The sequence below is a fragment of the Hemicordylus capensis genome, chromosome 5 (assembly GCF_027244095.1).
Source record: "Hemicordylus capensis ecotype Gifberg chromosome 5, rHemCap1.1.pri, whole genome shotgun sequence".
In the NCBI taxonomy this organism is placed as follows: domain Eukaryota; kingdom Metazoa; phylum Chordata; class Lepidosauria; order Squamata; family Cordylidae; genus Hemicordylus; species Hemicordylus capensis.
Window position 1 is genome coordinate 110,692,816 of NC_069661.1, and position 72,089 is coordinate 110,764,904.

At 42.2% G+C, this 72,089-nt stretch overlaps 1 long non-coding RNA gene across 1 annotated transcript; it reads left to right on the forward strand.

The window, feature by feature from the left end:
* The first annotated feature begins 28,536 nt into the window (after positions 1-28,536).
* On the forward strand, positions 28,537-47,812 carry LOC128325694 (uncharacterized). Its single transcript, XR_008307564.1, has 4 exons — positions 28,537-28,663; positions 29,888-29,934; positions 30,178-31,806; positions 47,554-47,812. It is a non-coding gene; the product is annotated as an uncharacterized LOC128325694 (long non-coding RNA).
* Positions 47,813-72,089: the final 24,277 nt, after the last annotated feature.

The following is a 72,089-nucleotide window of genomic DNA, read 5'->3' on the forward strand; positions in this document are numbered from 1 at the left end:
TGGAGATGCCTTTTTAAAATGTTAGTGATCACACACACATTCCAGTTCTTCAGGTTTCAGTCCTTTCCCAGGGCCTCTACATTTTAAGTAATGGAGAAAGATGCATTGACTTTAGCAAACAAGCATACAGTATAAACACAGGCACATACACAAAATGTCAGTTCACTGTTTACCATCTCTCCCCCTCAAATTTACGGCAAACCTAGCTTCAGAAGCCAGTGCAAGGAGCAAACTAGATGAGATAGCAGAGATTCATGATCAGACTTCTCATCTCATTAAACTGTTCAGCAAACAGTAGCTGTCTGGAGAGATTCTGGCTGGGACTGAAATACTGGTAAGGAGGTGGCTCAGCCCTTTCCTCCAGTGCCATTTTCTGAAGAAGAAAAAGAAAAAAGATCATCTCCCATCATGCCACTCCCCCACACAACTGCTATATACTCCATTAGGGAAAACTTAGGAAGGTAGCCTGTGTACACATAAAGTCTCCTTATGGGTCAAATAAAGGTTTTGGGAAGTGGAGTTCCTATCAGAAATGGTGTTGGAGAAGAAAGTTAACCCCTTCTCCTTCAGTGCTGCATCCTGCAACCCTTTGGGTTCTATTGGCTAAACATTTGAAGAATTGGAGATTCAATCATGGATCTTCATAATCTTATCTAGTCAGGCCCCAAGAGTCAAGCAGTGATTGTTTGACAAGGGAAGGGGGTAATAATGTTATATGAGTCCAAGATGTCCCTATCTCAATTTGTGAAATATCTGGAAGGTAAGCAAATGTTTTCCAAGTCAGAGGGTAAGACCTAGAAAAGGCAATATATAGTCTTTACTATATATTTACAAAGAACTCAAGCACTGGATCTGACACTTTGGATTATGGAAACAAAAGGGAGGTCAGATGTAAATCACTATATAATTCTTAGGCCAAGGATATGTGACTTGATGACAGTATGGGATTTGAGAGTCGTTAGAACAAACTGAGACTTCTGTAGCTACAGTCATCTTGTGGGTCCTCTATTTGTCTCATGCTGAGAGTGTCCAACATAGTTTTCAAGCTTCCTTTCAAATGCTGACTCAAATTTTATCAGAACCAAAATAATGAAATAGACGGGGATTGCTGTGCCCACTTTGAGGTAATGCATTATGATCTTTCACAGAAAGACTTTGATCTCAGACCCTTCACAATTTTTCCCCTCTCTTTTTTTAACTTTCAACTACCACTGAAAATCATTCCCAGTGTGTTTTGCTCTAAAGTGCAAGAATCTTACCAAAGTTCAAAGTAATGCATTCTAGCTTTTGTTTCATGTATTGAGTGTTTTTATTTGGATTTCCCCCGCCCCTTGATCTGACAACATAGAGACTTTACTTTATTTTCTCTTACAAATGTGTTTTGACCCTCTTTAGATTTGGTATATAGGCATTCAGTACACCAAGTGAACAATGCTCTGAAAACCAATTTATATGTAATGGGGGCCACAGGTAAAGCACTTACCCATATATCAAAATTCCACACCTGTCCATCATGTTTAAATTTGCTTACCACATGCAGTGGCACATTCCTATGTAGTGGTTAGTGAACACCAGCAGCATGCCCACCTGGGTCACCAGTCAGCTACATATGACTTAGGGTTGGCACTGAGATATTTAAGAAGTGAAATACTAAGTGAATTTCACTTTGTTCTTCCCAAGGAGAAACAGCTGAGAAAATTTCAAGAGGGGAAAACTGCAGTACAATTTCACCAAAAGACAGGTGAAATTTTCTCCCTGTGAAATTATGTACGAGGCATAGATTTTATAGAGAGAGAATATTAACACAGAGCCAAACCAGATGTGACTTTAAACATTATTGCCAGACAGTCTCACTCTCCCATCTTCTTTATGGAAACTTTGCTTCTAACAGAAGTAAAGATAGGTGAGACACACAAGCACTTGATGCCAGGAGGGAAGATGACCTCTGTTTGAATCAAACAGCTGCATCATGCAGACCTTGAACTAGTACAAAAAACTACCTAGGGAAAAGGTGCCACACTCATCCTGCATTCTGGGCATTCTTAATGAAGCTAATGAAGTTTTTCCTGCCACAGCAAAATGTCTTCAAAGTCAAAGACTACTCTTGAGAAGCAAAGAGGGCACACTCTGGAATGCAATCAAAGTCAAGTTCCAAATCAGTTTTGTAAATTTGGCACAATTTTGTTCTGTGCTCCATCGGAATAGTAAGTACCACACCCAGACCTTCTCCAAGATCCTGCATTGGAACTTTCCCCTTTGCATTTCTAAGTTTTTCCATGTTTGGAACTGTGCAGAGGGCAAAACCCTCTAAAAGGGTCTGCTCACATCACCAGATGCTGATTGCTGATGTCTGTGATGGGAGCTGGGTGACACACACTGCTGTCTACTGCCCTGAGGTCCTCAGCTAAGCACAAACCCTTTCCTCTAAGCTAAGTAAAATCCCTAAGTTGAAACACTGGTCCATGGGAACCAGAAATGCTAAGATGAACTGATCATTATCTTTGAACATTCCTTTCTAGTCCTGTTGAGTTGGACTACCCTGGACTTTTGGAATTAAATTCCTTGGAATCCTCTCTGTGTGGGCTTACCATGACCTAAGCTCTGTGCTCGACTACCTAAGCATCCCCCTTGGCTTTGGAGCAAAATTCTTGAGCTACTGAGCGAGGAACATTGTTGATATGGGTTTGTCACAAGCTACCCCTACACCTGACTACCTAAGAAATTCAGCGCTTCCCTTTGACAGCTGCTGGTACATGGAATGCCACAGACCTTGGAATCTCATACCAAGCCTGGACCCTACCATTTCTCCTTGCCTGCTGTTATAATAGAACTTCTGCAGCTGGGAGCCCCTAAATCTTCCCCAGTAGAAGTCACTCCTTTTGCCATTGTGCACAAAACAGATTGAGGACAGATATTAAACTGCTTTTAATTCTCTTTCTCCCCACTTCTCCCCCCCACACACACTTTTGCCTACATTCCAACACCTGTTAAGCATGAGTCTATTAGAGCTTTCATTCCCTTTGCTCCCTTCCTACTTCTGCCCTGAGAGATGCTTTCACTCCCTGTACAATCGCCATTGTACCAATGTTGCCAATTAACATATTTTATTGTGCCTCTGCATTTTACAAATTAACTTTATTTCTTATTCTCAAAAGCCTTGCCTCCAAGTCTGCTGCTCTTCTGTAGTACTCTAACATTGAGGCAATTCTCACGATGGAAATAAACTGGCTAAGGGAGCCCAGCCTGGTTATCCTCCATCGTGAGAACCACCGGGTTTGCGGGCAAGCCCGGTGGTTCAATGGCGGCTAGCCCACCTAGGAACCCCTCCCCTAAAATGAGGTTAGTGATTGCGTGCCACCACAACTTACTGATTGTGTGCCACCACGACACATGAGTAGCCCACTGACCAGGAGGCTACAACAAGCCTCCCAACCTCAGGGGTCTCCCCAGGATAACCTGTGCGCTTGCATGGGGCATCCTGGGACTTCCTTGGGCCGGTCTACCCCCATAGGCACCGCCCCTACTGGCTTTGTCACAGAACCAGTAGTCATGTGGGTGGCCGATCTGGCTGCCCAGGGCTAGACTGGGGATCATCTGTGGGGAGAGTGGACTAACCCACTCTAGATACGGATTATGTGTAGAGCCTCATTGTCTTGCCTCTATCTAGACTATGGTCCTTTGGCTGTTCATGCTAGCAAATTCAGTTTTGAGCAAGTTCACCCTAGTTGGTCCAGACCATGGGCACCCAACTGTGTAGCAAGCATAGTTACAACTTACCTTTCTGTTTGAGGATTTTTTTAAACACAAAGGGGCTATTCTCATGAGCAGCAAAAATTGGGCGAGGAGAGCCTAGCCCTATTTTTGCTGCTTGTGTAAACCACTGGGCTTGCAGGCGAGCCCGGTGGCTTACAAGCAACTAGCCCACTTTTGTAGCCCTCCCCTAAGCCTGAGTTTGCAGAGCGAGCACTCTGCAAACCCAGGCTACTCATGAGTAGACCTGGGCGAGGTGAAAAGCCGCCTCTCAGCTCCAGGGGTCTCCCCAGTATGCCCTGTGTGCTCAAGCAGGGCATACTGGAGCTTCTGGGGGCCACATGGGCCCCAAGCTCCCCAGCCCCTGCCGGCTCCATCACGGAGCCGGCAATCCCAGGGCTCCCACTCTGATCGTGAGCAGAGAGAGCAAGCTTAGCCCACTCTCCCTGCTCTGCTGCAGAAACCGGGTCTCACTGATCGTGAGACCTGGCTCAAAAAATAGCATTCTTGGGGCACTGATAGAGACTATGAAACTATTATCACAAGTGAGCAAAACCAGGCTGGGCTCCTGTAGCCCAGTTTTGCTCACTTGTGAGTACTACCAGGCTAGCAGATGAGCGTGATGGCACCACGGAGGCAAGCCCACATAAATACCCTCCCCCTTAAATGAGGTTAATGGATCGAGCACTCCGTTAACCTCATTTCCGCAATCGTGGGCACACTCAGGGAGGGGGGAGAGGGGAGAGGGGAGGGGGGATCCCAGGAATTGAGAGAGGAGGGGAGATCCTAGGTTGAAGGGAAGCGGTGGTGCTTCCCTTTGTCAGATCCTCAGAGCTGCCGGGCAAGCTGTGGCCAGGCATGGGAGCCCTGGAGCCAAGCAGCCACTCGTCTGGGCAGGCAATCCACCCACCCGAGGAGGGGTGTGTGATCATCTGCGGGGAGAGTGGGTCAGTCCTGCTCTCCCCACTGAAGCTCTTTTGGCTCTGCACACTGATTGTGTGTAGAGCCTTTATGGCACTCAGGGAAGGGGGTTAAGTCCTTGTTCCATAATTGACAAAATGGAAGCTGCCCTCCCAGGGCAAACAGCTCTGGGGGGGGGGCATTTCTTTGAAATCACAGTGAAGGGCTGAATCCAGATAAGACAGAGGTACTTATTGTGAAGTGTCAGAACTCAGGAGCCCATTTTGATCTGCCGGTTCTGTATGGGGTCACACTTCCCCAGAAGGAAGAGGTACATAGTCTGGGGGTGCTTCTGGATCTGAACCTCTCCCTGGTGTCCCAGGTTAAGGTGGTGGCTAGAGGTGCTTTTTATCGGCTTCAGCTGATATGCCAGCTGCATCCGTTTCTTGAGATGAATGACCTCAAAACGGTGGTACATATGCTGGTAACCTCTTGGCTGGATTACTGCAATGCATTCAATGTGGGGCTGCCTTTGTACGTAGTCCAGAAACTTCCGTTGGTCCAGAATGCAGCGGCCAGGTTGGTCTCTGGGTCATCTAGGAGAGACCATATTACTCCTGTGTTGAAAGGACTACACAGTAGTCTGTAATGCGCTCTATGTGGGGCTGCCTTTGTACGTAGTCTGGAAACTTCAGTTGGTTCAGAATGCAGCAGCCAGGTTTGTCTCTGGGTCATCTCAGAGAGACCTTATTACTCCTCTGTTGATGGAGCTACACTGGCTGCCAATAGGTTTCCGCGCAAAATACAAAGTGCTAGTTATAACTTACAAACCCCTAAACAGCTTAGGCCATGGGTATTTAAGAGAACGACTTCTTCGCTATGTGCCCCACCGCCCATTGAGGTCACTTGAGGAGGTTCGTCTCCAGTTGCCGCCAACTTGTTTGGTGGCTACACAGAGACTGGCCTTCTCAGCTGCTGCCCCAAGATTGTGGAATGCGCTCTCTGCTGAGATACAATCGTCCTCAACTCTGGCAATTTTAAAGAAACTTCTGAATACACATCTCTTCAATCAAGCTTTCTCAGCTTTTTAAAACTTGTTTTTTAATTTGTTTTGGTTATTTAATTGTTGTTTTATGATGTTTTAATTGTTAATTATTATTTTATGTAGTTTTATAATTTTGGTTTTAATTGTTAATTGATTTTAATGGTGTTTTAATGTAAACCGCCTTGAGCCTTTTGGAAGGGTGGAATAAAATCTTTAATAATCATCATCATCATCGAGAAGAAAGAAAAACAAGTTAAAATAATCGACATAGCAATACCAGGGGATAGCAGAATAGAAGAAAAAGAAATAGAAAGCAGAATAGAAGAATAGCAGAATAGAATAAAATAGCAGAATAGAATAGAATGATAGCAGAATAGAAGAGAAGAAGAAGAGAAGAATAGAAGAAATAGAATAGAAGAATAGAATAGAAGAAGGATAGCAGAATAGAAGAAAAAGAAATAGAAAAAATCACAAAATACAACGATCTACAAATTGAAATTGAAAGGCTGTGGCAGAAGAAGACCAAAATAATCCCAGTGGTAATTGGTGCCCTGAGTGTAGTTCCAAAACAACTTGAAGAGCCACAGAAACCACAGAAACCACCACCAGCCAATTACAAAAAGCAACTTTACTGGGAACAGCCTATATTCTGCGACGATATCTATAACAATTGACAATAAAATCCAGCCATCCCAGGTCCTTGGGAAGGACTCGATGTCTGGATAAAACAAACCAGTCAATAACACCTGTCTGACTGTGTAAACAAGTAATAATAATACTCTGGCTGCTGATACTTTTCCAGGAAATATACAAGGTGATGGTTATTACCTATAAAGTCCTAACAGCTTAGGCCCTGGGTATCTAAGAGAACATCTTCACCATGAGCCCTGCCGCCTGTTAAGATCATGTGGAGAGGTTCATCTGCGGTTGCTGCCCACTCGTCTGATGGCTACTCGGAAACGGGCCTTGTTCGTTGCTGCCCCTGGATTTTGGAATGCGCTCCCTGTTGAAATAAGAGCCTCCCCATTTCTGGCAACTTTTTAAATGGTGCTGAAGACACATTTATTCACCCAGGCTTTTTAATTAGATATATAGTTTTAAATTTTTAATACAGGGGTTTCAATGTTTAAAATGTTTTTAATGTTTTAAATTATTTTAATTGTTAATTAGTTTGGTGTTTTAAATGATTTTCATTTTAAACCGGCCAGAGACGCAAATTTTGGGCGGCATAAAAAATTAAAAATAAATTTAAAAGGGCAAAAGGGCTAAACACCTATTCTCCCACACTGTGGTCTCTTTCTCTCCATCACACTAAAAATCAGGTTTATTCAATGAAACATGAAACTGATTGCCACACACACTGCCTAATTCTTATGGAATTTGCTGCAACAAGATGTAGTGATGGCTGTCTAACAAATTAATGGAGGATATTTTGACTAGTAATTATGACTACTAGTAATACTAGTAGCTACTAGTAATGATGACTTTATGCTACCTGCATGTTCAGAAGCAGTATGCCTCTAATATCAATTGCTGGGAATTGCTACTTGCTCATATGTCTTGCTTGGTGGCTTTCCAGAATGATCTGATTGCTCATTGTGGGAAATAGGATGCTGAACCTGATGGATCTGTGGTCTGATCCAGTAGGATCATTGCAGCAGTTCCTGAAAAAACTACAATTCCCAAGGTTCCCTGTGCCTTTCTTAGGCCTCCAAGGAAAATTTAAAAATAGCCAGAAGCATTAAACAAACAAACAAACAATCAAAACAAGTCATATTGCTGCTGCTTCATCACTGTTACTGTCCTGTGTTTCCTGTCCAGTCCAGTTAAGTAAATACAAGGATAACAGATTAATGGGGAATTACAAGGTCAGATAAGGAGCTGAACCCCAATCTGAAGCAGCCCCACTAAAACAAATTGGGGGACTTCCAAAGTATGGAGGCAGCCCCTAAATCCAACTGGGAACCCACTGAACAACCCTAGAACCTGGCCTTTGTATGGCATTCATATTTGTGGTATGACAAAAGTAAAATACATAAAGATTTTTTGAATCACTATGTAAGAAGGAGTCTAATGAGAGTGTGGGTAAAATTTAAAAAATGGCTGGAACCTAAAACTCCGTTATGGTTATCCCCGATTGAAGCTTTAGTACGTAAAGAGACAGATATGCAACCGCAATGGGGTACCTATAGGGATCTGTTGCTTTTTCAAGAAAAAGGCTGTAAGTTGAAAAATCTAATTGAAGTACAAAATTTCGTTAGTAATTGGTTTCAGTACCATCAGTTAAATGAAGTTTTTAAGAAGGATGTCAAACTTGGATTTGAGGATCAAATGTCTAGATTTGAGAAGGAGCTATGTGAAAATGATGAAAAATTAGTGTCTAAGATGTATAAGCTGTTGCTTTTGGAGGACACAAGAGATGAACTGGTTAATACGTCTATGATAAAATAGGCTCAAGATGTGGGTTATAATATAGATACGGCAGCTTGGGAAAAATTATGGAAAACTGATTTAAAGTTCACTGCATGTTACACTTTAAAAGAAAATTATTATAAGATGATGTATAGGTGGTATTTGATGCCTAAAAAACTGGCGATAATGTATAAAAATGTTTCAAACAAATGTTGGAAATGTGAACATTGTGAAGGAACTTTTTTTCATATGTGGTGGTCTTGTAGGAAGGCAAAGGCTTTTTGGGACATGATATATAATGAGTTAAAAAAAATTTTAAAATGGCATTTCCTAAGAGCCCAGAATCCTTCCTGCTGGGAATAACGCAAGGAGAGTTTTCCACAAGAAATTTAATATTCTTCATGTATGCAACCACAGCGGCCAGAATAGTATGCGCACAGAAATGGAAGGACAATGAACTGCCCTCAAAAGAAGATTGGCTGATAAAAATTTTGGAATACGTGGAGATGGCAAAACTTACAGTACTGATAAGAGATCAAAATTTGGAAGGTTTTACAGAAGATTGGAAACCATTCTTATTGTACTTAAAGAACTATTTTCCTAATATTGATTTTTGAACAGAGTTTGAAATTTAGTAATATTAGCAGGTTGAGTAGACTAAAATCGAGTTTGGTAAGGTATAGGTTATATGTTTTGAATTATTATAGCAAGGGTTAATTGTATAATTAGTGATTCGCGCTGATTAGTGAGCTGGAAGTCAATTTTTTTGTTTAATGTTTGATGTAATGAGATTCTTAAGATATTGTTAAAATCAATAAAAAATTTAAAGCAAAAAAAAAAGAACCTGGCCTTTGTAAAGGTATCTCTGGATACAAAGGTGATTGATGGATAAGATCATTAAATATAGGTCAGGAACATGTAGAGACCCCATAATATGGATCAATATCAGGTCTTTATAATTATCAATCCTGAAAAAATAATTTTGAAACTATCTTTAATATCTTACACATGATTTGTAAAAGTCTCTTCTAAAGCCACAAGTTTACTAGCAATTTTATCAGAACTGGGACCTTAAAAAAAAAGATGGCAACAATAAAAGAGAGTGTATGTACAAAATATACATAGGATTAAAAAGTGGTTTACAGCTATTAAAGTTTTATGCAAATATGCACAGCCAATCTACTGAAACATCGGGATAATATTTACATTTTTATGACCTATAATTTAACTATGATATAACTTTCTTATTATTTATCCCAGACTTTAGGCTGGAGGGAAATGAAAATATGCAACAATATTTACTTAAATATATAGTGTGGATGCTGCTTAGTTCATGAGATGGGTAGACATAGACCAGCCAATTTAGGCCAGAGATGGAATGAAGGCTTAGGCCCTGTTAGAGTAGGGTGCAATCTATATAGCAGAAACTAGATTGAATGCACACTTAGTAAGTTAGTTAGTTAGTTAGTTAGTTTTTAAGACACACACACACCTGCTTTTTAATGTGTTTTTTCCTGGTTTCCCCCACATATGCCATGGTTGTGTGTCTATTACCCGACCGCAGACACACAAATCCATGGATGTAGAGTTTGCAGATATAGAGGTCCTGCGGTATGTACAAGTTGCGTGCACGCAGAGTTACATAGTGGCAATTTCTCCAAAGGGTTGTATGAGCCAGTCCTTCAAATGTACATCCTTTCTTTAAATTGTTGTAATGTTTTAACTTTTTCTGTTGCCATTTATTTTGTTTTATTGTAAACCATCCAGAGACGTAAGTTCTCTGTGTTATAAAAAATATGTTAAATGAATGAATGAATGAATAAATGAATGAATGAATGATCACTGTAATCAAGCAAACAATACTGGTTTCTGCTTTTTCACACCACACTTGAAGAGCTAGAATGATGACCTCCCCACAAAAATTGCAGCATATGCGCACACGCACGCACACACACACACACACACACACACACACACACAAAACCAGAGTAACAATGCCTAGACAATCAAATCTCTCATATGCACAGTTGCACTACAGAGATGAAAGCAGACCTCTTGAATAGCTAACTTTATATAGCTTACAGCTCACCAACCCAAACTTAGCCCACCATCCATGAGGAGCTAGATAAACCCCTCGGTTTTGCTGGGGAGGAGCAGAGTCTGGGGAAGAGAGACTTGCAGGCTACAATGAGTGACTGATTTGGCACTGTAGGATCTCAAGTTGTTCAGACCTGAAGAACAGGATTCAAAAGTGGAGGTTATAAATGAAAAACATAGGAATATAGGAAGCTGCCATATGCTGAGTCAAACCATAGGTCCATCTAGCTCAGTATTGTCTACACAGACTGGCAGCAGCTTCTCCAAGGAAGCGGGCAGGAATCTCTCTCGGCCCTATCTGGGAGATGCTGCCAGGGAGGGAACTTGAAACCTAGATGCTCTTCCCAGAACGGCTCCATCCCTTAAGGGGAAAATCTTACAGTGCTCATACATCAAGTCTCCAATTCATATGCAACCAGGGTGGATCCTGCTTAGCTAAGGGGACGAGTCATGCTTGCTACCACAAGACCAGCTCTCCTGGTTTGCTCAGAGTAGACAATATAGTAATACAAAGCAATGCAGTATGCTTTGAATCCCATAAAACATCAAATATGAAACACTGGGTGACTCTGGGACAGTCATGTACCTCTCAGCCTAACCTACCTCACAGGCTTGTTGTGAAGATAAAAATAATCATGTGCACTACTTTGAGCTCCTCAGAGAAAGAGCAAGATATAAATGTAAAAACAAACAAGTAAATAAACAGAAATATATGTGTGTGTGTGTGTGTGTGTGTGTGTGTGTGTAATTATATCATATTTTAAAACTATTTTATTTAATCAGTCCCAATTTCCAATTAGAATTAGAAAAAAATCCTGAATGGGATATATTATATTCATATTGGACCCACACATAGGCTCTCAATAGCAGCACCCTGCTGGCAAGTTTTTAAAGGTTTAAAATGTAGCCTCTACAGTAATTTAACAAGATGACAAAGAATTTTTAAAAAGTAATGAATGTTTGGCTCATTGTACAAGAGCTGATTGATAAGAGGGGAGCTGCACCAGTTGACGTCTGAAAGATGAAATGCTGGCTTCTTTTGTAGGCTGATCATTGTTCCTATTTTTAGTAAATAGGATTTAAGCACCTGCTTTGCTCCTTCATAATTTCCAACATCTGTGGAAGGCTGCTTGTACTTTTTCATTCACCGAGAGGCTCCAGTGATATTCTCTGACTGCTTCATTTACTACTGTAGCACCTGGTACTGCATTTTGTACTGATTGTTTCAAAGATTCACCTTATTTAAAATCTTCTGTTAAATGTAGTGGGTATTTCTGTCCAATTCATCTGTCAATGAGGCAATAAGAAAAATTGTATTTAAAGTCTGGGCCAAACAATTCAAAGTAAAAGGACTACAATAACTCATCCCCAAGGCTTCTCACAAGCCTGTGTTTCTTCAGTTCTCCATCATCTGGAGTTTTATTCACATGTCAGACCAAGTACTACCACCACTACTATTACAAATATTTAAATACCACTTTTCCAAAAAAAAAAGTTCTTAAAGCAGTTTACATAGAAAGAAGAAGATGGTGATTAGGGATAACAAGTCAGCTCCATTCAATCCATGGTTTGAATCGAACTGGCCCAGTTCAGGCAGTCCAAGTTCAAATCAGACCAACCCTGGTTCTAAGAACTGGTTCATGGGCCAGTTCAGGTGTATACTTGTAAAGGGGAATCTGGTGAAGCCTAAGGACGGGAGGGGTGGAGTAAAAGTGTACTTTTAACCTTTAATTTTCAGGCAGCAGAGGCCGCAGCTCTTCTAACCCTCCCTGCCAGCCTCCCAGATGACAGCCTAGGCTGGCAGCAGCCCAGTTCGAGCCTCTATGCACTCACAGATACCATTTTCATGACATTTTGTCATGCACAGAGGCCATTTGCATCACCACACAAATCATGTGGTGACACAATAGGTCTCTACACACGCGCAGACATCACAAAAGTGTCTGCACTGCACAGGGGCCTGAACCTGACCACAGCCAGCTCGGACTGTCATTTGGGAGGCCAGAAAACCGGTTGGAGGAGCCCCCACTGCCAATGTCTCTGCCATGGTCACCTCTTGTCCCTGCCACCTAAAAGTTAATGGTAAAAAGTACGCTTTCACTCGCCCACCTCCCTCCCACCTGCATTACTAGGGAATGCCCTTTATTTGTAAATGGGAATCCTTGTTGGATTCCCCTTACAAGTATACTCTCTGAACCAGCCTGTGAACCAATTTGGCCCAGTTCAATTGCCAAACAAGACCAGATCTGGTTTAGCCAGTCCTGAGACTGGACTGGGCCAGTTCGAATCCATTTTGGATTTGAACCGAACTAGCAAAATCAGTTCTGTGCACACCCCTGATGATGATTTTAGCTCTCTGTTCAAAAAAGGCTCACAATCTAAAATGTAGTTACAAACAACATGTTGGGGCAGAAAGAAGAAGCCTCCTCCACTCAGTCTTTTTTGCTTTGCCTATTTGTTTGTGAAGCAATATTAAGGTGATACTAACCAAATGAAGACACACGGAATAATAGCCAGAGAGTTCATTCACACAACTGAAAACGGAGTATGGCAAGTGTCATATCCAGGTTTGGGAGCTGTGTATACTCCTAATTTTAAGTTGTGTGGGTGCAAACAACTAGGTAGGAGGAGGGAGAAGTGATTGTTTGGAAGTAAGGTAGGAGGAAAAGCTGGGTAGGACAGTACTATATTACCCAGCTTTCATAGCCAGCATGTGACCAAGGTAGGAGGAAAGCTGTCCTACCTAGCTTTTCCTCCTACCTCGCTTCCACACAGTCACTTCTCCCTCCTCCTTCCTAGTTGTTTGCTCAAACACAACCAAAAAATTGGAGCACACACAGCTTCCAAATCTAGGTAGGACACTTGTCCTACCCAGTTTTCAGTTGTATGAATGACATCACAGTGTGCCCAGCCTACATATGTTGGTCTGTGTGCATATCCAAGTCCATTACATATTGCAACTAACATGCAGAGGCAAACTAGGACCAGGGGCAGAGTAGATGAGAGGCTGAGAATGTGTCAGGCAGAAACAGTATGGCTTGACTTAACCCACTTTGCCCAATCAATGAAAAAGTGCTTGAGGGGAGAAATAATCAGAGATCTGGCCTAGGCATCTATCTCATTAAGATAAACATAGTCTAAAACAGAGTTTTTTGAAAATCCAGTTTCCCTCAGGAATAATTCAGTGGTATGTTAGCTAGCAATTCATTTCCACATGAAGTCTATCTTTCTGAAGATCATTGCTTCCACAGTATTGTCCTGAATTTAAGAATTCAAGACAATGTGGTGGGAATATTACTTTCTAGACATCATGAGGTAATTATGATTAAGTTAGTACTGGCTCACTTTAATTTTTGTAATATATCCAGGGAAATGGCCAAAAATGGTTTGAAAATGGTACACAACGTCTGAATAGTCAGATAATATGCAGGTGGTCAGGCAGGTGCTTCAGATTAACTCTGACCATTTGTTCTCATGATATAGGTATATCATTACAGCACTTTTCCATGTGCTCCCTTGCATAAATTTTAAGTAATGACCCAAGAGCATGAGACCAAAAAACATGCAACCCTATCTCCTGCAGTGTGCCTCTGTTTCTGCATAAAAATGGTGGTGTAGGCAAACATATGTCACCATTTCTGTGGCAGATTAATCAAGTGGCTGCACTCCATCACCTTCACACTAAAAAAAAGTCAGCCTCACTACCTTTTGCATAACAGAGCATAAAGACACATTTACAAGATTAAAAAGCAAATTCATTTGCAAGACAAAAAATTGGCTAGCATACTGCAATTCATAATTTATGTACTATGGCTTGAACACTGCTGAACAGTGCCCCTGTTTTTGTAGTCTTCAGTAGGCAGGAAAAGGGAAGTCTGAACCCCTGTGGACTACTATCCATGACTAGTAGCAGTAGCAGCACATATGGATAAGGCAGGGAGGGCGAAAAATGAGCCACAGTTGCAGCTTGTTCCCACTCTCCTCTTGCACCCTGACTGCTCACCCTGCCTCGTCTCCCTCACCGCAATATTAAACCCAGGCACACAGGCTGATCATTTGCCTGGGCCGAGGAACTAGGCAAGTGACCAGCTAGTGCATCTGGGATTAAGATTGCAATGAGGGAGGCAAGGCAGAACAGGCAGCCAGAGCAGGGAGAAGAGAATAGGAACAAGTCACACCTGTGGCTTGTTTTCTGCCCCTCCCCCAGCTCCCCTGAATGGGCCGCCACAGGCTGGTAGCCTAAATTCAGCGTAGAATGTCAAAAGGTTTAATTTACCACATGGCGTGCTTTACCACATGGTTCATTCACTTGGTAATTGTCCGGCGAGTCTGGGTGTCCTTACCTCTGAGGGCGGGGTGGTGAGGAGGCCCAAGGCAACAGGGATGGGTGGCGGCTGGGGAGAAGCGGAGGACTCAGCTCCAATGGAGGAGCAGAACCCTAAAAAGGCCAAAGGAGAGGCATGTGAAGATAACACCAGCAGCATGCCTCCTGAAGGGAGGGAGTCTGAGCAGGAAGAGGGAGAAGGGGGAGAGGCATTGGCGGCAGCTGTAAAGGTTAGTCAATTACAGGGAATAAAGAGGGATGTTGGTCCCGTAACTGGGGGCAGGTGATGCATACGCTGCAAGATCTTCCCCTCAGGCGATAGAGCCGCTCTGGCAAGAGCAGAAGGTTTCAGGTTCCCTCCCTGGCTTCTCCAAGATAGGGCTGAGAGAGATTCCTGCCTGCAACCTTGGAGAAGCTGCTGTCAGTCTGTGAAAACAATACTGTGCTAGATAGACCAATGGTCTGACTCAGTATATGGCACTTTCCTATGTTCCTGAGTAGGCATATAAGGAGCCGGTTGGGGATGAGAGGCTGGCTGGTGGTGAGTGTCAGGGGCCCCTGGAGAGGGGCAGCTACAAGGAGCAAGCAGCCTGGGATGGAGGAGGCACAGGCTGACACTCAATCTCCTCCCCATCCCTGCTCTGAGGCCGGACCCGATAAGCCTAGCCAGGCTTGGTAAAGGGGACAGTGACGTATAGCCAGACAGTAATTTAAGAAGTAACCCAAACTATGAAGGAGATGCAAGGGCATTAGGCTGCCAATGAGAAACATCTGACTTCCTTCCACAAATAAAACACATTTTATAACATACTTGTCCTAGAACGCAATCCTAAGAATATTTATTTGCAAGCAAGCAAGTAATCAGTGGGGACTTGATTCTATGTAAATGTGTTTTGGATCACGGTATTTGTCATCTTTTTAACTTTCTGCAACGAGACTGCAGTTGAAACTTGAAAAGTTTGCCTGCAGGCTAACACAATGGAGTGTCTTTGTGTGCTTCATACCACAGGGTGACATTTTCAGACATTTTATAATCCAACTTTTCATGAGGAGGCGAATGTTTAAAAATATACCTAGAAATATAGCAGCATGTCATTTTGTCCTTCATTTCACTTTCTTTACAACATGATTGTCATTCAATTTCTATTGTTCAGTCAGCCATTTTGGCTGGTTAAAATAGTAAGTTTGGCTGATTAAGAAAAATATGCATTGTACATAAGAATATAAGATTCCCCAGTTTGCGTTCAAAACAGTTTCAGGGTGTGTGTTTTTAACAGGAATCTAAATAATTTCACAAAGATCTGGACTAGAAATGAAACAGTGGATGACACCCAGAACAGCCATCAGGCTCACAGGGGGAGGCTACTCTCAACTCAACCAGAGTGTTTTTCGAGCAGTAGAGCATGCATGCAGGAGAATATGGGGGTGGAGAAGGGATTTTTGCTGCTCTCACCTGCCCCTATTATTGTTCTTTGCCTTCCACAAAGGCAAGATTGTTCTTGCCTTTCTTATTGTTCTTTGCCTTGTCCCCGAGGGTCAAGCAGCCGTTCGGGATATATTTCTGGAAAGCAACACTTACTGGGGCAGGGCAAAGCAGCAAATATCCCTCTATCAAATATCCTTAACACATACTCTACTTCTCAGAAAGAATGACCGAGTTAAGATCAGGCTTCTGCATGGGGACACAACCCTGCTACATCCCCCAATGACTGTTCTGGATATCAATCAGTATTTTTTTTGTTCACTCAGAATTACAGAACTATAGTCTAGTTTTCAGGAAGGAGAGATCCCAAGTCTTGGGATCATCAAAGTCAAAATTACATAAGCCTTCCAACTGACTGTAAGACTGGTGGCAACCAAGAGGGTTGCCATGTAAGAAATGTTGCCCTTTGAGTCTCCATGAAGAAAGCAGAATACACATCATCTAAATAATAGTAATCATAATAATAATTCAACATTACCTTCACAACAAGAACACATCTCATGCCATGGTGGCCTCACCATTTTTGTTATTATGAGCCTGTTCAGTCTGCCCAGCAGAACTCTACATGGCAAGGAATGGGTCTTGGATTTCTGGAATGTGTGTGCCCACAACCAGAGTTTATTCTAAACTTTTTTTCTCCTATTGCATAAGCAGCTGCCACCCACCCCATGTCCCTGCACTTTTCATAACTGAAAGAAAGAGAACGTGAAAGAGGAAAAGGAAAATGCTTATTTTCTGTGTTTGTGTATAGCAACGTATACTGTTTAGAGTACGATATGAGTTGATAAATACCTTTGATTAGTCAAGTAATTAGTCTTGTAATATACTATTAGGATAAAATCATGAAGATTGAAAGGAAACAGTATTTACACTATCTTCATTTTCTGTTTCCTCTTAACTTCTTTCCTTTTCCTCATTTCTTTATCTTTAAGAAACAACTGCTTCAAAATATGGAAATCTTAAAAAAAAACAAAAAACAAAAAAAACCTAGACCCTATTACCGGTAAGCTCCATATACCCAACTGCACAAAAATTATTTCACATTGGAAAAAAATTTTTAAATTGAGACTGCACAAGATGAGCCCAGTTGCACATTAGAATAAACCATGCCTACAACTACAAGAATGATGTCATGGGTGTATTCATGTGTACAAAAATGTACACATATGTACAAAGATGAATGTGTGATTCACTCAGTATTCACAATCCTTTCTGCCTGAAATAATACTGACATTGGGTGAATCATTACTATATTTGTATCCACAAACAATCCGTTCACAAATGACCATTCATGAGCCAATGCCTCCAATAATTAGACCAAAGGAGGATCCATTTTATAGCTGCTTCCCTCAAAGAAGACACGAATATATTTTATGTAGATTAAACTAAAAAAAAATTTCAGAAACAACTCCATTTTATCCTTCTCCTTTCCCTCTCTTTTCCTTTCCAAACATTCAAGGGTGTTCAGACTGGGGTCGGACTGAACAGGGGGTGGTTCAGTTTGACCCCGAGCCATCTAACTGAACTGGCTCGATGTCGAACTGGCTCTACATCGAGCCAGTTTGCACACCCCTAACGCACACTTTAGCATGCAGGACCTTTATTTGAAAACATTTTGACAGCTTACAGCAGGGAAAGCGGTGGGGGCACACATGCAATGAACCATTTCATTAATTAATAACACACCTGATCAGTGCAGCTTCCCAGCAAGGCATCATTTCAAAGATGTGTTGTGTGTGCTGTTTGGTTTGGGGCAGCAGGGCACTGATTTCCCTGGATGCCTGGACAGCGCCTGTTTTTTTAGGTTCCTATGTATGGTGCTGCTCCCTCCAACTGCATAAAGGTGTGCCCTCAACTATGAATGTGTATATATGTGTATCTAAATGTTCAGCTTTAGCCCCTTGGCTTGGATGTAAACCAGACTGGTGTGGTACCATGCACAGCAACAAAGGGAAGTCTACCATCAGAGGGTTAACCCAAAGTTTGGGTTAAAAAATAATTCCTAGATGTTTAGAAGTTGTTCTGTTCTTTAAAAAAAAAACAAAAACAGTTAGTAGGGGAAGGGGAAAACTGCTTTGAAATATGGAAGGTTTGAGAGGAGATGGGAAGGTATGGCATATGAGTTCTATAATTAACCAGAGATACCGGGAGCCCCACATCAATTAATCCCCAAACAAAGGTCATTGGAGCTGGGGATTATGGGAGTTGAAGTCCAATAACGTCTGGGGACCTAATGTTGAGAATTCATGGTCCAGATTTATTTATTATTATTTTTTAATCTATTATGTTTTTATCTATTATATTTTTTTAATCTATTATTTATCTATTATTATTTTTTATCTATTATGTTTTTATCTATTATTATTTTTATCCTTTTATGAATTTTGAATGTTTTATATTTTATATTATGTTTTAGTTCTGTACACCTTCTAGAGATTTTGATATTTGGTGGTATATACATTCAATAAATAGACAGGTAGATAGATAGATAGATAGATAGATAGATAGATAGATAGATAGATAGATAGATAGATAGATAGATATGATTTATATACCACCCTGCCAAAAATAGCTCAGGGTGCCTGACCATGGTCCATGCATGGGGCAAAAAATGATGGTATATCCTCCCACAAGGGACTGATATAACTTAAAGAGATCTCAATTTGTTGTCTCTGATTCTGCCAAGATTTAAAGGTCTTCAGTGTTACTGGCAAATTTTTCAAGTCAGAGTCAGAGGGCAGCAAATTGTCCTCAGGTCTTGGCACAGAGGGTCGGGATTACAGTGCCCCATCTTCCTTCTGTTCAGAGGACTCTTTTGTAGCAGATTCCTGGCTGTTTTGAGTTTTGAGTTCCTACACCCTGACTTCCTCCTCATCTGAGGAGTCCTCCAGGATGGGTGGAGGGTTGCAGCTTTGAGTCATGACACCATCCTAGGACCTTCCTTCCAGCTCAACCAAGCTGAAATCTGCACAGGCCTATATTATTTCCATATCATTAAGGCTCTTAAAGACACCTAATGGTGCAGCGGGGAAATGACTTGACGCGCAAGCCAGAGGTTGCTGGTTTGAATCCCCGCTGGTATGTTTCCCAGGCTAAGGGAAACACCTATATCAGGCAGCAGCAATATAGGAAGATGCTGAAAGGCATCATCTCATACTACGCAGGAGATTGCAATGGTAAATAAGGATGTGCTCGAAATGTTTCGGAGGCCATTATAGAAGCCTCCGAAATGTTTCAGCCACCGGGGCTGTTTTGGATTTTGGAGGCAGCAGGGATGCTCCCTTAAGGGTGGGGAGGGTGCACTTGCCCCTCCCACTGCATTTCCCCCGCTGGCGCTCTATTGTATCAAAGTTCTTTGGGGTGGCAGCATACCTCCCTGCTGCCCCGTTGCTGTCCTCTGCCGGATGTGGCCAGAAGTACCAGGTGCCTGTGTGCATGCACGGCCGATGGGTGTGCATGCATGCAACAGGCGCATATGCACCCGGTACTTCTGGCCACTTCCGGCTAAGGATGACAACGGGGTGGCAGGGAGGTATGCTGCCGCCCCAAAGAACTTTGATACAATAGAGCGCCAGCGGGAGAAATGCAGTGGGAGGGGCAAGTGCAGGGGTGGCAGGGATGTACGCTGCCGCCCCGAGCAGCTTTGATACAATGGAGTGACGGCGGGGGAAATGTGGTGGGAATGGTAGGTGCATCCTTCTCTGCCCTTAAGGGAGCATCCCAGCCACCTCCAGAATGTGGAAGAGTGGTTCCGGGTACATTGCTAATGGTAAACCCGTCCTGTATTCTACCAAAGACAACCACAGGGCTCTGTGGTCACCAGAGTTGACACCAGCTCGATGGCACAACTGTACCTTTACGGCTCTTAACATCATATTACTTCTATTTTGCAAGTAGTGCCAGGGATGAAAGCCCACAGGGAAGCGCAAACTTCTCTGAGAAAACCGGACTGCTCGCCTCATCCCTAACCTGTTCTGGCCTGAACCTAACTGCCACCTTTCTAGATGAGGGGTTTTTACATTTTATTTTAGAGTTACACATTTGTTTACATGCAACATGGTAAACTTCTGTTTATGAAGGCCCACATTTCTCTTAGTCTGCTTATGAGCTGACAGTTATACTTCTGAAGCAACTGCACTTGCTTCACATGTTAAAAGTTAAAAGACTGAAGAACTTGAGCCCCAGTTAGGGCATGAAGCCATGCTCTTCAGAGACTCTACAAGTGAAAGAATCACCTCCACTGAAACAAAATATAAAACGCTTTAAAAGCTTGCAGTGACAGACTTCATAGGCCACACAGTCTGTGTGAAATTGGATTCAGTGTGATTATTTCTGGGCAGTAATTCAGAGCAAATAACATCAAGAAAAACCTTGCGTAAATCCTGACAGAAAAAGTGGATTTAAATCAAACTAATAGCTTGCAAAACACACGAAATATGCTTTGTACCGTGCCTTGGAGATACATGGCCAAATCCATATTCAAAAAGTAAAAAAACAAACCAGAGTGATTTGAAGAATAAATTACTTGTCATAGTGATCTTTAAAAATGCCAGAATTTAATGCAAAAATATAATCCTAACATTTATTGCAGCAAAAATAAATGTCAACATATTAGACTTAACTGGCTAAGCCTTGTGGTAGCATTTCCACAAAGTGAAAGGAACATGACAAGCTGTATTTCACATTTATTGGAATGAGATTTGGTCTTCTTTATCATAAGCAGTAGATTAAAACACTTTATTTTAATTTACTTCACAGTATATTGAGGAAAAACATTGACTCAGATAAGCAGTGGAATACCATATCCAGTCCTCACTGAAGCAATCAATCAATCTCAGGAGCTAAATATGTAATTTGACACCACTCGAGCTTTGCACTAGAATGCCAACAGTAATATAAAAGAGTTGTGACATATTGCGTGCTGTGTTATTCACTGGCAAAACTCCTGTTTGGTTCAGTAGAATAGAGGCAATATTTAAATGTACAGTGTGGTGGTTTTCAGATTGTGTTGAGGGATGCTGTGAATATCATGGTTTTCTACTCCCCCAATGTAAAACCCACATATCTGCTGTTGTTAAAAAGTGTCGAAAAACGTAAGTTTGAGAATGCAGCTCTGGATGCACAAAAGACAAACCAGAACACCAATAGCTGAACAAGATGACATTGGTGCATGCAATACACCACAATAATTCTGATTCACAATACACAGAGAGAGAGAGGTGTGTGTGATTTTTCCTAGGGAGTGTGATGCACAATTAAGCAAACTATGGGAAATAATATGCTGACAAGGGGCAACCATGATTTGGATTCAACACAGCAGCAGATCTGCTCTCTCTCCTGAAATGAATGGGGAAACTGTTGTGGCACCTCCTACACTTGCAACAGATTTCTAGATCAAACTATTTTTTTAACTGACAAACACGAATTGTGTGGCTGTCACGGCTGTCATTTCCATAGTCTCCTCATCCCATCTTGTGCTGTTTGAGCATTATGTCTTTCAAGCTTTCTATTACCCTTGTCCTTTGGGTGACATCATTAATGGCAATTTCAGATAAGACTGGACACAACTTAAATATCTACTCCTGTCTATTATTTCAGTGCAAAGCAAGAGAGCACTTAAGAACATAAGAGCCTTGCTGGATCAAACTCAGGACTTATCTAACCATTTACTCCTCTGACAGCAGAAGTGGTGAACAGTGACTGGGAACAAGATTTCCTTTCTTCTCCATCCCCTACTGACAACATAAGAAGGGATTCAATGAGAATTTATAGGAAGCTGTTATCTTATGCCAAGTTGGCCATTGGTCATCTAGCTCAGTATTGTCTGTGTTTACTGGCAGCAGTTTCTTCAAAGTTGCAGGCAGAAGTCTCTCTCAGCCCTATCTTGGAGATGCCAGGGAGGGAGCATATAGATGCTCTTCCCAGAGTGGCCCCATCACCTAAGGGGAAAGAATATCTTACTGTGCATGAAGTCTCCCATTTTAATGGAACCAGGGTAGACCTTGCTTAGCAAAGGGGACAATTCATGCTTGCTACCACAAGACCAGATCTCCTCCTCTCTTCTTCATGTCAATCAAAACAAAACAGAAGGAGGAAAAATATACTTCTTGCACTCCACAGTTTACTCCTGACCTGCTGTCACTGCCCACAGCCCAGGTAAGGAAGGCCCTATGAAGCATATGGTCTGTGACTCAAATAACTGCCTAAGGCTAAAGCATGGATTTGTGAGGCAGAGTGAAGCAATGATCAGTGTTACTGGAGAGTAATGATGGAGCAGGAAACTCATGAGGGTGTCAAGAATCAGAGAGGAAAGCTGGATCAGGAACTGGAACAAGGCTGGAATCTGAAAGCAAAGCATTTGAGGAATAAGCTTTCCAGGGAGCTTACCAGGGTGAACTATTGTACCAGCAAGGCTGTGGATACAAGTGAAGGGGTGATATGGAAGCAGCAAGCTCTTTCCCTTTTTAGAATTAACTTGGTCCTGATCTGAGGTCTGCACTGGCTTCCTTCTCCTCCTGAGTAGGCATCAGGTCTCATGCAGGCAGGTAAAGGGAGGGCTGTGAAGGGAGGTCTCGTGCAGTCTGGTCTGGATGTCAGCCCAGATCTCCTGCCACCATTGCTATCGGGTCCCACAGGCAATTGAAGCAAGGTTTGGGGTGTAGCTGTGGGGTAACAGATCTTTGAGCATCTCAAATTCTCCCTGTGGTGCTGTAACTCTGGGTATTCCTCAGGGATTGAGGTTGCGATGGGATCATAGTCTTTGCCAAGGGCTCATGCAGGGGGTCAGTTTCTTTTCCTCATCAGTGGAAGACATAAATGACTGAATACCAACTGTAGTTTATAGGAAGGTAGTTATAAACAATTAATGGTTCTTAGATAAAGATGTCCCAGTACTGGAAGAGAATTGGAACTTGGAATATGATTCTACTGGACCATTCTCCCTGTTTCTCTTAAACTTCTGAGAAATACTATACAAAATTACGTACAGAAGACATTTTATGCCTCATTAACTTAACAGCAATTATAAAATAGATTTTATATAAAATTATAAAATAATGTTTTTAGATTTTGAAGAGAACTGAGGTAATGCTGCTATGAATTATGGGCTATTGGTGGGACAAAGCAATACCTATTGGATCACATAGCGCACATTGTAGCTTCCTAAATTCCAAATTGGGTCCATGGCGAATGTTTCCCCAAACAAATCACATAAGTTCTGTGGACCCAAAAGGACCTGTGGGGACAGAGGAACCCCAAAAGCCAGAATGTGGAAATTGAAAGCACTGAAGCAGCAATCTGAATTTCTATATGCACCTGTAGATAGTTAGCACTTAGCAATAGCAATAGCACTTACATTTATATACCGCTCTATAGCTGGAGCTCTCTAAGCGGTTTACAATGATTTTAGCATATTGCCCCCAACATTCTGGGTACTCATTTTACCGACCTCGGAAGGATGGAAGGCTGAGTCAACCTTGAGCCCCTGGTCAGGATCGAACTTGTAACCTTCTGGTTACAGGGCGGCAGTTTTACCACTGCACCACCAGGGGCTCTTCCAGTTGGCAGGGATCTGTACAGTTAACTTACAGAATTACAACCTTCACACCAGCAGAAAATCTCTGCTCTATACTAAAAAGCAGTGTAAAAACACAATACATAAAAGCAGTCAGTTTGTCAGCTTTCAGTTCCCGAATGGCTATCATGGTAGCTTTTCAGCATGGTTACCGACAAATGGCGTAAATATAGAGAAGAGCAGATATAAAAAGCACTCCCTATTAAAAGAGTAGCATTGTGCAGGGGTTGAAATGCTTTTTTCTGGCCAGCAAAATGGAAGAGCCACTACTGGTGTGACTGGTGGGGTGGAGGGGTGGAGTACAATTACATATTTAAATTTTGAAATATGTGCTGTGAAAACGAAGAGCAGCAACTTATAGGGATAATTACATTCCAATGTGAATCTACTTAGCACTCTTTGGTGATAAATAAAGCTCTCAAATGTCTAAAGCGTTGAAGTGTTTTGTATAAATATCTGAAATGAACAAAAATATATAATTACATACACTAAGCATATGCTACTCCCAAAGAGTGACAAGTAATTAGAAGAATCTGATTTTCTCTTCCCCATTCTCTCCCTCCCTCTCTCTCATTTGAAACCATCTGATTCACAGGCAACATTTAACTAACTGCAACATGACATAATGGATACCTGAAGCATTTTAACTGTTAAATGTTCATAAGTTCATTCTAAATTCCCAGATAATCTTTACTGAGCTTTTGACATTTCACAAGGTAATAACATGCACACATACTTCTGGCTAACTGCTACGTATATGATGTGTATAAAATTATATTTTTCCTTTTACCCTCCCCACTTTAAATATGCCCATTGTACTCACAGGCAGACAAAACATTCACTGAATGCAATTTCATAGAATAGTATGCTGTTTTACATTTTCCAATATTTTATAGAAAGAAGTCTCTTTTGTATCCTGATTTTATGTTTCATTGCCCCCTACTGTCTGATAATATTGCAGGTTTTTAACTCAACCTATTTCTGTCTACTTTTATTATTATTATTTATAATTCGTTAGAGCATTCTACACTTGCAATGGCCCTTTCTGAATATGGTTTCAAACTGATTACATTGGTCTCACCTGGCTGTTTATAGCATCTGAATAGCAGATTAAATTAATTCTTATTGGTTATTCGATGATGTACCAAGTTTGCTTAACTGCTTCTTATTTATCATCATATTTGTCTGATGATGACAAACCATATTTGTCCCAAGTAAAAGATCATGAGCAGAACAAAGAACTTAAAAACTATGCTCTGTTTTGCATTAGTCTTTCATAGATAACAAGGTTTATTATTTCATCTCATTGGGCATAGCAGTAAAATATAAATTCCTGGAACAGTCCTAGTTAGTCCATCCATCAATTGTGAGTGTTTATGTTGCCCTGTTCATGTGTGTGTGTGTGTGTGTGTGTGTGTGCACATATGAACAGGGCAAAACTGTGTATGAATTTACAAGTATCCTGGTTCATGCAAGTATTAGAAGCACAGTGGGGTAAGATGTGCAAATCCAAGGCTCTGCCCCACCCTCCACTGCATAAAAACTAACGTAATATAGGGGGCATATGTGAACTGCCACTACTGAAAAACACTGAATTCATGGTGATATGAAAACTTCAGTTGGTGATATGTAAACTCTGATCACGTCTTCACATGCAAAGTAACCACTTGATACTATAGTAATAAAGAGATTTAGTGTTGATCTATGAATTAGTCCTATATTTCCAATATAATATTAGGGGATGTAGGGAATTAATTTAACCAAAGCTAATCAGTTTCTAGTCTTAGGAATTTTTAGAGTAAATGTAAACAGAACACAGTCCTGTTCTTTATTATTACTCAGGGCCAAATTAGATGTGATATTCACTTAAATGAAAAACAGGAATAGTTAAGGGTATGGCAGGACAAACTGAGCTCCAAAATGTGAGTAAACTCAGTGGCCCATAATGCTCACACCATGAGGGCATGAGGTCTGCTGTCCAGCCTAACATATTGTACTGGCCTACAAAATCATAACCATGGAGACACAATTTGGCTCAGTCTTCCATGCTAGTGGAGACTGGTGGCAACAGCAAAAGCTGGGGATTCATGTTACAGCAATGCTTAAGCAGGATTTACTTCAGGAATGGGAAGCACAGGGCACTCCTGAGATAGAATGGTGGATTTATGATTTATTGCCTTTGAGGGCTTGTAAAAAAATGGCTTATTATAAGAGAGAGGCTCCTGACAAATTCCATGAAATCTGGAAACCATTCTTGGAACTGTATGCATTGTGAAAGGTACTTTTGCAGAAATTAGTGGTCAGAACAATTCTGTTAGATACTTTTTCTTTCTTTCTTTTTTGATCTTTGTTTTGTTTTATGTTGATTATCTAAAAGTGGGGAGGGTTTTGAGAAATGGTATGGGTATTTATATATTATATAAATTTGAGAGAGAGAGAGAGAGAGAGAGGTCACACTGGGCTGAAATATGTAATTTTTTATCACTTGTTTCTTTAACTTAATATATGTTTGTTAAAATTGTTCATCCTGTCTGAAGAATAATCATATGGTAACATTTGAGAATATGGTGAGTGCTGTTGTCGCAACAGGCAACAACTACAATAAGCACAATTAGTCCCAGGGTCCACACTCCAGAGACCAACATAGAAATAAATTCAGAGGAAATTGAAAGAAATCATATACTGTTAACAATAATATTTGTAAATCAATTTGAACAAATTACTTACATTTATTAATACACCCCGCCGACACACATAAACACATAAACACTGTGCCTTAATTTGTCTCAGAATGAAGGGTGAAAGCAAACCAGTTCAAGAGGGTGAAAGCAAACCAGTTTCAAAGGAGTCTAATAAAGGTTTGTATTTCACAAGATGAATAATGAAGAAGATCCTAAGCTTGTCTGCAGTTTCAGGAATCAGTCTCTGAGTGCTGGCCTTACAGCTGAGTGATAGTAGAAAGCTGCCGCTCTCTTCTCCTTCCTGTCTCCTGTATACAATAGTAAAATATATAACAATTTAAAAGCACAAGTCTAGTACTACAACAGCTACCCAGAACAACAACTAACCACCATAGTCAATAGCCTGGAATTAATTTTCTGGATTTTTTTACTGCAAGTCTTATGTTGCTAATGGACAATGTACAAAGATGCCAGATGACAGGCTTCTCTGAAGAGGCTTTTCAATAATTACATAAGTTTTAAAAAGACATCATTTGGGTGGTTGTTTCAACAACATATGTGAAGCACAGAAAACCAATTTCCTGCTTAAAGCTGCAAAATCACATCCTTGATGACACTGTAGATTCTTAGGAATGCTAACACCAAATAATGACAAGCGATCTACACAGCTCTCGACCAACCTTGACCAACACAACACAGTCCAATTCACAACAACAGGACAATCAAAACTGACAGCATGGAACCATCCAAAGGCACTTTGAATCTTACAGTGCAAGATCTGAAATAACCTTTTAAAATTCACTATAGGCCCTAGATGGGATGCAGTACATCTTTCTAAATGAAGTGTTATATTTATGTTCTCTCTATTCATAAAAAGAACAATAGCAAACACACATTTTGGGGAGTCTAGACAATGGTGCGACCTCTGATTGTGAGAAGGCAGAGGAAGGAACAGGGAACCACTCGAGTCACACTGAATCATTCAGTAAGGTAAAGTAAAGTGTGCCATTGAGCTCCTGGCGACCACAGAGCCCTGTGGTTTTCTTTGGTAGAATAATGGAGGGGTTTACCATTGCCTCCTCCCGCGCAGTACAAGCTCTGAAACAAGTTCTGTGCTACAAACTGGCAAATCAATCAACAATTCCTTGATAGCTGGTTATCTATGAGTCATCCTCTTCTAAAAATCATGTTTGCAAACAGGAATGGACGAACAACCCCCTGCTCAATTCACAAACCATCACAGTTTTTGCAAACATTCATGTGAAAACCCTCATGAGGTTTTGTGAGTACTCACAAGGAATGTTTGAAATGACATATTGTAGACTGCCTCCCTTGTAGGGATGTGTGAGCTGGCTCGCTTCAAGCTGGGCTCAACATTGAGCCGGGCTGGTTCATGTGGTCTGAATATAAACCGGATCGCCCCCCCCCCACAAAGGCGGGAGCCGGTCCAAGTTCAAATCGGACCAGCCCCTGGTTCTAAGAACCAGTTCGCAGACCAGCTTTGGCACAGTTAAAAACATTCAAGGACACTTTAAAAATTTAATAATACTTTTAAGTTTGCTTTGTAAACCACCATGAGATGTTGGAATGTGGTGGTATAGAAATGTAATAATTAATTAATTTACACTGCATGAATTTATGACTTTACGGATGCATTAAATCAATACTCAAAAACCCACACCTTTCCAGGGAATTAAACTTAAGATTGGACCATCTGACCTCTAACTGCAACCCCTGCACAGCCCCTTGAGTGGCCCTCACCCTGGAAAGCCTTCAGTGCATCACTAGTCATGCTCCCATTGGCCCCAGTGCTGGAGTAGGTGGCCAAAGCAGCTCTGTTCATGCTCAGCCACACACGGCAGTCCCTGGAGATTTTTTGCCAACATTCAGCTCCATTGTGGAAACAGGGCAATCACCAAAGAGTGTACTGGCCATTTAACCCTTTGCCTGCCATGCATAGATTAGCTGGGTCCCAAACCTAGTGACTCCTGGATCAACCTACAGGGAAGGAGGAGGCAGGCACACAGAAAGGGGCTCTCCAGGATCAGACTAATGATTAGGTTCTGCTACCTTCCTGGACTGGGTTAGGCAAATGCATGGACCCCAGGTCAAGCTAGATAGATTCATCTTTATGCCTGCTCATACTGTACCAGGGCCACTGCCTTTGTCAAGGATAGGCAGGCATACATCCTGGGAGAAGGAAGGTAGGGATAGGACAGGGAGGGGCTCTTCCTTGCACTCGACTACTGTGACTTTGACAGTTGGCCGGACATGAGGGGACAGCATCCCCGCAGGGACACTTTACTCTCTGGCTGGTTCAGCATGAAAGAGAATCAACTTGGAACTAAAGAGCAAAATAACCATTTTTCATGCCACTACAGATCTCCAGTTACACAATGTAACTTAAAACTAAGGATATAACTTAAAACTAAGGATGAACTAAAGACCCTGTGAAGCCTTTGTTCTGCCCAGTTTCCACAGATCTTCTCAAAGGTTCTCCTTAGGTAGCAATACCATAATAAGTGGAATTATATATGCTAGTAATAGTCCCTTAAAAAAAAAATAGACAGCACTATAATCAGCCACTGTGGAGTTCCCAAGAAACCAGGGGAATGGCATGTTAGTCTGTTTAATTAACTATAGTAAGCCTGTTTGGTAAACCACACTAATTTATTTAATTCACCTTACTAACAGGTTAATTAAATAACTAAATCCGCCCTGAGCCATTTTCAAAGGCACTCTTACTCCTGGACTTCGGGGCCAAAGTCCAGGGCCTCCACAGCCCCTGGGGCCCCCCAAATCCTCTTTAGTCTGTCTGAGGTGGTGTGGTTGCCTGGCCGAGCATGGTGTTGCTTAATTTGCAGGGGAGGGGGGCCTCCAAAAGCCTTTAGTTCCATGCTCCAAAATTACCTAGGTGCACCACAAACAAACAAACAAACAAATATTTAAGGTGACCCAATACTCTGAAAGCAAAGTGGAAGTTACCATACTTGAGTGAGATATGGAGTTGTGATTATTTTCTATTTGTATTACATACACTCATGAGTAACACAAATGGTGAAACGGACTATTAATCAAGCTACCCATCAAACAGATCTTCCATACCATGGAAACTTTGATGTACCATTCTGTTTCAATAAATCTGAAGCACTATGTAATATCAGATATAAGATGTTTCCTCTATAATAGAAATATAATAATTCTCTATAATAGAAACCATTTTCTTGCTACTATTTTGTTTTCTCTGTATTACTGGTCTCCATATTGGCACCATGACCTCTCTTGAGAATCACATTTCCCTCCTCTTTCTCTTGAGAATCACATTTCCCTCCTCTTTTCCCCTTCCTGATACTAGCATGTTTTTAATTATTTTAAATAAAACATTAAATATATAGCTCAGGGCACCTCAGATACATTGTGTGAAAAGGCTAATACTCATCCTGAATCTTTTTATAGCAGAAATCTTAAGATACCATTATCATTGTTGAGTCTCTCAGTCTCCAACTTTCTTTAAAATCTTGTTTCATTAATAGCCCTGACAGTTTCATAGGGTTTGACAGTATTTAGATTGACTTGTATATTTGAAATTCTCTGAATAATTTCCATTTCTTAATTCCTTTAGATTCAGTTCCAAATATGTTCTGAAAGTGACTCTAAAGGAATGGTTAGGTAAGTATGCTTACATTTAGTAAATTCATATACACTGGTGTCCATTTCATATTTCCAGTTTACATCTTGGGTACGTTTCTACTATTTGTGGGGAGGCCCAGCCATACTAGATTTGTCAGAAGACACTATGACTTTTCAGACAGCGCTCACTCATATCTGTGTGATAGTTATGTATTAAGTTATAAAAATCATTTTCTCAGCCATCATATATGAATATTTCTTTTTCCTGTGCTCTTTTCACAGGCTACAACTGAAAAAAGTATCTTCTGGTCAGCAGACCCATTCACCTTGGCCACAGGGTAGCTTTAGCATCTGCAGCAAAGCAGAATAATGCCACTTCAGTACTAGCTACAATGCTCTCAGTAACACTAACATGGCTATAGAAGTGTTTTAGCAAGTTCCTCCTTCTACTTTCTTCCCAAATTCAACATGTTCATGATGGTGAATCATTATTACAAAATATACCTGAGCAGGCGTGTGTGATGACAGGTCTGCATAGAACTACATTCATACACTGAAGCACTCGGAAGATGATTGTGATAGACATTGTGTGGAAATGTTGTTGTAATATATCCAGCCAGTAGGTGGCACTAGCATTTGCTAGTGGTGATCTTAATTGGGGGCAGAGTCCCTTCCTTCTTCCTGCCTGTAGCTTTGTTGATCTGGTCGCTTCCTGTTACACAATAAAGTAGTCTTAGCCTATAATGGCTGCATTCCTCTGAGCTCTCATGATGGACATGTTCACACTCAAGAAACTTTTCTCTCTCACTTGGGCAACTTCACTGGGTAAAAGTCCTACCCAAAGTTCCAGCTCTTCTACCTTGTTGTTCCCCTTTCTCCTCCTCTTCAGATGTCATCTTCTTTTTCCTCTTTTTTGCAGTGCCTTCTCTTGCACTGCAATCCCACTGACTGCCCTATTGCCTTTACATCATGTCCCAACACTAACCTTTCCTCCTTGATGGTTTCAGCTTAGACTTCAGACACCCAGCATCTCCCCCACCTCTACTGCCATACTAAGTTCCATCAAAACAAAGCCATCTATAATCTTCAGAAAAGTCTGGCACTGCAAGTCACAGGTTTGGACTGTAAATCCCTTAACTCGCTAACAGCAGAGAAATCAAACTCTTTTATAAAATGGTCAGCATTTTATTTCCAGCCACAGGCTTGAGTGCAGTCGATTTCATAAGCTGTGATAGCATGTAGAAGAAAGTGTCGGGGCTTATGCGGAAAAGCTGATAAAGTCATCAAAGCGCTGTAACGTTAAGAGAAAATTTAATGATTCCCAATCATTCTCTCCCTGAATTGGATTACTCTGCGGACTTCACAGCACATTCAAAACTGCTTACTTTCAGATGAAGGCCTTCTGGTGTTGTATGCCAAGACAATAGAGATTTCAATGACAAAAAAAGAAGACAGGCAGCTAGAGATGCTGCAGAATTGCAAAGCAGGAGAAAAACGGCTACAGCTCATGGGCACAGACGTTCAATTTTTCTGTTAAAAAAATTTGTCATGTCATGTTGTGTTTGGGGAACGGTAGCAAGGGGAGCATGAAATTGTTCTTATCTCTGATGGATATTTGCCGAAAGTACATTTAAAGAAATAGTGAAAGATTTTGGCATTGGGACTGTGGCAGTTTAGGAAAAAGTCTGGAAAACTGAAAGGAGGAGAGTGAATATTAATGAGAACACTAGAGAGAGGAAAATAAATGAAGATGGTAATGGCAATACAGAGCAGTGTAACAGCAAGACTGGAGATAAAGAACATCTGCACATCTGTTTCTAGGATTATAGTGAGGACTGAAAGTGAGCCATTAAAAATAAACCTTGAGCAGCATCCAGACTAAGTTACTCAACAGTACTACTCAGTGAAAAGGTAAAGTATGCCGTTAAGTTGATTTTGACTCCTGGCGCCCACAGAGCCCTGTGGTTTTCTTTGGTAGAATACAGGAAATGTTTACCATTGCCTCCTCCTGCTCAGTATGAGATGATGTCTTTCAGCATCTTCCTATGTCACTGCTGCCCGGTATAGTACCAGCAGGGATTCGAACCGGCAACCTCCTGCTTGTTAGCCAAGTATTTCCCCGCTGTGCCACTTAAAGTGACTACTCAGTAGGAGTACTTAATTTCAAAAGAACTTCTCAAGAGTAATTTAATCTGAACACACACACACCCCTTTGTGAGTAGCCTGATATGACTCTCTAAGATTCTAAATGTTTAATTTGTTCCTCTGGAGGCTCTACATATTGATTTGTGGTTCATGAAAATATCATGTTCAAAAGATGATGACAGAGTACCTCCCCTGCAAAAATCAGAAATATTTTTCCAAAAAGCTAAAATTTTTAAAGCTATTTTGTAAGGGCGGTCTAAAAATCGAACAATTAATTAATCAATTAATTAATCAGGATCCAGCCAAGTTGAGCATGATTATGTTCCACTGATTTAAGTACTTCTTAAATCTCACTGATTTTGATGGGTGAGTTAAACATGTGGATTAGTCTCTTTCACTGAGATAATGGAAAAGTGTTTAGAAGTGCTTTGCTATGGATCACACCCTAGAACAGGGCTACTCAACTGTGGCCCTCCAGCTGTTTTTGGACTACAGCTCCCAGCATCCCCAGCCACAGTGGCCTGTAGTCAGGAATGAAAGGAGTTGTAGACCAACATCTGCAGGAGGGCCAAAGTTGAATAGCCTGCCCTAGAACCATGGGCGTAACAAGGCTGGAGTGGGCCCAGAGACAAAATTTTAAAATGGGCCCCTCGCTGATACACACACACACTTCACATGTGACTTGCCTCTGGGGGGCCCCTCGAGGCATGGGGGCCCCCAGGCAGCCACCTCCCCTTGCCTATTAGTAGTTATGCCCCTGCTATTAGTAACTAACTTCCCAGAATCCAGAATGTAAGGCATATATATTACAATCCCTCTTCTGGCCCAAATCGCAGGGCAAATGCCCACAGCTTTCTAGAAACTCTGCATCACTGCCAATCAAATTGTCTAATAGATATAAAAAAGATATCATGTAACTGTGGAGCACTTGCCCATTTAAAAGAGGGGACTCAGATGAAGACCAGGAGGATGATTTAGCGGGGAGGAGGATTTAGGGGGCAGGAGGAAGGCACTGAGTTATGAATGAAGGTGGAAAGGGGCAGCAGGTAGCAATTTGGATTAACAGAACGGAAGGTGAAAGGAAGGGGTTGCTGGAGTGAGGGAGGTTTTAATTGGAGCCAAGGCTCACCTGGGCTGAGCTTTGGGTCCCTTTGCTTCCGTCAGTGGCTGAGCTCAGCCTTCGCTCATGTGACGAGTAAAGAACAGAGTGCTTCTGAGTATGTGCAGAATCGATGGCCTCATCATACTGAATAGCCACAATGCGCATCCCAAACATCTGGGATCAGGACTGCCAGGCAGAGAGACCCAAGCCCCAGCACCCCACTTGTTAGGAACTGAGCACTGGAGGAAGGAGAGAGGGGGGCCAAGGGGCTTCTCATCATGAGTCACCTCGAGTATGCAGGAGGGAGCCGGGGCTGCACCATTCTGCGGTGGGAGGGGAGAGCGGAGGTGCAGCAGTGAAAGGTGTGCGTGCCTGTTCTACACGCAGAGAGATAAAACTCCCCCAATCCCCCGCTGCCTGCATTAGCACCTCCTTACCTGGTTCCTCTTCCAGTCATGCAAGATCCCGCCAATTGGAGCAGCATTTACAAGTCTCCTAGCAACCTCCGCAAGCGTCCACGTGCCGAGCTGGGCGGGACTAAAGAAGAGAGCGGCAGAGAGAATCTACTTTCCTGGAGGAACAGCGGGCAGGAGACACCATCTGAGAAGCCTCCGGGGGTGGGAAAAGGAGAGAAGGCAAACTCCCCCTCCCCTCGTTCCCTAGTGTGGTTCTTACCACCACCCTTTGAAGGGCACGAAAAAGCTTCCGGCGCTTGACCGGAAAGGCGGCTTCTACTACATACATTACTGGCAAGATACGCTCCTTCTTGTCTCCAAAAACAGATGAGCCCCTCGCCCCTCCTTAAATTGAAGGAGCTGCGGCAGGCGCTGCGTGGGGGGAGGCACGTGACATGTCTCTGGAGGGCCCCCCCAGAGGCCAGGGCCCCTAGACAGCTGCCTCCCCTTGCCCGATCATTGTTACGCCCCTGCCTAGAACATATTCTGAAAAGAGCTTAGTAATATAGAATTGATTAGACAGTAAAGGTGATCAGCATAATCCATCATGGAAGTTATGTCTTCAGCATCATAGATTTATTCTCTTATCTGCCTGGAGACACTATAAGCTCTCCATGGCAAACAAGAAGGTTTTACTATGATAGCACATAGGGGAACTAATTCACTTTCGAGCAATGATGCTACACACAAGTCTCATTCAGACATTATAAACTCATGCCACTGTAGCTGTGTATAGGGGGTGAAGAGGGTGGAAGTCCTGCCATTGCATCAATCAGGAGCATGCCCTGCTTCTCACACCCACAGCAGGGTTTGTCTGAAGAGGGAAGCACCTTAAGCTTGATGGTGGGAGCTTCCATTATTTCAAGGCTGGATTGATGCAGCCTTGCAAGCACAGAAGCACCCACCATAACGCTTAGGACTCTTCCCTCTTTAGACAAGCCCTGTTGTAAGCATAAGCAGGTGGGTTCCCCCGGTGTTTGTAAAGGGGAATCCTTACCGGATTCCCTTTTACAAGTACTTGAACCAGTAGACCTGGGCTGAACCAGTCCAGTTCGATCCAAACCAGGCCTGGTTCGGCTCGAGCTTGGACCAGTCCTCACTTTTGGAGTGCTGGGCCAGTTTAACTCAAACCCCAGACGAGTTGAACCGGTTTGCACACCCCTACCTCAGTGAGACTAAATCAGCTTAAAACCAAATATTGTGTTGTGCCTAGGCTGCAAATATTAATGAATTTAGCTATGGAATGCAGAACTTAGCATGTGGAATCCTGAAGGCAAAATTTACATTCCATTCTCTCAGCCTCAAGAAGTAGAATTTAATTCTGTATACAGTGCATTCCCATTTCTTCCATCTTGTTTACTCCTCACTGCAATTAAATATCCTTGGTGCTTTCCTGCAGCTGTGTGTCAGACCTTTCTCCTGTCCAAGCCAGCAGCAGGGCAAGGTGAAGTAAAGCAATGAGAAGGCAGTCTGTTGCCAGCACAAGGAGCAGCAAGAGCAGAGTCTTTGTTGCTGACCTGGAAGCTTTTATGAGAGCCAGGAAAATATGATCTGATCCACTCTAGCTCATAGCAGTTAAGAGGCTTTCTTGCAGATGCAGCTAGTTTCCATGTAGTCCTCAATTTTGGCCCAAACTGGCAATATGTGCACATGTTGAATCTAGAGATGGGCAGAATGTAGTGGATCTCATCCAAAATTAAGTGGTTCCTATCTACTTTCCCCTGAAAAATGGTTCCAATTCACAGTTGATTCTGACACCACCATAAAATTCAAGTTAATTACAATTCGGTCCTAATCATTAGCTCTTGGGGCCCTTGAAGACTCTGAATACATCCAGATCTTAAGAAGCACCTGAGCTTCAGAACAGTCTACAGTCTCCTTGGCAAAGTTGCTGCAGCCATCTGTTAGTAGAAAAGAGTAGGGGTGTGCGTTTTGTTTTGGATACAAAACATTTTGTGCCCAAAACAGGCCAATGCTCAAACCAGAAAATTTTGTAGCCAAAACAAAACATCCCTGTTTTGGATGCAAAACATTTTGTTGTTCCAGCTGTTTTGGAACTCCATTTTGCAATCGTTAAAAGTCTTTCTCCTTCAGGCTCCATTTTGAGTTTTGACATCTGTTTGAATTTCCAGCCCTTCCAGCCTGCAGATTGTCCAGTGAAAGCATGGGCTGATCTGCTGGCAATTACCTCCTTATTCTTTTAAAGGAAATTTAAGGGTAAAATTTACCCTCATTGGCCAGTGGGGCAGTGTGCATTTCATTGTTGTTTCACACTGTTGTGTGTGGATCAATTGCATTTCTGTAGGGGATGTGGATGTGCATGACCTTTGGAAATCTGCCTGGTTCTTTGCAAAGCTCTGTTGTTGCTGCTGATGTGTGATGTTGATGTTATTTGGGGTGGATTTGGGGCAGAAAGGGGGCTTTGGGGGCAGAAGAGTGGGTCAGGTGGTAGTGCCCCAATGGGTGCCTGCTGCCACCCAGATTCCAAAGGAATTGGGAAAAGGGCTGATTTTTAAATTTCTGAAGTTTACATGTCTTTGGGGCAGATTCAGGGCAGAAAGGGGGCTTGAGGGGCAAAACAGTGGTTTGGGTGACAGTGCCCCAAGGGGTGCCATCCACAACCAAGATTCCAAAGGAATAGAGCAAAGGGTTGATTTCTTAGGAATTGTTGAAGTTTATGTGTCTTTAAGACCCCCCCCCCAGGGAATAGTGGAGGTTTCAGCAGACTCATAACTCCACCTGGGGGGCACTGGGGTGGCCAGGAGCGAGTGGTGGTGTAGTGCACATGGGGTGCCCATGGGGTGCTGGTTTCTGTTGTTTCTGAGGTGTTCTGAGTGAAGATTCGCTGGTAGCATAGGAGATTTTCAACAAGCCATGAATCCACTCTCATATGGATTCATATGAATGACCTCAAAACAGTGGTACATCTGCTGGTAACCTCTAGACTGGATTACTGTAATGCGCTCTATGTGGGGCTGCCCTTGTACGTAGTCCAGAAACTACAGCTGGTCCAGAATGCGGCAGCCAGGTTGGTCTCTGGGTCATTTCGGAAAGAACATATAACTCCTGTATTGAAGGAGCTACACTGGCTTCCAATATGTTTCCGGGCAAAATACAAGGTGCTGGTTAAAGCCCTAAACAGTTTGGGCCCTAGGTATTTAAGGGAACGCCTTCTTCGGCAAGAACCCCACCACCCAATGAGATCTGCTGGAGAGGTCCATCTGCAGTTGCCACTGGCTCGTCTGGATGGGCCTTCTCCTCTGATGCCCCGAGGCTTTGGAATGCCCGTAGTGAAATAAGAGCCTCCCCATCTCTGACAGCTTTTAAAAAGTCTTTAAAAACACATTTCTTCACCCAGGCTTTTAATGGTGTTTTAAAATATTATTTTAAAAATTTTAAATTGTTTTAATGTGTGTCACACCCCCCCCCCCCCATTTTTGTCTTAACGAATGTTTTACTTTGTTTTTATTCTGTTGTAAACCTCCCAGAGACATAAGTTTTGGGTGGTATAAAATGTTTAAATAAATAAACAAACAAATAATTAAATAAAAATATGATACCAGAGAATCTACATTCAAAACATCTCAGAAACAACAGAACCCAGTACCCCATGGATTAGCAACCCATGGGGGTGGTTGGCACCCTATGTGCTCTACACCACCACTCGCTCTGGGCCACCCAGGTGCCCCCCAAGTGCAGTCATGGGGCTGCTGAAACCTTCATCATTCCCTATGGGGAAGAACTTTAAAGATGCTTAAACTTCATTAAATCTTTAAAAATCAGCCCTCTGCCCAATTCCTTTGAAATAATTCTGGCAACTTATTTGCCCCCACTGGGCACTACCACCCACCCTACTCTGCTCTGGGCCACCCCTTTCCCCCCGGCATGAAGCTATATTTTTGTTGAAACCTCCATTATTCCCTATGGGAGAAATAAACTTCAAAAATTCACCATGAAATCAGTCCTTTGCCCACTTCCTCTGAAATTTGGATGGTAGCTTCCACCCATTGGGCACTACCACCCCCACAAAGAACAAAATTGGGGTGTTTCAGATTAGCTGATCTTGAACAAAGAACAAAATGGAGATGTTTCAGATTCGGGCCAAAAACAAAATAGAAAAGAACAATGCATAACCTTAGAAAAGAGGTGACTAGGGATCACCAACTATTCCACGACCTGCTTTGAAGTTTGAATTACCTCTTGCTGCATAGGAACTGTGTTTTTTATAATGCCATGGAATCCAGTAGCATCTCAGGTCTCTGAGCAATCTACAGCTTGAATGACAGATCTGGACTACCATGGTCCCTCTACTTCAGATGGCTTTTTGAGAAGAATAGGAGCAGCAGAGTTAATCTTTCTATTCAAGGAGGAGAGCTAATCTTGTGATAGCAAGCATGTCTTGTCTTCTTAGCTAAGCAGGGTCTGCCCTGGTTGCATATGAAAGGGAAACAAAGTGTGAGCACTATAAGATATTCCCCTTAGGGGATGGAGCTGCTCTGGGAAGAACATCTAGGTTCCAAGTTCCCTCCCTGCCTTCTCCAAGATAGGGTTAAGAAAGATTCCTGCCTGAAACCTTGAAGAAGCCATTGCCAGTCAGTGTAGAAAATACTGAGCGAGATGGACCAATGGTCTGACACAGTATATGGCAGCTTCCTATGTTCCTATGTAAGCTGTTTGCTCCAAGGCCCTTCCTTTATCACCACAGTAGTGTAAGAGCTGTTTCCTCATTTCTTCCCATGCTGCTCCAGTAATAATTGAAAAGTTCTGGACAGAGTTCTGGACACATATCTTTCTCACCCAACCATCAGACACACCAGTGATCAGGTGAGGACGACACATGCACTGGTCCCACATGTTGCTTCTCTACCACAGAGGCATGGAAAGAAGCCATGGGGTGGTTACTGTGGATGTATGAAGGGACATTAAACATGGCTTATAAGTAGTAAAAAGCATGGAGATTTCATTAGACAATCAGAATTTTCAATTCTCAGTTTAGAAGGGACATTACTACCCAGTTTAGACATTACTACCCAGTTCATTACTACTCAGTTTAGAAGGGACATTAGGAGGGATACTACCCCACAATATTTCACACACATTCTAGGATGAGTTTTGGATATCGGTGGCCCCATAATGCAAAAGTAATGATAAGAGAATCCTGAATGTGAAACATGCACTTCCAAATGTGTACAAAACTACTGTAGGCAGTATTGCTCTTGAAGCTTGTCAGAGAGAAAAGATAAAGATCTCTAACAAAAAATAGATGAAATATTGGAGTGAGTTGCCAAATGAAAAACAATGAAACAAAGATGGAAGTGGTAATGAAAATACATTCACTGTGTTACAGAACTCTCCATGAGCTCTAATGTATCATTACCCTCAATGGAGGAAGCAAATCCATGTTTGTAAATAAATACAAAAACTTCTGCAAATGGATCAGCTGTGTATGTATGTGTGTATGTATGTGTGTGTGTGTGTGTGTATGTGTGTACATGCATGTGCACACGCATGCACATTTGCCTGCATTGAAGCCCCCATGCCTATATGGAATCAATATATCATAGTGATTAGCTGTGATCCTGCAATGAAGAATCAGAATGTCTTTTTGTTGGCTATGGCTATGGCGAAGTGCTCCATGCTCTTGCTTCAAATAGCAAGCAAACAATGAAAGGCCTCTACATCCCCAGGGCTTTGAGCTGCAGCCAGTTGGTATTACCCAGAGAGGGAAATCTCTGTGGGGATTAAGTGTTTACATGTGTTCTTAAATACAATTTATGTCTGTGGGACTCAGCCATACCTAATTTTTCCTTTGACTGTGTCTATTGAACAACAATCCAACACACAGTCAAGCATGCTTAAAACTTAATATTTGGAAATACATCTTATTTGAAGTTACTTTTAGAACAGAAGAGTATTTTATTATGGTCATAGACCAATATACAAAGAAATACAAACAATGCATCATGTAAATAAAATAAAAAAGAGAAGAGAGAAATGTATAAACTACTTATGAAATGCATTGCTAAAGATCAGATCGAGTTTTACAGATTATAAGACAAAACCTGGCCACTATATTAATAATTTTTTCATCTGGGTTAAGTAATAAAAACTTCAAATAAAAATCATCAGAGTGTCCTAAAAACTTAGACAATAAGGGGGAGATTAGTCTCAAGAGGGCTTCCTTAAAAAAATCACAGTGTAAAATTGAATGTGTGCTGGTCTCCACTTGGCTAGAGCCACAAGGGCAGAGGCGGGCAGGGAAAGGGATGCCCTTGAACCTGCCCTCTAAAACGGCAGATGGAAGGGCATCTATTCAGGCCAGTGTCAATGCACGTCTGAATTTGGGGATAATAATAGAATACAGATAGCTTGCTGGCTTGAGATTAAACAATTGCACTCCGAGATAGACAGTTTTAGAAATAGAAGCAGCTTCCTTTTCAATTCTATATCAATGATGTGTTACTTGATCTCCCCCTTAGCCCGGTCATTGCCCATCTGCAGCAGAACCTCTGGGGAAAACCCATAGTAAGTTTTTCAATAATCAGTGAAAACAGTTTAAATTTAAATGAATCAGTCTTAACGAGGGAAGGCAAGCCTGAGCTGGAGGACATAAATTTTAACCAAAATAGGAAAATAGTTCTCCAGACTCTGGATTCCATTTGTAGCAGGCCAACCTCTCTTCTCAGTACCACCAATGGAACACGAGGGACAGCTAAGAAGGATCTCAGGAATTTAGATTGCAAAACTTCTAAATTTGAGAAGTTTTGAGGTGGACCTAATTGGGCACCATAAAACAACTGAGAATACACTTTGGTGTAAACAGTTTAACCACTGTGGGGATAAAAGAAGCATCTTTCAAATAGTAAAAGGAAGTTATGAGTTTTGTGGTGAGTTGAGCTGACATCAAGGAGGAATTTTAATGGGCACTATGAGAACCCGAGGAGTGAAAAATAACTCCAAGGTACTTTAAAGAATTGACTTGGGCTATCTTATGGCCATTCAAGGACCAATTATGGAGTTTAGAACATTTAGCAAAGACCATAATCTTGGTATTTTGATAATTTATCGCAATAACCTTTTGCATGCAAAATTTTGATAAGAGAATCAAATCACGTTTCAAGCCAGTTGGGGTTTGAGATAGAACTGCCATATCGTTGGCGTATAGCAAAACAGAGATATACCTATTAGCAATTTTAGTGGGGTGGGTGGAAGGGCTAGAAACTGAGGACACTACAGAATTGATATAAAGATTGAATAACATGGGACCTAATAAACAACCTTGATGGACACCCCTACAAGAGGGTATGGCTGCTCACAAAGCCCCTGATGCAGTATAGCAGGCCCTCAACAGGGCACCATTATAAAGGGAAATTATCAGACCTAGCAGTCTCCTGTCTGTTCCTAGTTCCCATAATTTCTGCCAAAGCCTCTCCTGTGAAATTAAATTGAAGGCAGATTTAAGGTCAATAAAGGCCACGTAAAGTCCATAAGCTAGCTTGGTGGAATATTTCTTGGAAAGGAATTGAAGGATAAGAGCATGATCCAAAGTTGAGCGACCAGTCCGAAAACCAGCCTGCTCCTGGGCTAAAATATTGCCTTCATCAATCTAGTCCATGAGTTTAAGAAGGAGGTGCACGGCGGACGTACGTGTGGCAGTGGCGGATATGTGCGCATTGGCGAGCACATGCACAGCGGCTACATCTGCTCTTTCCTGCAAACGATGGGGGCAGGGGCGGCTGGGAGGAACGCTGCCGCCCCCCAAACTTTGCAGAAAAACAGAGTGCCAGAGGGGGGAAAGTGGCAGGAGGTGTAAGTACAACCCCCCGCCCTTAAAGCGAGACCCCCTCCGGTGCCAAACCGCCGGACCGGGCCATGTTCGAACCAGTTCGGAGGCCTCTAAAATGGCCTCCAGACATCCCTACCAGGAATCAGGAATCATTCCCTACCAGGAATGGCCTCCAAACATCCCTACCAGGAATCAGGAGATTCGTGAGCCATGCACAGTCCTATTTCCAGCCATAAGACCCTGGATTGAGCTGTGTCAACCCAATATTTAACTGGGATCAGTAATCTGGGATTTGATCTGTAGTTACCAGTCCCAGATTAATGTTGGACTGAGGTGATGCCAACTTGATGTTGGCTAAAATTTCCAGGTTCTTACTATCAGAATTCAGGAGCATGTCTGGCATGTAAACCTCCCAATTTCTACTCCCCACCACCACCGCACATACACATCATGGGGATTGTGAGAACCAGCCCATAGTTTATACAATTCATGGAAATTCAGTCATGTAGAGGTTCTATTGAAGCTAATAGAATTCAAGTGCCTCTTAAATCCACTCGTGTGACCTTGTGGCCGCAATCGAACACAGAGTTAATTACACATAACACTACTAATTTCTATGGACTTAAGTGGGCTTAAGTCCTTGTTAGTTTTGTAGGAAAAAGTGTTAGCAAAACCTGAACCCACCCATCCCAAAATGGTTCAGAAATATATATTTTTCAGTGAACTAGAATTAAATCTGTACCTAACGGCTCTTGGTTGCTTTGAACCAGAACAGGAACCAAACCTCTAAAGAAAGAAAAAATGGTAACCAAAATTGGTTCAATTATCAGGCACTTGGGGGATTATTTTGAAGGGTGGTATGGGTTTCTCCATGCTCTAGATATATTTATTTGGAGAAATTTCCCAGTGGGCTATTTGAAAAGAAAAACAGGAGAGATTGGTGGGATGGTAGTGCTCAAGTAGAGGCTTCCCTACCCACAGGCTATCCTTCTGAACATGGCCTCTGTATATTCAGGCTATCTTTGCACATAATGGGAAACTGTGGTTCCCCCAATACCCCCGCCATGCTCCCAGACAATCCTGATCTGGATTCTGGGAGTTGCGTGAGCTTCCTCCTTCTCATGAAGGACAGCCATGGCAGCCAACCAGATATGGAGAGTGGGAGGCGCTTCCTACCCTCAACTCCAGTTAGAAACAGCGGCCGCTTTCAGGTGACATCCACGGCTAACTTGGCAAAGAGGCACCTTTTAACATGGTGATTCTCTTTATTTAGCAGGGGGAGAGTAACTGGCCCTATCCACTCCCAGCACAGTACCTCCAGTGACTCTTGCTGGTGTCTATCTCATGTTTCTTTTTAGATTGTGAACCCTTTGGGGACAGGGATCCATCTTATTTATTTATTATTTCTTTGTGTAAACCACTCTGAGCCATTTTTGGAAACTGAATGATTGATTGAATTGAATTGAATTGAATTGACATGCCACCGCTTTCTAATTGGAGGTTATTGCCCATAAAGCTAAAAAGCAACCAAGGATGCAAATTCAGGTTTGTGACTTGAAACCTCATGTCACTTTTCAAATGGAACCGAGGATTCCTGAATTTGGATGACCAGAAACCCCAACCTCTGCCATGGTTGCCTTATGTTCGAAGGCAGCCTCTGAATTTTTAAACTGAAGGTGGAAGCGTCTTGTATCCTTGGTAATGGAGTTCCTCTTGACTACCTTTCTATCACTCATCCTATTTTCCTGGGTTTTATTCTGTTATGTGTATTTTGTTAGTAAAAATATTTTTAAAATATTATGAAAAATATTCATAACAGTTTAAAAAAAACATTTTTGTCAAGTAAAATAATTATCACTGTATTCACTGTTCCATTGCAAGCAAAAGCAATTTGCTGTAAATCTAACTAATATGGGTCAAAACCAGGCCAAAGTGTCTGAAATGTTTATAGAACCACTTAGTGTCTGAACTGGGATTAAACTGGAGAGTTAAAAAACATAGAGGAACCTGAACCAAACTCAAATGTTTAAAGGTACTCTTCTCTGGTTGGACAGCACTTTCCAGCATTCCCACCTCTGAAATTTTACTCCTCAGGTTTACCTACTATGTTGTCACCACCAAAGCCCTGTTGGAAATGGAGTCTTCCAAGATGGGAGCATCACCAAGAGCATCACCAAGCCTTCTTATATGTTGGGTTTTTGTTGTTTGAGCAATAGAAGTGCCACCACCAAATGCTTCTGGCTCACAGAGATGCAAAGGAATAGAAGCCTGGTCAGTGGCCTGGTTGCCCTGGCAACGGGGACACTGCCCTTCCTGGCTTCTGGCCCTGATCACTTCTCATGCGGCACTGATTGCCTCTTGTGAATTTGTATGGCTTGCCACACACATTATTTTAGAGAGTTGGAGGAGGCAGCCAAGGAGAGAGCAGAGCAAGGCAGTTGGTGGCTTATATCTCTAGATGGAGCAAGCTGATTATGTTGGCTAAGAAGAAAATGAACCACATCAGTTGGAGAAGGCCCAATGTGAAGGCAGAAAGGGAAGTAAGGAGCACTGAGCAGGGCTCAGAGTTTGGGTGAGAGCCTTCTGATGACCCTGGGCCCAGTTAGCCAAGCCCTGGCAGTAGGCCTGGATATCAGATTAAAGAGACTGTTTCAATTTCTTTTTCTTTATGGTCAAAGTGGGTACATTGTCACACCTTATAATGGAAGAGCCTCCCCTTTTCATGGCATCTCTGCTAACAAGCTATTTTTTAAAGTATGAAGTGAATCATGAGTAGAAAGAATTATACCAAACTAAATCATGATCCATTGCGCCAGGGGATTTAATAGGCCTCGTTCCAGATGAATGCATGTGTAATTTTTGCAGCTGCAATAATTTATCAGCAGATAATTATTATAGAAACTCTCAAGTCAGATCATTATTCTGAAAAGTGCAGATTTTGTGCTAGGCAAGGTTTGAATTGCACACAGAAAATGTTCCTAAAGTAGGCTGTATGTCATATAAATAGTACTCCAAGTTACAGTGATGATGATGGACAATAATGTGTCAGAAAACAATAAGGTGAAGAGTGGGAATACTTTTATACCTAAATACAAGGGGGTTCCCCCCACAATTACTTTTAAAATTGGTAAGAATGCTACATAAGATCAAAATATAGAACAAAGAGAAAGTTCAGGATCATTATTATAATTTGTTCCAGCCACTGTTTATGCTAACTTTTATCCATCAGTGCTATGGATTAAGGCAGTCATGTACAGTCTGGCAGCATGCAGAAACCTCTGTATGCATTGGTTCTTTGCATACTACAATGTGCACTTCTTTAATGGCCCTTCCTAGCCATTAAAGCACTGCACTGCACAGAGTACCACTGTATGGAGTCCTAGCACTGCACAGAGTACTCCTAGCATTGCACAGTCCTAGCACTGCACGCCTAGCTCTGCACACTCCACTCCTAGCACTGCATTGAGTACCACTGTATGGAGGTAAGCACTGGGAGTGGCTGTCTCCACAGCAGCCAGGGCAAGATGCAAATGATTTGGCTTTGATGTGTCAAGGCTGAAACATTGCACAGGTGTAGGACAAACCCTGAAATCTGGAGATAATTTCAGTTTAGCCTTTGGGAATCTTGAAAACTATGATTTTCAGACAGAATCCCTTCACATCACTGTCTTTGGTAAGAGGATGACAATACATGGCTGGTATGCTGTCTAATGGCACAGCAGGGAAGTAACTTGCCTAGCAAACAAGAGGTTGCTGGTTCGAATCTCTGCTAGTGTGTTTCCCAGAATATGGGGAACTCCTGTTTCGGGCAGCAGCAATATAGGAAGATGCTGAAAAGCATCATCTCATACTGTGTGGGAGGAGGCAATGGTAAACCCCTCCTGTATTCTACCAAAGACAAGCACAGGGCTCTGTGGTTGCCAAGAGTTGACACCGACTTGACGGCACAACTTTACCTTTAACTTTATGCCGCATTTAAGTTGGTGGGTCACAAGTTGTGCAGGCCAAATCTCAATAATTGGAGAGTGAAGCAGACAGAAAATATAGAACATGTTTGTTTGTTTGTTTGTTTGTTTGTTTATTGTTAAATTTACATACCGCCTTTCATTAAAGCAATCCCAAGGCAGTTTTCAGCAAAAATTTAAACACAAGATGGTAAAAATACACAATTAAAATATTAAGTGGGGAAAAAATTAAACCAATCTGATTAAAAATTTAAAACAAAAGCATAAAGGCAATACAGACTATAAAGAGCAGCAGCAGAGAATCAAATAAATGCCTGGGCAAAAAGCCAAGATTTTACACTTTTTCTAAAAGCTGCAATGGAGACCAAGGAGCAAATAGCCACTGGGAAAGCATTCCAGAGTCTGGAGGCAGCAACAGAGAAGGCCCTGTCCCGTGTGCATGACAACCGAGCCTCCATCGTTGTTGGCACCCAGAGCAGAGGCCCCTCAGATGACCTCGTTGAGCAGGCATCAACCCTTGGGAGCAGGCGGTCCCTCAGGTATCCCGGGCCCAAACCGTTAAGAGCTTGAATAACAGCTGTTCATATATATATATATATATATATATATATATATATATATATATATATACACACACACACACACAAAAGATGGTAAAAAAGACACAATTAAAATATTAAGTGGGGGGGAAATTAAACCAATCTGATTAAAAATTTAAAACAAAAGCATAAAGGGAAAATATATATATATATATATATATATATATATATATATATATATATATATATATTCTGACTCAGAGAAAACCTCCAATATGGTAGACTAACTCCAAGAACTCTGTATACAGCATTATGAATGACAATCATATTAGTTTCTATTTTGCCATGATATTTTGAAACCATTGCTACCAAATTGATGCTATTGAAATGCCTATACCAAATGCTGTATCAGGAGTATATTTTATTTGGTCTAAGATAGAAAAATGTCATGCATAAAGCACTTGTGAGTATTTCAGGGATCAAGTTGTATTCATGGTGTTCCTTGGTAGATCTGGAGGCTGGGGTTCACCAAAGACAACATCTACATATGAAGTTGCCATGTACCAAGTCAGGCTATTAGCCCAAGTATTGTCAACTCAAGTGATAGAGCTCCACCACCACCTCCGCTCCCAACCAGCAGGATCTCCGCATGGGAGGAGAGCTGGTTTTGTGGTCGCAGGTATTAATTGTCCCCTTTGCTAAGCAGGGTCCACCCTGGTTTGCATTTGAATGGGAGACTACATATGAGCACTGTAAGATCATCCCCTTAGGGAATGGGGCTGCCCTGGGAAGAGCAGCTTCATGCTTGTATGCAGAAAGTTCTAAGTTCCCTTCCTGGCATCTCCAGATAGGGCCAAGAGATACTCCTGCCTGTAACCTTGGAGAGTCGTTTCCAGTCTGTGTAGACAATACTGAGCTAGATGGACCAATGGTCTGACTCAGTAGAAGACAGCTTCCTATGCTACTATGTTTCAGGGGGCCCTTGGCAAACTTCCCTCCATGAACTCCCTCCTAAATGGGGCCTGAAGTGCTTGTTCCATCACCACTATGCAAAGGCTATGCAAAGACTATGGCAGCTTCTGGAATCAGCAATAGGCCCTTTTGTGAGCCCTGGGCCCAGAGCAGTGACCCAGTAATGCTGGCCCTGCCAAGCAGATACCTTTTCCTGCTCTTCTATAGGAGATCCTTTTTAACTGGAGCTCTCAGGGACTGAACTTTGGACTTTACATATGCAAAGCATCTGTTCTGCCATTTGGTTAAGTTCCAAATGATGACAATATGATATATTTTAAGATAACCTGAATTATAAACTTTAAATGGAAGATAAGAGGAATATTTTCAATTTCAAAATGTTAAGCATTTCAATATTTCTCACTCACATTTGGAGATATTTGAAGATGCCCTTGACCTTCACTGTAATGAATGTCTTTTTTTTTTCATTTTGGATTGCTTTGTTTAATTACCAAATTCTTTCAAATATATTCATGCCCCAAATTGAGTCTGGCTTTATCAAAATTAAAAAGGACATTGCAAGGTGACTTCAATTTTTAAAATGTTAGTTTTGTTTAAATTGAAAAGACCTTTGCAATGTAATAATAGAAATATTTTTGTGAACTTTACTTCCCTGCAATATATTTCATTTGAGATTTTACTTTTCTCTTTGAAGGCCAAGTCTCCTCAAATGCCAGATCTCAACTGCATATCAAGGCCACAGGATACGGACTGCTCAGAACATCTGTCAGTTTCTTCTCTTCACAAAATCTTGCAGAAATGCTATGAGATTTCTGAAGGCTCACAGATCTTTTAAAATATGGAACAAAAATTTTCACCGCTAGCCACCATGAAGATACAGAACACTGTATTTCCTAGATTAAACTACTTTTTGTTTGTTTGAGATTCCCAATAAATAAATAAGTTCCAAAGTGTTTCTTCATCTCCCATACCTCCAATACATAATCTACTTAAAAAAAAAAAACTTTTGCTACAGACCAACATATGCAGAATCTTAAATTTAAATTTTCTATTGCAGAGGATTTCATGCTGGCCAGTGCCTCCTTCCAAAAACGTTTACTGAACTTTTCATGATGAGTTGAAATTGTATGGATAATGTTGAAGGAAACATGGAGATTGAGAAATTAATTATGAATGAAAACACACACACACACATTAAAACCCACTTTTAATTGATATTAAAACCACATTTCATTGATATTAAAACCACTATTAAAACCACTTTTTATTGATCAACATGTTTGTAATAAAATTAAACATTGTAATGTATACAGAAGAAATGTCCCATCTCCATGTTAGAAGGAATGTAGAGACATATACCCCTTGAGAAATTTCATTTAGTGTTATGCAAACTATTTTCCCTTCAGTTTCAAAATTAAATTAAAAAATAATTATAATGTTCTTAATACATTAGCTGACATCCAAACTAATGCCATGCTGTCACAACAGGGTTATCTATTGTGCAAACGTGGTGTGATTTTCATTGATATCACTGAAAGGAGGCTCTCTGTGCCTACCAAAAATATGTCCTTGTGGACCAAAATTTGAATGTTTAAAGGAGGCATATTGTTTTTAAAGTTTCTAGTAGCGGAAGCAAACACAGCAATCCCATTTTTACTGTAGTTACCATGAAGAGCCTAAAGCATTTTTTCTATGGATCATGATGACCCCAGATTTTACACCTGAGAATTAGTCCAAAATCAAAACAAATTAATATCTTTCCATCAGCCAAACACTACATTGGTATCTAAGGAACGATTGCTATTGCTATTACTGTTAATAATAGAATGTAATAAATTCAATTTTATTACTTCTATATCCATGCAACTTTTACAGTTGAAACTTTTAATTAAAATTCTCTCAAAAATGCCATATCTGATCAGGCAGGATTAAAAAAGCTAAGGATTGGCCACTTCCATGCAAGGATCTACAGTATTTATTGTTCTTTCACCTGAGTCTAGAATAAACTAGTTACAAGCTCATGCGGGCGGGGGGGGGGGAAGAGAAGCAGTTGTTTTACAGAAAGCAAATGCTGAAGCAAATGTTTATTTTTTATCAAAATGTGCAAATTCACAGTCATACAGATACATAAAATTATGGTCAGTTCTCTAAAAAAATATTCAAAGTCACTTACAAAAAGAAGCCAGCGCAGAAGTAAGAGCACATCAAAATATAACAAGAACATTTAATCACTAAAACAGCAGGGAAACCAAATGTAAAAGCAGCACTAAAAAAAGATGCAAAACAAAAATGTTGGGGGAAAGTCATCAACATTAAGACACAACTAGTAGTACTGCCTTCCCAACTCAAAGGGTCCTTATTAGATGACAATGCACAGTGGCTGATGAAGCCCTTGTGGAAGGACATTGCACCAGCACAAAGCTGTTGTGGCAGCTGCTTGCAGTAAGTCTGGAACTGGCATTCTAGACTAGTGTTGCGCAACCACACACATGCTTGCATTTGCGCAACAATGATGCAGTCTGAAGTATGTCAACTTTGTTTTAAAAGACATAGCAATAGTGCAGTTCTGCAGAACTCAGTTTTTATTGCAGCTATGTGATCTTCTTGCACTAGCACAAGTTTATTACAAGAGTGCATTGTTAAGTTGGCAGCCAGTGAAGAAAGAGTCTGATCTCTCTAGGAATGCTAGCACCAGCAAATACCTGTTCCAAGCTCCATGAAATCAAACAATAGAGAAGGAAGGGACAAGAAACAAATGACTGTCAGAAAAGAAAGGGTACAAGGGAATATATGGTAGGAGGTGATCCCTGATCAAGTAGGGCTGTTCTTATGTTATATTCTAAGATTTTATCTAGAATCTAGTGAATCTGGATCATACTCCAGCAGTCCAACCATCAAGACTTGAATGAGAAGTGGGGCTATGCTGTGCTCCTTCTCCCTCTTCAAGCAGAACATATTTGAATGAGAGCCTGTTGTATGAGTGGGAAAGGGCCCACATATCTTGCACTTGCCAAAAGTCCCTTGAGATAAGCTGGGCTGAAGAAGCTTACAGTCGGGAGAATCTGAAATATGAGTGAAAAGATGAACATTGTTCTCCTTGTGTGCCTATGTCTGTTTGTTTTAATTGGTGTTTTAATGTTGTGTTGTGAGTTGCCCAGAGAACAACTTGTTATGGAACAACTAACAAAGTTTTTTTTTTAAAATTACTACTACCACTACTACCATCACCACCCTGGCTATTTTCCCTGCTTGAGTGTCTGACTCAGCTGAGTGTGTAGTTTGCACCTTGATCGAGCAGTCCCTCTGGACATCATCTGCCAAGCCATGACCTAGTCATCCAAGCACTCTTTCATCTACCATTATGCCCCATCCCCTCAGTGGAATATCTTATAGCAGACAGTGCTCACATGTACTCACCCATCCAAATGCAAACCAAGGTGGACCCTGCTTAGCAAAGGAGACCATTCTTGGCAAAGCTGATGATTTTACCGCTTTTATTCGAGCAGTACTTCTGGACATCATCTGCCAAGCCATGACCTGGCCGTCCAAGCACTCCTTCATCCACTATTGGATGTTTGAGCCCATAGAAATGTGTCATTTGGTACAGCATCACTTCAGTCACTCTTCACTTAGACATTCTCCTCCACATAAGTGAACTTTGGGTATATAGTTTCCTATGTGCTCACACAGAGACCACGTTGAAGAACAGGTTGCTTACCTATAACTGTTTCTGCTAGTGGTCATCTGTGCTCTTACATGCCTTCCCATCCTCCCCTCTTGTTTGTCATATGGCTGACTTAGGGACTGAGGAGGGAAAGCTGATACATGCTAATATCACCCTAGGAGGCGTGGCTACCACAAAAAACCTCAATATTGAGAGAAACTTGGTGATTTCTGACATGGTCTCTGTGCAGATGCAAAGCCCCACTCATGTAAGAGCACAGATGACCACTAGAAGAACCAAAGTTACAGGTAAGCCACCTGTTGTTCCCACCCCTGGGCAAATCAATCAGCTTGGAGGTTGCCAGCAGTCAGCAAATCACTTTTACTTCTTCCTTGCCCACATGGCTTTCTGTGTTGAGGGAAGAAATCCTCCCCCCAAACCCCAAGTGCCTCAGAACTATGAGTGGGTGAGATAAGCAGCTCCCCAAAGGGGTTCCATTCCCAGCCACACTGAGCCACAAAATCCTGAAGGCTGTTGTATGGAAAACCCCTTGACCATAATGGTGTGTGTCCAGTTGAACATCACTGACATAAGTCTATTTTCCCAAAGCCTGCACTCATCTGCCAGTCTGACCAGTACTATACTGTTTTACAACAACCACTGCTAACTTAGAACCCAAAACAAAGAACGTCCTGTGGGAAGAAGATGAAAAATATTTCATCAATGCCCAATCAGGTGAGAATTAAAAAGCCTCAGACAGGCAATTGGCTATCCCCCACTGAACCCTGGGTGGGCAGGTGGATGTCATCTATTCATGAATGGCAAGGCTGTGGGGTGGAGCCAGCCTAATATGCCCGCAGTCCATTCGGCAGACAGTCTCACATGCCCAGCAGACAGCCTATCGGTGCGTGTTAGCCCCCAGGAGGCCAGACACAACTCTACCTCTTCCCAACCCCACACTGTAAACGGGGTAGGAGTGAGTTGTAAGTAAATAAATAAATAAATTTAAAATATATATTGGTTACTGTCAAAGATTCCTGATTTTATATATTTGATGACATTTTAGACTTTGTTTCCATTATTTTCTTTTTACTGTGTATATTCTGCGTATATTGAGGTTTGATCTAAGATCGTAAATAAACAATAACAATATATTTCTTCCAGCTGAGCAGGATCCTCCAATTTGACTCAGATTTTGCTTTAGGTGAATCTTGCAGGGGCAACTCTATATAGGATTATAAAATCCTGTAGACAGTTCTAAAGAGGAGTTTTGTGTAACTAGTGGTTGATTTTTTTAAAAAATGCTCCTAGAAGTCTGTCCAGTAAAGAATATTACCTTCCCTGTTATGTATGATTTGGGGTGCATGTAACCCTTCTTTCAGACCCAATGGAAATTGTTAAAGGATATTTTAAAATGCTAAAAAGAAAATAAAGGATAAAAGGATTAACAGGCATTGCGTACAGGAATGTTATAAACACCACACTCAGGCAACAAGGGCTGTTTCATTACTGGGGGTGGTGGAACTAAGGTACTGATGCGTACTGTAAGATACACACAGAAGGTAGCCTGGTTGACTTGGGTTACACATTTATATTTTTTCTTCCTCCTTGAACCATATAGAATCCTTGTTCTGGGAGAACCAGTAAAGTTAGGGAATTCAAGACCTCTACTGGGTGCCCAGCCTTGCAATTCCTAATTCAACTCGCTCCTCAAAGATTTGGCTTTCTCCAAGGTAGCTGGCTCTTTTGCTTTATCTATGATTTCTAAGAATATCAGTGATATGAAGCAGCATATATTTTCGTGGAATAGAAAAGCAAGATTCAAACACTGATAGAGGAAGTTAGAAATAGAAATAAATAATAGAAATGCTCTGCACATTCTTATCAGTATTTTATTGTAAGCATTGGAAGAGAATACCAAAATGATAAGGGAAGCCTTCAGTCACCTATTTGTTTTATATATCAGGATTCATTCTATAAAGATTAGTTATCTTTCTGAAAACAAAATGCTTGCGCACAACTGCTGATTATCAGTATAAAGCCTGGAAACATTGAAATTCCTCAGATATTTAGTCTGAGCAAGAACCTCCATATCCATCTCAAAATGTTACTTTAGTTGAAATGTGGTAACGACTTGCAGAGCAAACCTATGCACATCAATTTGGAAATAAGTTGTACTGTGTTCAAATGACCTTGCTGCCAGCAAAGTGTGCATAGGAAGGTAGCCATAGGCATGTATGCACATGTGCGTGTGCACACACACACTTCAATAGACTTATCAAAATTGTTTAACCTTTCTTTAAAATTCCTTGGATGTGTTGTACCAGATGTCAGATTAGATAATAGTAACTTCCCTTTCCCCCCACCCTTACCCATCAGCAGGTAGGATTTTTCTGTATCACAGCACCACCGTATTTGGAAACCACACTTCTTTGGCTTGCTTGGCATATGCCCAAAAGAACAGTACCTTTGGAAACACAACAACTACTCAACTCTTAGGTCAGAATCAGGAACAGGGTTGCCAACTAGGAACTTTATAGAGGTCATGTGACTATTTGGGGGACCAAACAACTTTTTTTTTTTGCATTAAGAGGAATAGAGACTATTTGGGGGACTGAATAATGTTTTTTTTTGTATTTGTTGTGGCATCTGAAGGTTTGGGGAGCAGCTGGAACATTTTGTTCATTCAGAACACTTTACTCTCATGAGCAGCTTCGCTTCTTTTGTCTCCTTCCCCTGCTGACATCCTTCTGACCATCCATCCAACGGGGAGGCCAGAGGGCAAGTTGTTTCAGTGGCAGGTTGCAGAGCCATGTAATGCAGGAATAGGATTGGTGAGCCCAGCAGGTGCAGCTTGCTTCCTTCATGTGGTGGCAGTGGAGAAAGGATAGCGGTTACCCTTGCTAATTGAATAAAAAGACACATTTTAAAAGTGGTGAATCTCTTCTCTTTATCATGGGGAGAGCAACTGACCCTATCAAACCTCAGCAAAGCATTCCCTCAATGGCTGATGCTGGTGTTACCTTGTGTTTCTTTTTAGATTGTTAGCCTTCTGGAGACAGGGCAGCCTCTTATAGGTAGGTCTTTCTTTTTTCTGTAGGTCTTTCTCAAGTGGAGAATGGTCCCCAACAAGTAATGCTAGTCCACATGCTCCAAAGTCCAATCTTTATGTTTACAGCCACTTCTACTACCTCTGGAAAATTCACTCAGTGTACCAAAGTTTTGTACCTTACAATAACTTAGTTCTCTATGTGAATTTTCCAGAAGTAGTAAAGAAGGCCAGTCTCCACTTGAGAAAGACCTACGTGAAACAGAGGTCACTGGGTCACTGTCGTGGAAGTTTGGACTCATTTGTTTTGTATTATTATATCAATATCCACACTATAGACTTTAGCAAATCTCCAATGCCACATATTTAGTTTCATTGATATGTTTTCCAATCAGTTATGCTTTGTCTTGTCTTATATTGTAAATATTTTCAATTACAGAACTACACTGGATCATTATTGCTTACTTTTTATTATATGTTTTTTGGGGATCTTGTTGTTTCTTGGTTTGAACTTGGAGATCCCAGTGCACATTATTTATCCTCGTACTGATGGTTGATCCATTGATGCCAGGCTCAACGAAGCCAAGATATTGTAGGTACTACCTGTTATGATCCTTCTATCTTTGTTCTAGTGGCTAAAATTTCTGCTTTTGTGAAGTTAGGTTTTGTGAATGGTTTATTCATTCCAAACAATCGATCTGACATTCTGGGAGATCCAGATGGTTGGACTCTCTTCTGAATCTCTAATTGTTGTAGGGTTTGATCAAGCCAATAGAATTATAGAACAATGTATCTTAGCTATTGAATCACAATAAAAGATAAACAAACTCCCTAACTGCATTAAGAATTGGTGGGTCACCTCAATTTTAGTTCTGGCAATTTATCTGTATAATCTGATATGTCCAACCCATCAGAGAGCCTTCACGTTAGCTCATTATAATGTTTTTCCATTAGCTTGGTTGGACGGGAGATACAAAAATATACTCTATTACCTGCACAAGTGTTCCTGTGGATCAGACAAAGTTGATAATTTGGCTCATATTTAACTTCATTGTAAATTTTACAGCACTCCATGTAGCAAATAGATTTTACCTCTTTTAGAGAACCTTCAGGAAGACCAATGGATTTTTATGTAATTTATCTTCTTGCAGATAAGACTGTATTTGTTACTTCTTGGGGGTATTCTCATGATTAACAAAAATCGGGCTAGGAGAGCCTAGCCCGATTTTTGTTAATCGTCAGAACCACAGGGCTCGGCTGCAAGCCTGGTGGTTCTAGAGCGGGATAACCAGCTCTGGAACCCCTGGTAAAAAGCAGGTTTGCGGAGTGAGTGCTCCGCAAACCTGCTTTTTACAATCGTGAGTAGCCGCGGCGCACCTTTGCGCCACGCCTACTCATGAGTAGACCCCCGGCCGGGAGGTGAAAAGCTGCCTCCCAGCTCGGGGGTCTCCCCAGTATGCCCTGCGCGCTCGCACAGGGCATACTGGGGCTTGAGGGGGCCACGCGGCCCCCGAGCTCCCCAGCCCCCGCTGGTTCTGTCTCGGAGCCGGCAATCGTGTGGGCAGCCAATCCGGCCGCCCAGGGCTCCCTCTCCACTCGTGAGTGGGGAGAGCGGGCTTAGCCTGCTCTCCCCGCTCACCCGAAGAAACTGGGTCTCACAGATCATGAGACCGGGCTCCTTGTATTGCTAGCTTTTGTGCCATTGCATACAAGAGCCATCAAACAATGGCAAAACCCACCCATGCCCATCAGTTAGGTAAGGATGTCCCTGATGGGTAAACTCCTACCTAAATGCAACTGCTAACTTGGCAAAGAGGCACCTTTTAATGTGATGATTCTCTTTATTTAGCAGGGGGAGAGTAACTGGCCCTATCCACCCCAGCACAGTACCTCCAGTGACTGTTGCAGGTGTCTATCTTACATTTCTTTTTAGAATGTGAGCTCTTTGGAGGACAGGGTTCCATCTTATTTGTTTGTTATTTCTCTGTGTAAACTGCCCTGAGCCATTTTTGGAAGGGGGGGGGTATAGAAATCAAATAAGTAAATACATAAATTAATAAATTAAACGGTGATAACTGACAGACTGTACCAACTGCATTGAATTTCAACTCTGTATATAATGCTGAAATCCAGTCAAGTACTGTAATAAATATATTGATTGACATTCTGGGAGGGGATGGTATCATCTGCCAAATTAGGGAGCACAGAATTATATGGTGCCCCTGACTATTAGTCAGACACTTTTAAGGTCAATAGATCTTGCAAAGACAAATGCAATTTAAGTTTCCAAAAAAACCCTGACCTTATTTTCCTATCTCAGCTGACTGATCATTGGGCTGGGATGGAGATTACCCCAGTGGAAACAGTCATTGCAATTTGGGGTGGTTCTCCTCCCAGCTGACATAATATTGGGCTGGAATGGAAACTACACCAATGCAAACAGTCAGTGCAGTTTGGGCTGGTTTTCAACCCTGTCTCACATTATTATTAATAATAGAGATATCAGAACTAGTGAGTGGCCATACTTTGGGATATGCTATGCACCAAGTGCAGGTGACATTGGCTGACATCCAGAGCACAGTCTATGTAGTCACTACTAACATCTGCCACAATCTAGAATTAGTTCTGGAGCACAGGCAAGCTCTGAAAGATATTTGCATTCTTTTGCAAGAGTGTCCATGCTTCAGGGAGGGCATGGAGCAGCATGGAAGCTAGTGCTGTGTCATAGCAGATATTAGCTGTACCTGTGGTAGACTGCTCTGGGTATTGAACAATGTCCTGGAGGACCAGTGCTGGGAATGCAGTGATATGCATGATTATGCTACATTTCTGCACCCAGGGAAAACAACAGCAACAAATATTTATATACCACTTTTCAACAAAGGTTTCCAAAGTGGTTTACACAGAGAAACAATAAATTAATAAGACGGGTCAACATTTACCCCATAATACAGGACAAGTAAGTTTAATTTTTTTTAAAAGACCCACATATTCCATTTCACCTTGCTCATCTTTTTTTCTCCTAAATCTCCAAATAAGGCTCCCACTAATAAATTCTTTATATCTCAGGGATACTTTTATAATGAGGAAAAGAACAAAGAATGTTGTTTTTCCACTGCCTCCAGAGAAAGTGCAAAGGCAATAAAATAAAACACCCCCCCAAAACCCCAAAAAGCAAGGAGTGAGCAGAAAGCAGCACAAACAACAGAATCCTAAATTAATTCAAGTTCTCCAAATTATTGTATAACACAGCAGTGTTCTCCTGATGCTGTGTTCACAGGAAGTCTTTGTCAGCATTTCCACTAAAAACCCAGGCTTTGCTTGAGGCTGAATTCTGGCATTCACAGCCTTATTCCTGAAGCAAGGGATTGTTGCCAAATTAACATAAATCCCTTTGGCCATTTATTGAGTCAGGAATACACACACACACACACACTTGTACACGTAAACATAAAAAATGTTCACTCTTCAAAGATGGCATTCATCAGATCTTGCATAACTTAACAAGGAAAGATTTTCTCTTTGTTTTATTTTTTATAAAGTGAGGTTTAGACATGCTATGCTTGAAATGACCTAATTGTGTGTTTGTGTGTTTGGTGAAAAGGAAGTCAAAGAGTTTAAGAGAATGTGTGTGATTATTTTTTTAAAGGCCTGTACATTGAATTAGCAGACAGACAGTTCAACAATCCAAAATGACTAATCCAAATCCGTTAAAAATAATTAAAATATAATACATCAAAAGCAATTTAAAAACAGGAATAGTACACAACAACAGAGTTAAATGAACACAGAAAGAGCTCAGAGTAGCACAACAAATTAAAAAGATATTCAAAACAACAAGATTACCAATGGTGGATTAACGGTGAGGCAGAGTAGGCATTTGTTTATGGGAGCAAAATTTGAAGAGCAGCTTATTTTGTCCCTCCTCAAATTTTGTCACCCCTCTCTGTGGGCAGCAGCTGCTGCAACAAGGGTGGAGTGGGTGAGGAGAAAGCCCCCCCCCCCTTTACCTTATTTTTTTTTAAAAAGGCAGACCTTTTTTGTTTAAGGTAAAAGGGCAGCAAAAGCCTTTTTGCCTATGGGTGGCAAAAAGCTTAATCTGCCCCTGAAGGTTACACGTGCTGATGTGTACTGGTGACAGGGGGGTGGGGGGCAGGAAAGTATACAAACAGAAACGGCAGTAATGTGCATGTACGTGCAGAAGTCTGTACAAAGTGGGGAAATTAAAAGTGGAAGAATGGATGTCTTTCATTGCCTCAGTGATGCTCTGGAAACAAGATCAGATAATCTGAAACTCAAAAATCCAGGGTAAAATTCCAATGGAGAAAATACCATAAGCATTTCCTAACATCACATAACATGCCTACTTTAACTGAACATTACCAAGAGATGTGGGGAGAAAAAGTGGATCAGCTGCAGCCATGTGTTTAAGGTAATGCACAGTTTGGCCCTTCTGAACATGAGGAACTTGCAGCACAGAACAACATTCCAATATAGCTACTGATTCCACTTCATCTGTGTGTGTGTGTGTGTGTGGTTGGAAAGCATTTCTCCTCTCCATTTTGTATCCCCCTGAAGATTTTTATCTTCTCCTCTTTTAACTCTAATTAAATAGAGGGACTCGTGTTTTCATAATCTGCTTCTTGATTCTGAGCCTATGGATTCTCCCTCTACAACACTTCTCAATAAAGTAAAGAATGGCAGCAATGCAAATTGGCAAGAAGGTGGGATTTTTCTTCCAAAAAATAGAAACAGTGTGGAGCGGGAGAACATAATTAAATGTCACCCTCAGGGCAGAATGTTCAAAAACTTCATTTGCTACCATTACCAATGTATTCATTTTCTAATTTGGGACTCCAAAACATAAGACGGAGAGGGTTATATGATTGCTAACATATGACCGGAATGAAGTATGAAACTCCAGCTTTTTTTTTTCCTGGATCACGATAACAGCTCTGAGAAAACCTGGGTCTATAAAACAGTTACTTCCCTTGGCTGCTACAGCTGCAGACTGATTAAAACTCAGCAGGAACAACTATAATAAACAAATACCACCTGCTGCAAGAACAGGTGTTTGTGTCCTCATTTAGAAACCGAATAAAATGCAAAGATGCAAAGGGACAGAAGCAGATCACTGCCTACATTGACATCATTTGTCACTGTTTGTCCTTCAGCTTAATGCCATTTTTGTCATTCCCTTGCCAAGATGGCACCACCAAAACATCAGACGCATGCTTAACTGATGAAGCTGAACATGACCCTGAGTGGCATTTACAATAGAGTTTCAGCAGGGAGAGCTACAAGTCTAGTGCTCATGCTGCTTAAATCACTACATCTTGACTCCTGTTTGATTTTTCCCCTCTCGGCCTATCATAAGAGCTGTTTCCCAGCTACTAATATTAAGAGAGAGCAGAATGGTTGAAAACTCAACAAAAACTTTAAGGCCCCGTTGTCATCACTGAACAGACACATTTGCATAAAGGTGATTTCATATGGAATTGTATGTGCCTGTGCATGCTTATGTCTCAGATGCTCTATTCAATGTTTTTGAGATTCCCAAGCTACAAGGTGGCTACTACAAGAAGAGGCGATAGCCACTAGTGTTCAAAAGTAGCATACCTCTTAATACCAGACGTGGGAGGCAAGGGGGAAATATTGTCATGCTGCTTTCATACCCTGCTTATAAGTCTTTCCAGAAATATCTAGCCAGCTGCTGTTTGAAACAAAAATCTGGTCTAGTGTGATTTGGGGTCTGACCCAGCAGCATTCTACTCATGTTCTTAAGGTGCCCGTATCTGTTATGGACTCTAGCTGTCTGCACTGCAGATGTGGGGAATCATGGCAGTCTACATATGGGAAAATGCAGTGTTACTGCAAAAAAAACCACCCCACCATATTCATCCATTTGTTTATTCATTTGTCGCATTTATAGATCACCCCATTAAAAAAAAAAATCTCAAGCCGGTTTACATTCCAATCAAACCAAATCTAAAAATCATATAAACAGATTTAAATTACCATAAATAAAACTTGAAGACATAAGCTAGAAGCCTGATAAAACAGGGGTGTTTTCAAAAGTTGTTTAAAAACAACCAGAAGACAACCCTAGAGAAGGAATGGTTTGGGGTTGCCACCAAGATAGCTGGTGGCAACCACAACTGGACCTCCCCCAATTATATTCATAGGCAGCAGGGTTCATGAAGAAGATGGAGCTCTCTCAAGTTCCTTGGGCCCAAGCTGTTCAGGGCTTTGTAGGCAACAACTAGGACTTTGTATTTTTGTCACATCAAGCCTCCCCACCCCCCTACCCCGACTCTGGTATTACTTCCTACATGTTCAGCTGTGCAACAAAGCAGGAAACATGCACAGGAGGTATCCCATGTGCACATGTTCAACTTCTAAATATACCACCTCAGTCTGCATAGTACTGTTTTCTCACTGAGTGAGGCTATTCACATGCACATGCAAAAGCAGGCTAAAGGAGCCCAGCCTGGTTCTGCACGTATATGTGAACCGCTGGGATTGGGCTGATCCCGGCAGCAACATGGTGGCAAACCCACCTAAATAGCCACCCTTGGAAATGAGGTTCAGGGAGAGAGTGCTACCTTAACCTTGTCTTTCTGATCATCTGGCAGCCACAGCTGCTTGCAGCCATGCTGCCATACTGTGGGGAACCCAGAGAGCGGAAGGGGGATCTCTCGCACTTGCACAGTGCATGACAGGATGGCAAATCCCAGCCACTGACCCTCCGCGCTGCCTCGGCATGCAAGGAATCATCTGGGCGTGCAGGGAGTGGACCCAGCAATGGTGCCTTGATTGTCTGTGGGGAAGGGAGGTTTGACCTGCCTTCCCCACAGCCCACTCAGTGTATCACTTGCTTATAGGCACCGCATTCTTAGAAGCCAATTGCTCTCATCTGACTCACCCAAGGCCACTTTTCTAACCTTGAGACTTGCTCTGTTAATCAGTACAAAGCTGAGACACTGAAATTTTGGTTTTTGGTAGCTTAGAAATGCAACACATAGATAACATGCAGTTTTGAGGAATTTAAGTGTAAGAAATGTGATATCTCTGGATTGTTGACATAGGTTCCAACATTCTTCAGAAAGATATGGCATGCCTTTACAGGCTGAGGAGGCAGGCCATAAATACAATACAATACAATACAATACAATACAACACCATGTCTAAAGTTCTTGAGTGCAATTGGTTAATGCTGCTTGCTCTCTCGCTCTCTTCTGCATATCTTCTCAACTAATTATTATTCATTTTTATTCAATTAATGTTGGATGGTATGGTGTAGAGAAAGGAATGAGTGAACTAGAGAGACCAGTTAAACCAACCCTTCACACAATTTACAAGGAAAAGCACCATGAAGTCTTGCTGCTTATACAGGAGGACCTTGCTATCCGTGGATTCGTTATCCATGGATTCGCATATACGTGGCCAGGTAAAAGACACCCAACCTTGGTATACGTGAAAACAAACATACAAACAATCAACCTTGCATATCCATGGGTTGGAGATGGCCAGAAATGAACACGGAGGACATTTCCGGCTGCCATTTTGTTTCTCAGAGCCACAAAATGGTGCCCATTTTAATAACAAAAACAAAAAATGTCAATTTCCAGCCAATTTTCAGGCATTCCAGGGGCACAGCGCAATGCGGGGGGAGCAAAGCATGGTAAGGAGCTTTTCCCCATGTTCCCTGCCCCAAATTTGCCCAAAAATCGGCAATTTTTTTCTTATTTTCCCGGCGACTGAGAACCCAGCCCCCAATTCCCTATTGACTCAATGCCTTGATATTCACTCTTTCCATATCCATGGTACAACCGTGGAATGGAACCCCAGTGAATATTGAGATCTTCCTATACTCATTTTACTACATATGCTGCCTTCAGACCAGCTTATAGCAAGTAGAGCAGGAGGCTACTCAATTAACCAAGCTCACCCAAAACATGTATGCATTATGTGGAAGTGGTTGAAGGGGATAAGTTAGCATTGGCAGTTTCTCTTGAATTACTCCACCTTCATCACTCACAAACAATCTGCTTCAGGAGAAATGCTTGACTTGGTTGAGAATAGTAACAGATGTTGCGACTGCAGTATAGCTTCTTAAGTGAATGACATTTTGCCAGGATCAAAAATAGCTTTGTGGGTTTTTTTAAAAACACATTTTCCCCCAAAGGCACTTTTCTCTTCTGAACCATTCCAGCCTTTCTTTAACAATGGATCCAAGAGGGGCAAAGTGTGTGCCTATCTTACCTACAGAAGGCAGGAGAAATATTCAGACCCAGAGGCTGTCTACAGACTTTCTCCAGCCCTCCTGCAGTTATCTGGGAAATAAGTGGGGCAGGGGAGAAGACAGGAAAGAGAAGGTGTGCAGCAGGAGCTGTAGCTCAATGGCACACACACTTTGTATGCAGAAAGGTAGGCCTGGGAAAGACTCTTCTGAAACCCTGGAGAGCTGCTGCCAGTCAGTGTAGACAGTACTGACCTAGACAGACCAATGCACTAATTCAGTCTAATACAGTTTCCTGTGTTCATAAAGGGAGAGAATTTCAGGAGCGGTGTGCAAGGGAGGAGAATGAGAAGCATACTTAGCCTTGGCTTACAGGCTCTGCTGCGCTGGACCTTGGCAAGCATGCAAGATCTGAGAAAGCAGAAGCAGCAACAGTAGCAACAACTCTCTTGCTGTTGCTCCCTTGCAACTGGTATTTAGAGGCATCTTGCTTCTTAGGCTGGAGGTGGCCTATAGCCACCAGACTAGTAGCCATTGCTAGACTTGTTCTCCATGAATGGCAGCAGGAGGCTGCTCAAATCCCCTTGAGGGCAATGTGCTGTAAGCCGTTTTGCCTGGAGGAAGTTGCTAGTGTTGTCCTCACATATATCACACTGTCTGCTGAGCCCCAGTATAGCACAGCTTGTGCACAAAGACTAGATGTGCTCTTGCACCATGCCTCACTGTCCTCCCCCTCAGCCCCTTCATGAAGCTTTCCATGCTATATGACTTCAGTCTATGTGCACTGGAAACTCTGGCTTGGCAGTCACCTGAGACTCTTAGCAGCAGACCATACTGGCAGGGGGAGGAAAATCCATACCAGGTGGGCTAGGCTGCCTCGCCCCACTCATGAAAAGTACCACTTCAAGTGGCCACTTCCCCCTGCTTCATAGCAGAATCTGTGATGATACTTACTGAGCCGGGTCTCACGATCAGTGAGGCCCGGTCTGTGAAGCTCAGCGGGGAGAGCGGGCTGGGGTGGGACCCCTGGGCGGCTGGATCAGCCGCCCACACAATTTGTGGCTCCGTGAGGGAACTGGCAGGGGCTGGGGAGTTCAAGGGCCACGCGGCCCCCGGAAGCTTCAGTATGCCCTGCGCGAGCACTCAGGGCACACTGCAGAGACCCCTGGAGCCGGGAGGTGGCTTTTTGCCTCCCCTCCGGGAGTCTACTCATCAGTAGCCACAGCGTGGAGCCGTGCTGCAGCTACACACGATCAGGAAGCCCGGGTTAGCGGAGCACTCGCTCCACTAACCCAGGCTTAGGGGAGGGCTAAAAAAGCAGGTGACCCACTTTGAATCAACCAAGCTCGGCTACAAGCCCAGTGAGTCTCACAATCAGTGGAAAGTGGGCTAAGCACCCTTAGCCCACTTTCCACTGATCGTCAGAATAGCTCCACTGAGTCAAAGCAATCACTACGGACACATGGGGAAGCTCACTTATCGTGCTACTAGTCATACAATGCTGGCTCTATAGTCAAAGGTACTCCATTGAAGATAAAGGAAATGGGTGACAGCACTATCAGAGCAGGGCCATATTTAAACTCCTTCCTACATGATTCAGTGCATTGGTTAATGAGATATATTGTCCAAACTGGCCCACAATTTTCCATTACATGTGAATCTGCAGACCAGGATCTGCACTTAACACAAAGCAGGAAATAACTAATTCAATGGGTCATGTGAGGGAGAAGGATGGGCACAAGCACAGAGCTCATTCCCATACCACCAAACCATGGTTTGGCTTTGCATATGAACTGGCCCTAAGAAATCACATCAAATAATATCTGTCTATCTATCTTCTGAGAACCTTTGGGGCTTCAAACTCAATTCAAACCTAAAGCAGGTTGCGAAAAGCTGGCTTGATTCTCCTACATGTGAAGCAATGAATGTGCACAGCCCTAGCTATTGCTGCCATGGAAAGTATTAATTTCGTCATTCTGCAAAAGATGCAAAGAAGGTGATTAAATATTAAAATAATATTCTTAAGGTACATCTTATCGTCATAGAATATCAGCCCCATTGGGCCTCAGAGATATTACCATACAGTATAGCCACACAGACATCATTAGGGTGAAAATGTAGAACAGTGGCTCATTTGCAGCCTAGAAGTTTTCTCCTCTAGGCTGCAAATCAATGCAGGATGTGTATCTAAAAATGTTCCAAGGAGCCATTAACTTAAGATATTTTGAGAGCCTTGTTTTGCTAAAATGTTTCTTGTCCTCTCATAAAGGCAGCTGTGCTGTTCTATATCTTTATATTATCTGTATTAAAAGAAGGAAGGAAATTCTGCTACCTCTTTCAATATTTAAGGTGAAACCATGGATTACACAGTTAAAAAACTCAAACCTCATACTGCTTTTAGATGTCATGAATCCATCTGGGGTAGCTTACCCTCTGATTTCCCTGGAGGATTAAAAAAAATATATAGTGTTACCTTTTCACATGCAAGATTCTAACAGGATCTTAAATCTCGCTAAGAGATTTGCAGGCATATTAACACAAATATTAAGTGACTCATACTGCCTACGTGTTATAATTTTAAGCTCCAGCAGAACAGAGAGAGGGCAATTCACAGGTTATATATAATTACGTATGTTAGTTTTGAACTTTTAGTAAAGATGGTATTTCTGCCAGTTTTTTAATTGTTAATTTCTAAATTACTATTTAACAATTCTTCATGAATTTGTTCGTAACATTCAGACTGCTATATCCGAGCTTGCTCTAAAGGCAGCTTCACACATTAAGGTCATTCTCATGATCCTGGGACTGAGAAGGGCAGGGGGGGACGCATGAGTGTTTTTACCTTCCCCCACATGTTTCCTGGCCATTGATTCCTCTCTTGCCACACCACAAATCCGCATTATCACCACTTCAGAGAGCAGTGCAGTGGAAGAGAGGCTAGAGAAGGATGCCTGGCCTTCAGAAAGCCCACAATGCACCATGCTGCTTGCATGGGGCATTCAAGCCATTCCAGAGACCAAGATGCTCTGTGCCCTGGACTCCAGCAGCCCAAATGGAGCTCCAGACAGCCCGTGCTGGCACATGACCAAGGAGTGGGTTAGGAGGGCACATGCAGACCTTGTTCAGTCCCAATCTCAGTGCTCCACATGAGCAGCCCTACTCAGGTAGAGCTGTCCAAACCCGGGTAGGGTTGCTTGCTCATGCGAACAGCCCCATCAACTTGAACACAGCTAAAGAGAGTCATGAATAAGTCCCATTGAAACATGTAGGAAATGTTAGTTGCAATCCCACTGCTTTAAAAGGGACTCAGTCACAATTAACTTCAGCTAGATTAGGACCATTATAGGTATTTGATGCATTTCTAAGGCTGTGCTTTAACTGTACTCCTACGCATGTAAAATATAAATGGCTCAGTTGCCAGAAGCCTTGTAGGGAGGAGGAGGCTTTAACATCTGCTTCCCAGAGACAGCGGCTGCCCAGTGGTGAGAGCCTGTGTGGTTGCTGTCTGCTGTTGTCAGCTTTCCAGCCCCCTAACCTATGGGGCTGTGGCTGTTGCCCTGTGGGTGAGTCTGTGCATGATTGGGGCCGGAGGGAGTGAGTCAGCAGTTCCTGAGGGTCAGCTGCCCAGATTAGGCATCCTTTTGGGCTTATAAAAGGGCTGCTGCCCTGTGGTGGCAGGGTCGCCACCGAAGGGGCGACACCAAAAGGGGTTGCCCCTTTGGGGGAGCCACTTTGGGGGCAACAAGGGCGGGTGCCTGGTGGTATTTTTGGCTTCTGTTATTTTAGGGTCCTAGGTGTTTCAGATATGTCTTGGTTTGTCTGGGGATGGGGAAATGGAGGTGTGTCCACTGACTGTGGGGTGGGTATTCTGGTGGTGGTGAGGAAGTAGAGTTGGCAGGTCAGTGCATTGTTACAGGAAGTCAGAGGTCTATTAGCTGTTTCCCCTTCCAGTTGCCCTGCCAGCTCTTTGACCTTGAGGAGCAGTGCCAACCTCCCACAGACTCTCACCTTGCTCCTCTGTAATGCCAGATCTGTCCAGAATAAGTCAAAAACCATCCATGATCTGATTCTTGGTTGGGGAAGGCTGGTGGCCCAGTTTGGTCCCAGCTTCTCCCTCCAGGGTACTCCATTGAGGAGCAGGTGTGGGGACATGGGCAGGGAGGTGGAGTGGCTGTGGTCTATAAGAATAACCTCTCCCTGACCAGGATCCCTGTGGAAGTGTCTGACCATATTGAATGTGTGTTCCTAAGTTTGGGGACCAGGGATAGACTGGGACTTCTTTTGGTGTACCAATTGCCCTGATGCCCGGTGGAGTCCCTAACTGAGCTGACGGACTTGGTCTCAGGTTTGGCGTTGAAATCTCCCAGGCCTATGGTGCTAGGGGACTTCAATGTCCACTCTGGGGCCAATTTGTCTGGGGCGGCTCAGGAGTTCATAGCAGTCATGACGACTATGGACCTATCCCAAAGGGTCTCTGGACCAACTCACATGCTTGATCTGGTCTTGATCTGGTCACACGCTTGATCTGATCTTTCACTCTGATCAGGATGGTGTTCCGTGTGTGGGGACTCCTTTGATTTCCTCATTGTCATGGATGGACCACCATCTGGTTAAGGTTGGACTCACAGTCACACACCATCTTTGCAGGGGTTAGGGGCAAGGGGCCCATTAGAATGGTCCGCCCAAGAAGGTTATTGGGCCCAATAGGGTTCCAAGAAGCCTTGGAGGGATTTCGTATTGGCTTTGCCGGTGATCCTGTTGATGCCCTGGTGGAGAACTGGAACAGCAAGCTCACCAGGGCAGTCGACATGATCGCACCTAAGTGTCCTCTCTGACCAGATTCAAAATTGGCCCCTTGGTATATGGAAGAACTACGGGGGCTGAAGCAGCAAGGTAGATGACTGGAACACAAGTGGAGGAAGACTCAACTTGAATCTGACAGATTACAACATAGAGCACATTTGAAGATCTATGCTCTGGCAATACAGGTGGCAAAGAAGTGATTCTTTTCGGCCTATATTGAGTCCTCAAGTTCATGTCCAGCAGAGTTGTTTAGGTTGTGAGAGTGCTAGTGAGTGCCCCTCCTCCCTTGAATCAGAATTTGGAACTATCTATTACCCGCTGTGACGTGTTTAATGATTTTTGTGTGGATAAAATATCCCGTATCCGGGCCGACTTGGATTTTGACGCCACAATTACTGCAGTATCTGTATCAGAGGTGTCCAGTGTCTCCTCTTATGTGGTTAAGCTGGATCAGTTTCAGTTTGTGACTTTTGAGGATGTGGACAAGCTGCTTGGAGTGATGTGGCCTACCACCTGTTCTCTTGACCCTTACCCGACATGGCTAAACTATCTGGCAGGGAGGTTGTTGTAGAAAGCCTAGTAAAGATCATAAATGCTTCTCTGAGGGAGGGCAGGACGCCTCCTTCCCTTAAGGATGAAATTATTAGACCACTTCTGAAGAAGCCTGCCATGGATTCCTCAGAGTTGAGCAACTATAGGCCAGTCTCCAACCTTTCGTGGCTGGGCAAAGTAATTGAAAGGATGATGGCCTCCCAACTCCAGGCATTCTTGGATGAAACTGATGATCTAGACCCGTTTCAGACAGGCATTTGGTGGGCTATGGGGTTGAGACTGCCTTGGTTGGCCTGATGGATTATCTCCAGTTGGGAATTGATAGAGAAAGTGTGACTCTATTGGTCCTTTTGGACCTCTCAGCGGCTTTCGATAATATCGACCATAGTATCCTTCTGGAGCATCTGAGGGGGTGTTATGAATGGTCCATAACATATCAGAACCAGAGATACTAACTCAGAAGTATGTGAAATATTGGCCTGTGTCTGATTTCATATTTAATATTATTTCATATTATATTATTCATATTATATTAAGAAATGAAATAATACCTGAACTTGAGGTGAACTGGCATACTGCTCCCTGCTCTGTGAAGGGAGGAGACAACCCAGCATTGTGTTGTTAAAATGGATATGCAAGGAATACAAAGGCTTGGCCTGGGCCACTCATATGCAAAAATGCAACTGACTACCAAGTGTCTGTGGAAGGAGCCAGGGGGCTGCTTCCCCCCCCCCTTCCTGTTACAAGAAGTCAGTGTTAAATCCTTGTCAGTGATTAACTGTATTTTTCTCCATGGAAGTTCAACATAGCCAAATGCATATAGAGATCCGCCTGTAGACTTTAAATCTTACATCACTGATGCTACAATGTATTGAACGTCTCGCACACCTTTTTCATGTTACTTTAAATATAATCACACACTCGATAAGAGGTACACAAGAAATAATGTAATTGCTGTCTCACAACTCATTTTCTTACTAACTCCTGAGACTTTTAACACCTATTGGGGGAAGATGCAATTTGCAGCATCTTAGATGCAGATTTGCTGTGGGCAATGTTCCCCCCCTTCTGTGCACACAGTTTACAGAAGATAAGATTCAGATCTCTCTCTGGACTGGCCAATATCCTGAATAATTAAGACTTTGTTCAGAAGGTAGCAGCAAGTTGTCACCTTTTTGGACACCCAGGAAAAGATGAGATCTATGAGAGATCAAAGAGAAATACACTATAAGAATGAGGCTTTTAGACAGAGAGTTTAGCAATCTTTTGCCTACAGCAAAAGCTGCTCACGAGGATCCCAGAGTTTGCTGCTAAGCCGCGGGGCAAAGCAGGAATTCTGTCCATGAACAGAAACTACAGCAATGCCTGAGTTTTGCTGCCCAAGCTGCCTGATCTGAGCACTGCAACAACTCCTGTCTCCGCCAAAGACCTCAGCTGAAAAGATCTCCGCTCAAGTCTCTGATCCTGGTAAATATGCTGCTCCTTTACAAGCCTTGGGTCCCTCCATCCTTTACCCCTCCTTCTCCCCCCCCCCTTTTCCCCTACTAATTCCAAACCATACCTGCCCTCAGCCTCTCTCAACCCTCCCCCACTTTTCCATCTGTATCTGAACTGTATTAGGCTCTAGAAAGATTTAATTGCACACACATATGTTAGTTAGGCACACGGGTGAATATTGGTACTGGTTAGGATGTTCTGTTTAAATACTGTTAGCAATATTGATAGAGTGCTCTGCTTTCTGCTTACTAGATTATGTTGTTAGTCTTTATACTCAATAAAGCCCATTGAACCTCTTTGAGGACTGGTTTGATCTCCTTCTTCCATGCGTCCAGATCATACATGGTCACTAATATAAAAGAACTTGAGCCAGACCTATTTTGTATACTAGCCAATGAGCATATTTAGTATATAAATCAGGCCTGGCCTGTAACAGGGGCTGGGGGTGAGAGGCACTGCTTTGCAGTGGTTCCACTCTTACCTCTCGGGCAGATTCCAGATGGTGTCCCTAGGAGACTGTACTTCAAAAACTGAACTTCGGTATAGTGTCCCTCAGGGCTCCATATTGTCTCCGATGTTGTTTAACATGTACATGAAACCGCTGGGAGAGATCATCAGGAGATTTGGTGCAGGGTGTTATCAGTATGACGACAACACCCAAATCTACTTCTCCATGTCAACATCATCAGGAGAAGGCATAGCCTCCCTAAATGCCTGGCTGGAGGCAGTGATGGGCTGGATGAGAGGTAACAGGCTGAGGCTGAATCCTGATAAGATGGAGATACTTATTGTGCCAGGTCGGGAGATGATTTTGATCTGCCTGTTCTGGATGGGGTCACACTTCCTTAGAAGGAACAGGTTCGTAGTCTGGGGGTGCTTCTGGACACAAAACTCTCCCTGGTGTCCCAGGTTGAGGCAGTGGCCAGAGGTGCCTTTCATCAGCTTTGGCTGATATGCCAGCTGTGTCCATTTAAATGTCCTCAGAACAGTAGTACATCTGTTGTTCACCTCCAGACTTGACTACTGCAATGTGCTCTATGTGGGGCTGCCTTTGTACATAGTCCAGAACCTACAGTTCGTCTGGAATGTGGCAGCCGGGTTGGTCTCTGGATCATCTCGGAGAGACCATATCACTCTTATCTTAAAAGATCTACAGGGGATGCCAATAAGTTTCCGGGCAAGGTACAAGGTTTTGGTTATAACCTATAAAGCCCTAAACAGCTTGGGCCCTGGGTATTTAAGAGAAAGTTTTCTTTGCTATGAACCACACTGCCCATTGAGATCATCTGGAGAGGTTCATCTGCAGTTGCCACCGGCTCGTCTGGTGGCTGCTCAGGGACGGGCCTTCTCCATTGCTGACCCAAGGATTTGGAACACACTTCCTGCTGAAATAAGAGCCTCCCCATCTCTTACAACTTTTTAAAAGGCAGTCAAGACACATTTATTCACCCAGGCTTTTAATTAGATATTGTTTTTATTGTATTTTAATAGTTTTAACATTTTAAATTTTAATTGTAGAAATGTGTCAATCTTTTCATTGTTTTTTTTTTTAAATTATCTTGTAAACCGCCCAGAGAACTTGTGTTTGGGGTGGTATAAAAATGTGTTGAATGAATGAATGAATGAATGAATGAATGAATGAATGAATGAATGAATAAATAAATAAATAAATGGTCTTGATGCCACAGGTATACTGTCAAAGTGTCAGGATTAGATGCAACTCCCTGTTGCATGTACACTCTGTGGGAAACTCAGGTTTGTTGCTGTGTAATATACCAACCATTCCTTAGATCTGGTAGGTCTTCTACTACTGCTGCTTCCTGTTCATTACTTGTTATTTTTATTTTCCTCCTATAATAATATGCTTAGCATTTTTATGATTTTGATGATGATGATGATGATGATGATGATGATGATGATGATGATGCAGCCAAATTTAATCTCTCCAAAGTCTCATTAATTTCTACTGTTACATAAATGTAGCCTTCTACACTGCCATGGACTAATAGCAAAGTAGACTTAGAGGCAAATGTTTTATATTTATAGGAAGGTGCCTGCTCATGAAGATCCCAGGAGCATCTTTTCTGGGGAGCTGGGAGAAGCTCAGAGCACTGCCCTACAGGGAATCAGGGAAACAGCTTGTTCAAGTGTTTTTGTGCTTGTGCTACTGAAGAGTGAGCTAAAAGCAGACTTATACATCTGTATTTTGGTGTTAAAAATATGCAACAAATTACTGGGTCCCCTATTTGTGTCTAGCACTTACATTAATTTGAGAGATTATTGTGCATTTTCTGAGGCAGAGTTTTGTTTTTGCAAAGTTTTGTTTTGTTTTTGCAAAAAGTCTCTTGTTCTTAAAACTGGTATTCATTTTCTTAAAGTATTGCCTTGCTGAACTGTTGGCCTTTGGAAACAGCTGAGAAAAGTAAGATGATGTGCAGAATCCAGGTGGCTTGAACAGCATAAACTGATAGAGTCCACCACTACTGCAACTAGATTCTGCAGATGGATTAAGAGAAAGTGAAAATAAACTCTGAAAGCAGATTAAAATATTACATATACAGTACTATACTTTTTACATCATTTCTTCAAAGTGGCGAGTACTACTACAACAACAAATATTTATATACTGCTTTTCAACAAAGGATATCAAAGCTATTTACATACTGAAATAACAAATAAAGAAGATGGCCCCCTGTCCCAAAAGGATTCACAGTTTTAAAATGTATGAAATGTTGATTAGTTAAGACACACACATATCCACACTAGGAAGCTGAAATTCGGTACTCAATTAGCCCAAAACTTTGTGAATAACAGAAAAGAATGAAAATGGGATATTTTTACAATGGTTAAAACATGAATAGGAAAACGGAAAGATTGTGACATTGAGTTGGTGTCAACTCCTGGCGACCACAGAGCCATGTGGTTTTCTTGGTAGAATGCAGAAGTGGTTAACCATTGCCTTCCTCCCATGCAGTATGAGATGATGCCTTTACCACTGTCACTGAAGTGAGCATCCGCCTCCAGCACCTTCTTATTTTGCTGCTGCCCGATATAGGTGACTACAAATATATATTTACTAGGCACAGTCTGGGAAGCACACCCATGGGGATTCGAACTAACAGCCTCTTGTTTCCTAGGCAAGCTGCTTCCCTGCTGCACCACCTCAGCTGACATATTACTTCATATTTAATATTTAATTTAATTTAATTTAATTTAATTATTTATCAAATTTATACCCCACCCAAACTTATGTCTCTGGGCAGCAATAAAGGGCAACATTCCAGAACTGAGCAAGCAAAACAGCATATGAAGTAGAATGTGAGCTGTGAGAGTTTCATTGCCTCTTCACACACTTGAATCAACCTTCAGAGGACTTTTCTCTCTCCCCCAGTAGCAGCTATGGATGTGAATTGATATTTGCAG